This window comes from Chlorocebus sabaeus, chromosome 9 (assembly GCF_047675955.1).
Source record: "Chlorocebus sabaeus isolate Y175 chromosome 9, mChlSab1.0.hap1, whole genome shotgun sequence".
Taxonomy (NCBI): domain Eukaryota; kingdom Metazoa; phylum Chordata; class Mammalia; order Primates; family Cercopithecidae; genus Chlorocebus; species Chlorocebus sabaeus.
In genome coordinates this window covers 51,067,490-51,128,437 of record NC_132912.1, presented here as the reverse complement: position 1 = coordinate 51,128,437, position 60,948 = coordinate 51,067,490, and the positions used below count along the sequence as shown (strand labels likewise).

General features: G+C 43.8%; 1 protein-coding gene across 7 annotated transcripts; it reads right to left on the bottom strand.

Annotated features, from left to right (window-relative positions):
- Window positions 1-408: 408 nt before the first annotated feature.
- On the bottom strand, window positions 409-40,731 carry TMEM273 (transmembrane protein 273). Of its 7 annotated transcripts, XM_073018984.1 has the most exons (7): window positions 40,070-40,731; window positions 19,887-19,940; window positions 18,825-18,965; window positions 17,734-17,764; window positions 17,173-17,329; window positions 13,561-13,584; window positions 409-7,964 (listed from the first exon to the last, which is right to left on the bottom strand). In XM_073018984.1, the coding sequence occupies exons 1-7, from the start codon at window positions 40,170-40,172 to the stop codon at window positions 7,896-7,898; spliced, it is 579 nt and encodes a 192-aa protein (XP_072875085.1). In that variant the 5' UTR covers window positions 40,173-40,731; the 3' UTR covers window positions 409-7,895. The 7 variants fall into 7 exon arrangements, 5 of the variants coding, with proteins under 5 accessions (XP_072875085.1, XP_007960786.1, XP_007960787.1 ...); XM_007962595.3 differs by lacking the exon at window positions 17,173-17,329 and having other exon boundaries at window positions 409-7,613; window positions 18,825-18,971; window positions 40,070-40,721; XM_007962596.3 differs by lacking the exon at window positions 17,173-17,329 and having other exon boundaries at window positions 409-7,613; window positions 40,070-40,555.
- Between the last annotated feature and the right edge of the window lie 20,217 nt (window positions 40,732-60,948).

The window sequence follows — 60,948 nt, the reverse complement described above, 5'->3', positions numbered from 1 at the left end:
TACCCCAACCACCTTCTTTACCTAACTCTCACACAAGCCAGTATTTGCCCTGCCCTAAATTACCCAGGGCCAGTCTCTCAGACAACTGGAGACCAGAGCCCACCAACCTTATCCACACTAGCCAGTACTAAGTTGCTTCCTCTTTGTTGCCTTGCTTTTCCCATGGAAAGCTCAATAAAGGCTCTGGGCCATGCTTTTCTCTAGCTCTTTCTGCCTCTTGACCAACCTGGTGCTTCCTCCCTGTGGTCTCATGGGACATGGTATGTCCCGTTCTCTTAGGAAATATAAGTACTGTAATAAATTATTCCTTCAATGACATGAACTGTCTGTGTGGTCTTTCAGTCACCTTTAAAATTAAAGCACAAATCATTAGTCTGGCAAGTGACATCACTGGTAAGTTACCTTGATTCTAGAGAATCCTGGTTTCAGGCTGTGTTGGCTGGGTCTATTTCAGTTCTGTCTCTGGTCCTAGAGCACAACCACTAGTCTTGGTTTCCATGGGAAGCAAGCTGTGCTTACCAAGTATATTAGGGTTCTCCAGAGAAACAGAACCAACAAGATGTGTGTGTGTGTGTGTGTGTGTGTAAAGAGGTTTATTTTAAGGAATTCGCTCACACAATTATGAAGTTGGCAAGTACAACATGCAGTTTGGGCCAGCAGGCTAGAGACCCAGGAAGAGCTGAGGTTGCAGTTCCAACCTGAAGGCCACAGGCTGCAGAAGTCCTTCTGCTCGGGCTTTGCTTTGTCCGTACCTTCAAATAATTAGATGAGTCCCAGCCAAGTTATGGAAGACAATCTGCTTGTTCTATGTTTTCTTAGATTCTGGTGGACTCAAAGTCCACCAACTTAAATGTGAATCTCATTCACAAACACCCTCACAGACACATCCAAAATAATGTTTGACCAAATATCTGGGCACTGTGGCCCAGACTAAGTTGATACATACAATTAAGCGTCACACTAAGTCCTTCTATTAATACTTTGGCAGGATTTAAACTTCAAACTTTGTCTCTCAATGGCAGGACAGCTGCTGAAATCTCTGCTCAGCTCTTTTTAAGCCTTCCAGCTGTTGTTTTCCACTGAGCCCCCTTGGCATTTCACTCTGCGCATGCCTAGTTTAGGAGTCAGCCATCAATTTAAGGGGAATTTTGAAGCAGGGTTGGGGTCTTTTCCAAAATCAAAAGTTACTTCCTTTCTGGGGTTTCTCCCCTAAATTCTAGCCACTGTGATGGCTTCAAGCCCCAACCTCTGTCTTCCTAGCACAGTAAGATTGTCACATCCTGCTTCAACTCTCTTGTCCTGTATGCAGTATAAACGGGAATGGGTCCTCAGGAGTTGATCTAAATAAATGTGGAGCTCACGTACTTCTTTTCTTTTAAGGGCCAATTACCAGATCCTTCCTTCGAAGCCAAGGTCTAGTGTCTTTTGGCAGCTCTGGTAAATTGTGTTCTCTCGTCTGATCTGTCCTTTTTTTGCTCTGTCTGCTCCCTCCTCCTAGAACACCTATTAAATGAGCACTAGAAGTCCTGGATCTTCCCTCCGCATCTCACAACTTCCATTTCACAGAATTGCCTATTGTCTTTCTGCAACTCGCTTTGTGAAAGAGAAAACTGATTTCACAAAATCCAGACAACCAAATGACTGAACATGTGAGCACCTTGTTTGTCCCCATAGACTTCCTGACCCTCCTTCTACTCAGCCCCAGCACTGCACACAGCAATGTCCTTACCCATTCCGGCTTGCCACATGATTTCATGCCTCCAGGCATTGGCATGCCAGGTGCCAGACACTCTGCCAGGTGCCAGATGCCCTGTCTGCTTTTCTGACCAACAAACTCCTTTGTGTCTGGACAGAGATGTTGCTCTGCTGGCCACTGTGATTTTCTCTTTTTCCTGGGATCAAACAGCACCCTGTTCACACTTCAAAAGCAGCACTCACTTACCCTGTTTGCCTGTGCTTTCCTCTGTTAAGGCCACATCTATGTCTTCTGTGTTTTTTCCCACAGTGTCTCATACCGTACTTTAGAAGAGGGAACATTTATAGAGCACCTACACATTTTGGACACTACTCCAAGTGTTTTATGTGCAATAACTGTTTGGGAAGTCATAGCAACACTCTAGGGCCATCATCGTCATTACAAATAAGAAAACAAAGATGAAGTTGAGTCACATGTCAGGGGTCACACACAGTTAGTAAGCAATAGGCCAGGAGGAATTAGACCTTAGCCAGCTGGATTACAGTCCACACTCTTAACTGTGAGAAGGAACGATTCCATCCACGAAGGGGCACACTGACCATCATGGTGGGTTGGTAGAGTGCATGCAGCTGTGTCTACAAAAGCTAGGCTACAAGTGCAGATATAATTTACATGAGTAAAGTATCCGTAGGGTATAACAGGTGCTTGCCGCCATCCTCTGAGAAGGTTTTCTCCTGTTCCATTGTGTCTTATTTTTGTTTTGAGACCGACCGTTTCTTTACGTTCGTCAGTGCCACTTCCATCCAGACAGAAGGACCCCAGGTCAAGGTCTGACAGGAGGAGCAGGAGCCATCAATGAGAGCAGACCTCAGAAGGCTGACGGAGGGGAGAGGAGCACCATCCGCAGCCCCATCCTCTGGATGCTGTGGGAAGAAGTCCACAAAATACTGCCCCTTGGAGTGAGTCGGTAGCAGAGCGCTTGCTGCTGGCTGCAAATACCCCATCAGAACATGTTTGGGGTGATTCTTGGACCTGGTTTCAATTTCTTTTCTGCCAGTCAGCAGTTGTGCTTGACTCACAATTTGTTGCCATCTCCTGAATTAAACTCAGGAAACAGGATAAAGATCAGAACCACATTGTAAAAGCTTCCTTATGGTTCCTTTTTTGCTAAGATAAATAATGAGCAGCTCTGATCCACCTCTCTGGAGAGCTCAGAGCACACTACCAGGAGCTCCTATCCGCAGAGTGAGCACAGGCAACTGGTGATCTCTTGATAAGGAAAGACAGCAGTGTCCAATCTACCCTGCCTTGCACGGAGCCCCAAGTGCTCGCCCAGACTATGTTGCTACCTAAAGCACATGGTAATTGCGTGATGCTAACCAAAGCAGCCCCTCACTCATTAGAAACATCTGCTTTGCATTATTTACACAGGAAAAGTTTTCCTCTTTACTGAGCCTACCCAGTTCAAACTTAAGTGGGATTTGCCAGCTATCTGGCTAATTTTATGAGCAATAATAAAGATTGGTGAACACTTGGTGTTTGTATAATTACAATCAATTTTATGTTAAACTTAGCTTAAAAGAAATTTATCTTCATGAGAAAAATAGACAGACTTTAGTGAGGACCAATCTACAAAATGCCTGACCAGAGTTCTTCAAAACTGTCAAGGTCGTCAAAATCAAGGAAAATTTCAGAGATTTTCACAACCAAGAGGAGCCTAAGGCGACGCTGTGACTAAATGTCATGCGGTGGTCTGGATGGGGTCTTAGACCAGAAAAAGGATACTAGATAAAAACAGGAAATGCAAATAATGTATAGATTTTAGTCAATAATAATGTATCAATATTGGCTCATTAAATTGTAACAAATGTGCCATAAATGAAAGATGTTAATAACAGGGGAGGCCAGGTGTGGAGCATTCAAGAACTCTCTCAACTATGCTCTCAACTTTTGGGTGAGTTTAAAACTGTTCTAAAATAAAAACTTTGTTTAAAAATATATAACGAGGCTGGGCACAGTGGCTCATGCCTGTAATCCCAGCACTTTGGGAGGTTGGGACAGGAGGGTTGCTTGAGCACAGGAGTTCGAGACCAGCCTAGGCCACATGATAAAACCCTGTTTCTACAACACATACAAAAATTAGTGGCACACGCCTGTAGTCTCAGTGAGTCAGATGGATGAAGTGGGAGGATCACCTGAGCCTGGGGAGGTCAAGGGTGCAGTGAATTGTGATTGTGAAAAAGAACTCCAGCCAGGTGACAGACTGAGACCCTGTCTCAAAAAAACAAACAAACAAACAAAAACTATACATATACATATGTAAATTAAGAATGAAACAAAAACTTCCATAATCTCACCTTCTTTGAATTTTGGAATTGTGTAAAAGTTGCCTGAAACCGATGAGAAGTAATAGCTCATGTTTACCAAGTGCTGATTACATGTCAGTGTGCTAAGAACTTTACACACGTTACTCATTTAATTCTCACAAAGATCCTATGGAGCAGGTACAACAATTAGCCTATTTTACAGACGTAGAAACTGAGGCATAGCACCATTAAATAATTTATCCAGCTCAGAAAGCAGCATTTTGTTACACAGCTCATGTAGTCTACCACTGCTCTGTACTGCACAGAGCGGAGCCACAAATGAAGAGACAGTCATGAGTCCGTTAAAATTCCAGGACCGTGAACACTGGGACATAGGATATACTGCTAAGGGGGGCTGGGATACTCAAGGCCTGAGTGACTTCTCCGCATCTGTATACACAGCCTGGGAGATGTGCCACTTATTTGTCATCTGATGATAATGTACTCATGAAAAATCATATTCTTTGAAGGATGATTAATTAATTTGACAAATCTGAGATTAAGACAAATGACTTAGAAGGGAAAGAATCAGTCATAGCCTGGACCTGGCCCTGTATGGACTTCCTATCACAGACCACTACCCTTCTGCCTGCATCTTCGGGTCTGCCCATTTCAGCCTTTCTCTGTCTAAGCAGCCAACCTGCACACTCCATCTCAGGGGAAAGGAGCCTCCAAGCTGGCTCTCCCCATCTTCTCTCATAAATCTCAGAGCACGTTCTAGAATAATCGTTGACACATGCTTTTAACCCCGATTTGCAGGTTTGTACACCTGTAGAAAGGTGAGATTCACTCTCTCCAAATGCAGCCCATCCTTGCCTCCCCAGTAGCCTAGGAGACCCAAGACCCAGTTGCAGAGCTCTCTAAGGCCATTGCTCCTCAGGCTCTCCACATCCTAGCAAATGACTCCTGAACCTAGGGTTGTGCTGAACTCCCTCTGCCTCCCTTACAGACTGATCCACCAGCAAGTCTTGGCATCTCTTCCCCTAAGGTCTATCCCAACTCCCACCCCCACCCCCAATTCTCTGCCTCTTTGCTGCCAGCACTCTACCTGGGCTATGCTCACTTCCTGCTTGGACTGCAGCATGGATGCTGCAGGGACTCTAGAGGATGCAGAGGGATGCTGGCATGCCGTGACTCATTTGAAAGTCACAATAGCAGTGGTATTTTTATTTCCAACTGCCTAGCTCATCTGCCTCTCAGCTGTTTCCCAACTTTGATGATGAAAAGGTTGCATCTTCAGGCTCTGTTCAGCTCAGCTTCCCTCTGTCTAAGCAACCCTGCCTGCTTAGAAAGGAGTTTTATTAATTCCTCCAAACCTGCATTTATTTCCTAAAATTGCATGATATGTGTACTTTTAACACACAGAGGAGGACACCCATACATACACATATTTAATTGTTTATGTATTAATTTGTAGAGATTCAATGTAAACACACTTAATTTACAGATATATAGACTGATACATATATAGATGATTTTTAATTTGTTGACCTTGCCAGTTAACCCTCTCCCATCTCACCTTCCCCTCCTTCCCATACTGAATCCTGGAGGCCCCAAACCACTGCCACTTCATTAGATCCTGGTTGGCTGCAGCCATCTGTGACCTGCTTCCCTGTGCAGGATGACTCTTCCTCCTGACATCTGAGAACCATTTGTCCCCTTCCATTTGGGTCTGATGTTCTCCATGCTGTGGTGGGCTGTGGTGGGGGAAGCTGTATGTGTCCTGGGGTCCCAGAACTTACAAGGCTGGGAGGATGGGGCTTAGCCCAGACTCTGGCCTCTGTTAGCATACTGTCAAACCACAGGGTGAGGCAACCATGCTGGAATGGCCCTGACTCAAGAAGCTACACTGCAAGCCCAATGGCTTGTTAGGACTCCTTTCAGTCACTTCCAAGAGCTACTGCCCATTGGACCCTGTGTCCCCAGGAGTTGCTCTTATGGAGAGGAACTGTCGAGGGGGGCTTCAGAGAGCTTCCAATAGGACTAGAAGGCCATCTAGAAGGAAGATATTGAGCTTGGGTTTGGAGTGTAAGCCAGGGAGACCTCAATGTCAGGGCCTCCTGCCCATTGGCCTCCCAGATGATGTCGGCCTTTATGACCCAAGGAGAGGACGCTGGCCTTCAGCATAATTCTCTCTGTTCTTCACTTGGGAAACTTTGTGTGGGGCTAAAACCAAACCAGAGTGCAGTGGTGGTGGTAGGAAAATATGTCATGAGGTGGGGTCAGGGAGAGAACACCAAGGTTTTGCTGTATGTACAGAAGGTAAAACGATGGCTGAGAGTCCAGGAGCATTCACCTTAGTTCACAAGTGTTTCTGCCATTCGCAAACCAGATGTCTTAATTAAAATGCTGCTAAAGGAAGTAAATCAATTAGCAGATCCCATACAAGATGGTTTATTTTATCTTACACACAGAAAATTGCTTATGAGTATCACGTTACCACTCTTGGTTATCAGTTAACAAAGGCTGCTAATGAACAGTATCGTTATCAGGTTGCATAAGAGACGCCCTGGGAGTCAGGCAAATTATGACAACACAGCACTTTGTTCTGAAATACAGCTCATCTTTCATCACACATGAAGAAGGCAGCCCAGTCCAAAAGATTTCCTGGAAAGTGGAAAAGCAAAGAAAACTCCATGATGTGATCCCAGAAACACAGGGTTAATATTACAAGGGAGAAAATTGCTCATGGGGCCTTAGCCTGATGGCAATTATAGAATGACGTGGCTTTCCTGAGCCTCCACCAGTCATGTCTTTTATGCAACAGCCATGCACATTGTATTAATAACCACAAAATAATTATATAAGGAGAAAAAATAATAACTGACATTCATGGCCCTCTATAAGGCACAGTATCTGCTTTCTTATTTGGTCCTTTGTTGGTTCTGTCCTTTGAAGGTCTGAGAGCAGCAGGCCCATTCCATGAACGCCAAAGCCCTTCCTCCCACACCAGCCCAGGCTGCCATTTACCCTCCAGAAGACCAGTGTTCATCATCGATAGGGCTGGAGACCATCCCGGAGACCCCATGTTTCAGGACTCCCGAATCTTCACAGAGTCCATCTTTAAGAAGGGATCTTCCGGCAGCTAAGAGGTGAAGCTAATCGTTCTACAAAGTATTGCCTAACTGATGAGAAGATGGCAGTGCATAGGAAGCTGTGTGTTGGGTCCGATTCCCCTTTTCATGAGCCATTTTCTGTAGTAGGTTTCACGGACATGGACACCATGCCCTCATGGAAGCATGAACAGCTCCAACACAGGGTGAAGTTTTTGGTGTCCACCTTTTCCTACTGCAGGCTAAAGTGCTCAAGGCTTCCTCTGTGCAGTCCGCTTTTTCCAGAAGAGGCGTGATAGTTTCCTTCAGGACAGAGGCACTGTATAGTCTATTCCTTCTATTATTTACTTCCAATATTCAGTCCATGTGAAAGTTCATTACCAGCCTTGGGTTTTCGAATGCAGAACATCCTGAGACGTTAACCGTGGGCCGCTGTCCACAGAGCTAGAATCCCTCTTCACATCACTGCTCACCTACAGCTCAATCACCTGTGCATCTCTGGAAAGGAAGAGAACCAGCTGGAAGACTTATTGAGAGGGCAACTATGCTCTAATTATTGCATGTGTTCATGCAACTCACACAATTAAACAGGTATAAAAGCTCATCAGCAAAGCCTGCAAGGTGGAACACTTCCTTGTGCAACATAGAAAGGAACCTGAAGGCCAGTGGCTTCTGGGTAAAGGGGAGAGCTCAACCTGGAAGTTGTTTTCTGCCTGCCAAACCCAAGGCAAACAAAACTTCATCTACTTTGACGACAAAAAGAGAAATTATTCCTCGAGGTTAATAGGCATATTTTGGGAAACTTGTCACTTTCTGTAGTTGGTGAATTTGCATAGATCTGGGCAGATGCTACCAGGAACAAGGTAGATAGACCTATGAGAATGGAACTGGAAAATAATGCCTTCACATCTGAACTGCAAGCTGTTACAGAGGGTGAGACTTCTCCATACTTGGTGTACCAGCTTTGATGGAAGGGAAGGACAGCATAGGTGTCTAAAAAGGGGAACATGGAAGTGAAGATGCAAACCAGACTCTGATACAACAGAACTTGGGCTGAAAGTAGGACGCAGACCCTTCTAAGGAACTCACTTATACCTCCATGCCTTAAGACCAAATTCACACCCTCACTGTAGTTTCACATAGACATCTGGAATATAATAGAATGGTATATATGCTTACATTGAATGATGCAAAATTGTTTATGACTTTCCACTGTGCATATTCAGTCACAATCTTCTGACAGCTAAGATCTCCCCGTGAGAGATGGGGCAGCAACAGCAGGAAGGCAGGATAGATGTGGGACAAGCCACATCAAAGGCCATAAAACAGACAGACAAAACAGACAAAAACTTGACTACCCCCTATTTGAGGACCAAGGACACAGGTCATGGTCAGGGATATAGAGCTTGATGGTAGTAGAACCAACATTAAAGACAAGAAAGACACTGGAAACCAGCAAGATATGGTAAGAGGAAGTGGCGAGAAAAGTAAAGGAAGGGATTCCACGCAAGGGCCTCAAAGGCCGTCAGGGTTTTCTTTCTCCTTTAAAAGACGGAAGGTCCAGAGGAACATGGGATTTAGAGGACCAGAGGCTGAGCAGAGGGTTCATCCTTCCTACTGTCTTCAACAAGCCCTGCATTTAAAGGCCCCATCAGGTGTTGATAAGGAAGGGATCTAAAGAAGCTGGGGTTAGCCAGGTTTGCACTTGAGATACCAATGCTCAGAGTGGATGGGCAGCCCAAGAGAGCAGCCTCCTCCCGCCCCTGGCTGCCCTGAACAGAAGAAGGGACACTGCTGAGCTACCTCATGGATGAAGTTGCTCTCTGACAGGTAGTGATACCTCTGCAGATGGGTGTGTCACCAGCCACCAGAGAGCCAGGCACAATCTGGAGAAAACAAGGTAAGGCTGGCAGAGTCTGGGGTAGCATCTGCTGGCTGGACTAGTAGGTGAATTAGGCTGCATGGTACTCCAGGCTGGCATCATGAGAAAGAGCAAGAGTGTTGCATACCCTACAATTTAGTGGCTACAGACCCAAATCTTTGACCACATCCTCCAAGAATCACATAGACCAACAAGGAGAGAAGAACAAAAAATACAACAAAAGTGAAACTAATAATGAGGGTGCCTATACATTCTGGTTAGCCCCAGAGTTCATCTGTTTAGGATACATTTATGCCTGCTAATACTGAGAAAAATCTTTAGCAAAATCCAGCACACATTTCTGATTTTTAAAACTCAGTAAAATAGGAACTGATGACTGCTCCTCAACATGATAAGATATGTGTGCTTCAGCCCTAGAGCCAGCATCTTACTTGATGGACACCACTAGTGGATTTCCCATCAAAGTCTGTCAGAGGCATGTTGTATGCACAATTTTCCCACTATTATTTAACATTGGTGTTCTTAGTCAATGCAATCGGAGAGGAGAAAACAATTAGAGGCATAGCAATTGGGAAAGAAGAACTATATTTTGGCAGATGACATAATATGGCAAAAACTCAAGTGACAGAGGAGAAAACAGAGAAAAATAATAAAATAATTCAACAATCATTCTCACCCTCTTTAACAGCTTGTAGTTCAGATGTGAAGGCATTATTTTCCAGTTCCATTCTCATAGGTCTATCTACCTTGTTCCTTTTAGCATCTGCCCAGATCTGTACAGATCTGTGCAAATTCACCAACTACAGAAAGTGACAAGTTTCCCAAAATATGCCTACTAACCTCAAGGAATGACTTCTCTTTTTATCATCAAAGTGGATGAAGTTTTGTTTGCCTTGGATTTGGCAGGCAACAAGGCAACCCCTATAATGTTAACATAATGCCCCAAAATCAAAATGCAATCAAAGACCTGGTAGGCAACATCATGACAAAAACTCTATTTTGAAAGCAGCAAAGGCAAAATACTTATGAATAAATATAACAAAATATATGACAATCTTATAAGAGTAAAATCTGAAAACTCTCCTGAAACACACAAAACGGTAACACACAAAATCAGATAACTTTTTATGAAAAAAATTACCTCTTTTCCGTGGAGAACCACTTAACATCGTAAAGAAGTAAATCGTTGTTAACTCAATATGTAAATGTAATGCAATCCCAATCTAAATACCAAGATGTTTGCTTCTTTTTTTCTGTGTGTTATTTTTACTTTATTTGCTTTGGTCTATACAAAAACCCGGTAGCCAAAAACACAAAGCAATCGTCATAAAACTCTCCACTGGGACCTCCCCCAGCCCCCACACCATGAAAGATTTCTGTTTCTGTGGAAAGATTCTGAAGTTGATTCCGAAGTTCATACGGAAAAATAAATATGCAAGAATAGCTGGAATAAACTGGCAAGAATGTCCCCTGCAAAGGAAGCATAATGTGTGCGGGTGGAGGGAACCAGCCCCGTCAGAAGGTAGAGCACATCCGGAAGCCTCTCTAGGCTCAGCCTCTCTAGGAAGCCCTCAGCACATGAATAACCACAAATGCCAATGGAGAATAAAGTCTAGAAATACCCTAGTACATACAGAAATTTAGAACATTATAAAAGTGGCAAATGAAACACGGGTGAAATAGGGTGGTTTTAAAAAATAGTATTGGAATAAATCAAGTGCCATTTGGGAAAAAAACAAAATTGGATCTGTAACTCACACCACCCACCAGAATAAATGCCAAATGGATCAGACATCTGAGTAAGTAATAAAACCATCCAAGTGCTGGAAAAAGTATATATGCCCAGCTGTATACATCTATATGTAAACATTTTCTAATTTTATTTTTAAAAATGTGTGTCTATATAAAAGTGTTTTTAATTAAATATATTTTTGTAACAGTATCACAGAAAGAATAAACCAGGAATTATTGAAAATGGCAACTTCAAAGCAGTAGGTAGGAACACGGTGGAGTGAAGTTACAAAAGAAACACTTCTCCGAGTTTATCTGTTTATATAGTTTATCTCTGAATCGTGTACATGACACACATGTATCTCTGTTTACAAAACTATGTAAATTAAAATTTTAAAAGATTAAAACAGGAAATAGTAAAATAGAATACACACTAAAACAAATGTTTCTGACTCTCTATCCAATTGATAACATAACCACACAGAGAATATAATTAATTTCATTTGAACACAATACTCTGGCTGTACATACCTAGAGGGCTAAAGCCACTGCAAAGAAATGTGCAAGTTTACAGAGCAGGTCTACCGCTGTATAGTGCTCTAATTTCTGGAGGTATTTTGTGTGTATTATAGAATAGAGAAAATGAGTAAAAATATTATGTGGTTGAAAAGCAGGGTTTTTACTTTGGAGAAGGCAATCTAGACATATAGAATAGGGAAAGCTTAGAAAAAATTTTATGATACTGAGTTTGTAATTTAAATGCACATTTCCTGACTCTGTCCATTGAAAGGGCGTAGAATCAATGACACCTCAGTAGCCCTGAGCACACATTGTGCCCATATCTTAGTTTCTAAAAATCATTCCATAGTAAAAATTAAAATAAAATAAAATAAAAGAGAGAGAGACAGACACACACACACACAGAGAGAGAGAGAGAGAGAGAGAGAGAGAGAGAGAGAGAGAGAGAGAGATTGAGAAACAGGGACCCTTGAGAAAATTAGACCCTTGTGCTACCCTTGGGAACAAGACAAGGTGAGCCTCAGATGTTGTGTTGTCAGAAGTCTAGCATGTGCTCAAAGACTAATGAGGTTCTGTCTGAAGGACACAGGGGCCCCCAAGAAGTGACTTGCACGAGCCAAATTTGCAACAATTTGGGCATCAGAAAGAATCATGATGGTAATGGATTAAAATGCATTGAAGTCCACAGTAATAATCCTCAACAAAAGAAGAAGGAGAAAGGGGAGATAGAATAAAAAGGCTTTCATCTAGATGAATGTCAGCTATTAAATACAGAAGAAATGCTGGAATCAGAAAGTCAATATTTTGTAATCACCAATGGCAATAATTGCTTCAAGCAGGATCATGAATAGACTAAAATCATTAGGTGAGGAATTGTTGGGGGTCGGGATATTCACATAGTGTCAAAGTGCCTCCCTTTGTATTATTCATTCATTTCAGAGGGGAAAATTCTAATTTCCACAAATATAGAAATCTAGTGGTCACTCCCTTAACCAAGCAAACAAAGCATCACCAACAGTGATGCAATACAACGAAATGTACACAACATCACCTTGTGGTATTTCCGACCAAAAACTTCAATCTGAATCCACTCAGGAGAAAACAATCAGACAAATCCAGAAAATGGGACATTGTGTAAGACAACGGGGTTTAGGGACTTCTCAATCAACAATGTCATAAAGATAAAAAGCAGAGGGGCTGCTCAACACTGAAAGAGACTTTAAAAAAGATAAAATAAATACAAATATTTTTTCTGGATTGGAAAATAGCACAAAAAAATAGAGCAATAAAAGATACTTCTGAAATAACCAGAGAAATTTAAATATGGACTATATAATAGATGATATTAAATTAGCATTAATTTTCTTAGGAGTGGTCATTGTATTGTGATTATACACAATAGGAGACACAATGGTGCTGTATTCAGGGGTGAAATATCATGGTATCTATACTAATTTGCAAGTAGATCAGTCAAAAATGCTTATGTTCACAGAGATAAAGCAAAGGGGGCACCATGTCAATGAGTGACCCTAGGTGAACGGTGTATATATTTTGATTGTCCCATTCTTTCAACTTTTCTTTGGATTTGAAATTTTTTCATAAAGCAGGAGAGTGAGAGAAAGATCAAGAGATCGCCCCAGGACTGTGTGACCATCCTGGGCTGGTCAGACAGGGAGCAAATTCTCAGTGGGTTTGGCACATGCACGGGGCATGAAGTGAGGAAAAAGCTGGGGAAGGTGGATTGTGAAATAATGATTCTCAAAACCCTGGTGAAGATGCCTTCATTCCTAGGAGTCTTCATTCATAGGCTCATTCAATCAGGGGTCCAAGATCCTGTCCCCTTCTGCAGACTGGCCCTCCACATACGGGCTTCGTCCACTCTGAGACCCCAAAGCAGCACTGAGATGCAAATACCCAGCCAAACTGATAGCATGATGACATGAAGAGATGTTTGGGAATTTTTTTCACCAAATGGACTAAACTGACTAATTATTAGATTGGACACTATCATAGGATAGGTCTTGGAGAATGAAAAACAGCTTACCTATCCTGTTAAAACTCTGTTTTCTCAGCTCTAACTGGGCAAATGCCCCACAGCTTCATTTTAAATCTTGCCAAGTACCAGCATGTCCCAAGGTGATGCTGATTCCTGGTCTCACAGCTGTTCTGGCATGAGGGCTCCTGGCCATGGCCATCATTGCCCGTCCCGCATGGCCAGGGTGAGGGAGAGGGCTTGCCGAAAACCCATGCAGCCCCACAGGGCAGAGACTGCCTGTCCTCATTTTAAGACAAGTGATCACTCTTACAACTCACCTTTCGGAGAAATTGTGGTTTCGCCTGCAAAAGAAAATAAAAGTATGTTTATTGCCTAAGCCTTGGACGACAGAAAGACAGTGCAAAGCTTGCTGCAGGAGAGTGGCTTGCTTGTCATTAGCTTGCTCTTTTGGGTCTGACTTCCTCATGACTCAGCCTGACTCCACCTAGTGTTAGTTTTGGAAACTCGAATCCTGCTTCTTTCTGAAAGTCCCTCTATTTGCAGAGGAGCTCTGTTATGATACCTGCCAAGAACAGCTCCCTGCACGTGGTGAGGGCAATGTATTATCAGGGGCATGAACTCCCATCCAGCCATTGCTTCCCAGCCCTGCTGTCTCCTGGCCTTTATTTCTTGCCTCCCTCACCCACCTGCTTCCTCTAGCATCCCTTCATGTTTTTGCATGAACTTTGCTTTCAAAAAGTTCATTGTTGAATAACTATTGGAGCCATCTTTCCTGGATTATGAAAAATGCCTTCTATAGCCCTGATGGCTCAAAATAACCCAGAACTTCCAAAAAACACATATAACAGAGATGCTCTTCTTAGATGATCATGCAAAAGAACATAAAAAGCACAGTAACTGCTCATTCAGCAGTGTTTTCAAATGGGTCTGTGTTGTATTGCTCACAGCAGCATCTTCCCACACAGACGTACGTGTGTCAGAGTCCATCATGAATGACTACACGCACATAGACACACATATACACAGGCACTACATGCACACACACACATATGCGTGCACACACATGCAACAGGATTAAGGATCAGGTTTTGTGGAATTTCATTTTATGTCAAGTCCACGGCTAAGATGTCCCTGAAGTATGGTCTGCTTCAAGGTCTGGCGATTTGCAAAGCAAAGTGCCTTAACTCAAAGTCCCCGTCAATGTGTGCCAGGAGTTCGGATGGTCAAGGTAGCATCCCTGTGCTGGGTGGAGCTCCAGCACTTTAGAGCCCTCCTTGTAGTGAGAAGGTCACTGGGCTAGAATCTCCACACGTTTCAATATTCCTAACCACAGGGCCTGAGCTGGCCACAGCAGCCTGTGTCCTCCGCCTGGGTACCTAAGCACCCAACAGAGGGCCCCTGAGGCTATGTGGTGCCAGAGTCTTCGCCATGGCCAACACAGCCCATCCATTCAAAAGAGACTCCTCCTGCACTCCTCACCACAGAGGCTACCTGGACCCACAAAGGCAACAAAGGTTCTAGGGAGTCAATCCTTCTTGCCCTTCCAGACTCAATCCAGCCTCCTCATGTCCTCCAAGAGCCCTGTGCGAAAACTCTTATTATGGCCAGTCCACCCTGATTCCACGGTGGGAGAGGCTGACTCAGCGCCCAACCCACAGTCATCCGAGTGCTGCCCTTGGGTCAGTGGGGACTGGGACACCCTCCTGGCCAGGTGCTACAGCTGCACGCTCAGGAGAACCTGTGATTGTGCCAACCCCCTTAGGGCTAGAAGAACACAGAGCTGCCCCAGTGTGAAAGCCTCTTAGGGTGAAGGGAAGGGAGGGGTGTGAAGAGGTGGCCAGCACGGAACTCCACTCTCCCGCATCAGTGGATTTGGGGGCACTGGGAGCTGTTCGGCATGTTTCTTCTATAAAAAGGAATGTGACAAGTTCAGCTAATGTGGGTCTGGGTGTGTGTGAATGTGTGTGTGTGTGTGTGTGTGAGAGAGAGAGAGAGAGAGAGACAGAGAGAGAGAGAGAGAGAGAGAGAGAGAGAGAGAGAGAGAAATGGGACACATGGCATCTCTGGTCCCTCAACCTGAAATATCTCCAATTCCACCACACATTTCCAAAACCCCCTCAAGCTGGTTACATGCCCTGCGTGCACAGAATGTGACATGGCCAGCAAGAGGAGTGCTGTGTGGCCACCAGGGCCTGGAGACTTCACAGGCCCACTCAACCTAAGTTGACCACACATCCGCTTCCCTAGGACAGTCCAGGCTCACACCCATCATCCTGGTGTAACTTTTACAGAGTCTCTTCTCACTCTCACAAAGTCCTGTCTTGGATGACAAGTTATATCCCCTGTTTTCTCCAGCCCAGGACCCAGTGGACTGACACAAACTTGGGGTGGGAGGGATGACCTGGGAGGGGACAGAGAGAAGGAGAGTAAGAGTCAGAAACAGAAGGAGAGATGGAATGCTGGGAGACAGAGTTGATGAAACGTGCTTTAACGCTTCGCAATCAGAAACCACTGCTGAAAACTAGAATATCTGAGGGAGGAGAAATCCTCACACACACACACACAAAATGAACTTCTCAAGACAATCCATGTCCAGCTCATCCCAAGGGCATGACTCCATGAGGGCTGATGAGTGATGACCTGCAGCCACAGTGCACCATGTGTTCATCCCTCATGCAGTCATTAATCCATCTGCTCCTTCAATAGACACTGCTTGGAAGTTACCCAGTCCCAGGTCCCATGGAAGAACTGGAGGGTGAGACTGGGCTCTGGGTACTTTCTAAAAGCCATTATCCCTGTGTCAGCCCAGGCCTCTGTCCTAAATGCCAGCCACTTACTAGACATCTCCTCTACGTGGAAGTGTCCAGAAACCTTCGGTTCACCATGTTAAAAAAAAATATCATCTCAACCAGCTCACTGCCCAAAGCTGCTCCCCACCAACTTCCCAAAGGGCACCAGCTCAGAGAAAACTCTGAGCTGTTCTAGATTCTTTTCTCTCCTCCAGTGGCTGTCTCAGCCCTTCATCCCAGGTCCCTGGGCCAGCTCCTCCTTAACTTTGTTCCCATCTTTTATTTTCTCCATTGCCTCCACCCGGACTTACTCCAGCAGGGCCTTGCACCAGGCCTGTGTCTTTGTCCGGGCTCCAGCACATCTTCCTGGCTGCAGCTGGGCCCTCCTCCATGCTACCAGATAACAAAAAAATATTCTATCCCTCCCCTGCTTAGAATCCATCAGTAGGTGACCAGAAGTTTCAGGATAGATTTCAGACTCCATTGCTTAGCACCAGTTCCTCTGACTGTACATGCGTAGAAACTACTTATCTCTCCAGCCCTTCCTTCCACATCATCACATGAAACACTTACTTCTGACACATGGCATGTTTGTCAGCTGCAGGTTTTACCCATGATGCTTACATACGCTAGGGTTCCCTCTGCCTTCTTGAGCTTCTCTTAGTCCTTCCGCATGTAGCCTGAGGCTCCCCTGCACCTCCTAGTGGCTATGCAGCCCTCTGCACCCCCAAGACACAAGGCAACACGCACATAGCCTGCCATAGCCCTCCCGGGACTCCCACCCTCACTGTGCAGCCACCACCTGAGACCTGCCTGTCTCCCCTGTAGACTGAAGGAGATTGTTCTACTTCTCTCTCCTTGACCCCCAGCACCTAGTCCATGGCCTCATGTTCATTTATTTATTCATTCATTCAACACATATGCAAGTATCCACTTTGTCCCTGGCACTGTGCTAAGTGCTGGGCTACAGAAGTGAAAAGGAAGACCCTACCTGTCCGGAGCTTACATTTTAGAAAGAAACCCATACAAAATAGACAAATCAATATATCATATAGCATCAACTAGTGCAGAGAATTATAAAGAAAACTGAAGCCAAGCAAAGAGAAGAGAATGGTGGCTGGAGTCGAGAGGGGACTGTACTTTAAATAGGCCCTCTATGATGTAGTGGTGACACTGAAGCAGGGATTTGAATGAAAAGAGGGGTGAGGCTTGCAGCTTTCCAGCAAAGAGCATTCCAATGACAGAAAACAGCAAATACAAAGGTCCTGAGGCAGGACCGTCCCTGAGGACATGGGCTCTGCGCAGAAGAGCAGGGTACCTTGATGCCAGCAGAGAAGCCTGGAAACCTGGGACAAACCACATGTGACCTTCCAAGTGACAGGGGCTGGAGGCCTCATTCTGAGTGTCAGAGGTATGCACTGAAGGGGTCTGAGTGGAGGTGGAACAGGATCTAATCCAGGCTGTGCAGAGGCGAGCCCTAGTTCCTTTGACGACTGTATCCTGTGGCCCTCACTCCTGTGACACCTGCCCACTCGTCCAGAGGAGGAGAGAGTGTAAGGAGGGGGCCATGAGGTGCATTCTAGTCACCTAGAAAGCATGCCAGAACGCAGAGAAGGCTGGGGATGACAGGCAAGGGAGTGGCATGGCCAAGACAGGAGAGAACACGGTACCCCTCCCTGACTATGTGGGCAGTGACCTTACCTTGGGGCTCTCTTCTTTAGCGGGATGGTGTCTAAACAGAGAAAGCCGGGCATTAGGAAGGGGGTCCTGTGACAAGAGGTGCAGAGCGTTCCCTGGAACTTTCACCTCCCTCTCCTGGGTCCTCTCATTCATGATGCCCTCGAGAGATCCGGGGCCTGGCTGCCATGTGATGAAGAGGCTGTTTCCTCCCCTTATTTGTGGGGATACACAAGGATAAGCAAACTCAGGGATAAGCAAACTCCCATGGCCTATTAAGCCTCTCGGGTGATGCACACGCCAGCATCTTGGGAAGCCTCCTCCTCTCCTGGCCCAGACCAGCCCCTTCTCCTTATCTTCACAGATCATAATCACATCTTCCAGAAAGACAGTGAGGCTCTGTTCTCCCCAGAAGCACCCCGTGGAAAACTGCACCATCATTGTACTGAGCTATCTAATACAACAGAGGATGAGTTTGGGGGTGATACCCTGAGAGAAGGGATGCAAATCAACACTGCATTTTGGGTGCCAAGGAGGCGGAGGACTGTGCCATGGTGCACATCAGCCAGCTCAGTTTCTATCTGAGGGGCTACTCAGTACTGTTTTGAGAAGGACTTTCCCAATTTATGAAAAAAAATGCATCTTGACCCACACAGTCAACAGAACCTCCCACCATCCACCCACACTTACGACCAACCTCACTGCCTCCTGGCACTGGGTTTATTTGATCTCATCATTTGGATGAGAGAACAGAAATTTCTGTGTGAAGCCAATTTTAGTTCCTCTCCCATCTTTCTCCAGGAAATGTGATTCTCAGGACTGCCAAGAGCAATGGAAAGGAAAGGTACAGAGGGAAAGAGTCACAGAAAGACAAAGAGATGGAAAGAGAAACAGAAAAAGGAACACAAATAGACAGAGAGAGAGAGACAGAAGAAAGAGAAACAGAGGCAAAGACATAGTAAGAGAGACAGAAACATGGAGAGGTCATTGCCTTCCTTTACAGCCTGTTGGGCTCTGCGCTTGTGGGTTCGTTCTTGCTGTAGCCAGCATCACAGAGTGGCCCTCGGTGCCTGGCTTCATCGGGCAGAGCCAGGCCTGAGCACCGCATCCCTCACCATTGAGGCCTCCAGGTGCGCTTTTCAGGTCGGAAGAGTCGTCATCAAATAAGTGCCTCCTGATCATGCAGATCTTCAGGGCCAGGAAGCTGGCAGATACAGCAATGCCCACAGCAGTCCCGATGAGGGCGTACTTGAAATCTGAAACTCAGGAAGGAATTGAACACCGGGTTTCAGTCACCTGCAGCTCCCTCTACATTCCAGATGAGGTCCAAAGCATGCATGTGGCCCTTAACACGCCATCTCCCACTGGCTGAGGCCAGCCTCACCTTCCACTCTCCCCGGAGTCACTTTGCTCCCAGCCTCTGCTTGCACCCCATCCCCTCCTTCAGAAGCACCATCCCTGGTTCCTTCAGCTGTGGAAATTGTTCCCACCTTTCAACGCTCCCTGAAGCTCACCTGGCTACCTGCCCCAAATGGTGAGTTGCTCATTTCTCTGGCCGCCTGAGCCTCCTAGCCCTTCCTCACCAATCCCTTCGTTAATTCATCCACTAATCTATTGGGTGTGTGTTAATTGCCTGCTCTATGGTGAGCAATGCAGGAGAATGGATAAGGCCTATCTGGCCTTTGAGGAGCCTGCAGTCAGCTGGGGAGGGCAGGGAAGGAGCTCATGACGGGAGAGGCTGGGTTGGCTTGGAATCATGGGCATCCAGAGCCTTCTCAGAGGGTGAGGCATGCAGACTGAGCCTGGCCAGCATATGAGGCCCTTAAGGGGCAGAGAGGCTGGAAGCTCGCAGGTGGAGGGAGGCACCGATGAGGGCTGTGAGCCTGGCAGAGCGTGCTGTCAGGGCCCATGGTTGCAGGATAGGGCTCTGTGGGTGCTGGAGTCACGCATCTCTGGCCCTGAGGTATCATGCCTCCTGTGTGAATGAGCTTTAATGCAAGGCGTTGCCCCCAAAATAAAGCTGTCAGCCACTCGGGAGGGCCTGGAGGTGAGGTGCCCCTTTTCCTATGCTGACAGCAGGGAACCAATTCCAGCACTGCAGCCCTCTGCTTGTGTGTTGTGGGAGTCTCCTTCCTGCCCCTGACCCTGTGCACAGAATAACATGGGCAGCCACCTACCGATTTCAGCCCCAGGGGGCTTGCCTGTTGCCAGCACTTGAGCTCCTCCTACATCTGCAAAGAAAGAAACCCCAGAGCCTGGTTAGAACAGAGCTGGCTGTGGCCCTAGCCACCCAGTCTCAGAGGCCTGGGAAAGCCTGCCTCAGGTACCCTAGGAGCACAGAGGTGGGCTCCCAATTGCCATGGAGCATCTTGGAACCTTGCTGAGACATCAGAGCTCCTTCAAAACTCAGACCAGGAACGCGTCTCCACCCGATGCAGTTCAGTCCGCTGTTCAGCAGTTTCCAAGACCTGCACTCTGACCCAAGCTTGCTCCACAGGCTTCCCTGTGGCTCCCAAGGCCCTCCTTAATCCAGCAGGGCTTTGGTGCTTCTAGTTCCCCACACAGCCGGGGCATCTCCTGCCTTGGAGCCACACACTCTGCCTGGCCCCATCTTCTTTCCCTCCTTCTTTACCTGATGTTGGCTCCATGCCACTTCCTCCCTGACTCCCCAGACCTGAGTGAGCTGACCCCAGTGTGCTCCACAGCTGTGGTGCTTGCCCGCCATAACTGACCATGTCGATATGTAGCAACATTTACATGGCACTAGTGTGCGCCAGGCACCATCCTAAAAGCTTCTCACATATTAACACATCAATGCGTCTTCTGGCTGGTCTCACCCTGGACTGCATGGTACAGTGTCCAGCATTTGATGCAGTGCTTGGCCCACGGGAGGCATTAATAGACGTTGGTGGAAGGAAGGAAGGAAGGAAGGAAAAAAAAGGAAGAAAAGAAGGAAAGAGAGCATGCTGTAAGGGTCCCTCACTCTTCTAGCCAAGCCTTGAAACCTTAAGACAGGAGACACTGCTCACAAACAGGGCTGTAGAAGAGCGATCCAGATGTGAGGTCCTTGGAGAGAAATGTGCACATTTATTGGCCACTTACTTTGAGACAGATATTTAATACTCACAGCAACAACTCTGTGAGATAAATACTGTTATTATTGCCATTCACAAAATGAGGAATGGGAGGCATCGTGGTCTTGCTAATGTACCCAAGTGCCAAGAGAAGTGGGAAATGGCAGGTCTGCACTGAGAGCCCAGGGAGGCCTGCAGACGCGAACATGAATCCAAGGAACAGACACAACACCACCAAAACCATCAAGCCGCGGGGCTGCATGGACTTGGGCTGGGGACGGGCAAATGGTGAGATCCAAGCCTGAGTCTCACTTTCAAACTTCCAGGAAAAAGCAGGAGAGAGTGCTACCACTCCTGTTCCTCACAAAGGGAAGCCGGTGACTTCACTGGAAAAGACCAGATGGTATGATGGAGGAAGCATCATAGCAAAGACATCCTCCACCCAACCCTGTCTGCTGACCACATTCAGTGATGCCCAGAGTGGCATGGTAGGTTGGAGTTCCGCAAGGGACAGCTTTGCTCTGTGTGTGTTTGGTGGAGAGAGGGATTGTCCTACTAGAGTTCAGAATTTTTTCTGGCAGCCTAACTTTGTAGACTGATAAAGTTTCCCCAAGTTTTTTCTAAAGTAAAATTTCCCAGCTTTGTTCTAATCACAGATATTTTTGGAAATTCAATGACCTCTTCTCTCTTTCCCACAGATCACAAGCCCCATGTGAGCACATCTGCTCACACACACAGACACCATCGCACACAATATGACCCTGATTTTGTCTGTTCTCTGAAGCCCCAATCAGCTTCATTCCATTGTCTTATCATTTATTTAAATCAGTCCTGCTGCTCCAGCTAGGTTGAACATCATTCCGGACATGGGGCAAAGGTTTATATTCAATGGAAGGCAGCGGGTGGGATCACATTTCCAGATTAATGCTCCCAATCCAGAGCTGTGTGTGCTACGTCCTCACCCTTTCGTGGGACGGGATCCTTTCTGACACCTCTGATCTCTCTCTGCTGGGCAGAAGGCAGGAGGACAGCAGAGGACAGGGCCTCAGTGGGTGGGGCCAGGCCCCTGAGCCCCAGCCTCACCCCACACCCTCCCCCTGCCATGCTAGCATGTTGCTTGATTCCCCCTCCGGTCCTCCCTTGTTAGGCATTGCTCTCATCTGCAGCATTGGCATGGAAAATTTATGCTAGCCTGAGATGAAATCCGAGCAGAGAGGAAGGAAGGACACAGGTTAGAAAGGGCGAGAAATACAGAGAGGTACACACAGAGATGCTCAAGAGACACACTCAGGCTGTGCTTGAGTCACTCAGACCATCAACGGGAGGGAAGAGAAAGGAATAGGAGAAAACCCTAACATCAAAAGGCCCCAATCCTGGCCTTGGTCTCCGCAGCAGCATCACAGTTTCCATTCTCGCCAGGCTATCCCGCATCCTTCCTCATCGGCTTCACTCCCCAAATGTGTTACCCTGAAACCTCGGCTCCTTCTGCCCCTTTCTGTGGCTGGGACCCCTGGCTGAGCCTCAGCTCAGCCCCCAACAGAGGCCAGTCCCTTAGACACCATCCTCTATGTCCCATCCTGTGTCCCCTCCAAGCTGTGAGGCTTCCCCTAATCCCTGACCCCAAAGAGGCTCTCCTCCCTGGGGACTGAGTGATTCATTTTGGGACTGAGTGAATTCCCACCACCACCCCAACTCCACCACTACCTTGAGTCACTTGCAGGGAGACCGACGTGGGCGGAGAACCCAGCTGTGCACTCAAAACAGCCAAAGGCCCAGCCCTTCCTGCGAGCCAGCCCCTCAGCCACTCGGCGGCAGCCTTTCCCCTCCTCAGGGAGGGAAATCCCTCCATGCAGCCCTCCTGTGCTTGGAGCTGTGACTCCACACACTCATGAGCCCTTGGGTTAGGGTGCATGCTCAGGACAGCAGCCTAGCCGGCCCTGCCCCTGCTTCCTGCTAGGGTCATGAGCTGGGGAGGGCCCCCTGGGCCGTAGACCCACTGCAAGCCTCCAGCACTGGCTGATGTCCCCGGGCTCTGCAAAGTAGCTGGAGGATGGCTGGCTCTAGCAGGCCTGCTTGGATATCACAGCCAGAGGTCTCTGGAGTGCCTTGGCTACATTTAGATCTGTGGGAGACCCCAGAAGGAAGCCCACAAGGACCAGCAGGAGCTGCACTACACTTTCTCTGCAGGAATTCTCCGGGATCTCATGCAAGGAGGGGGAAGCTTGGCACGCACAGGAGAGTCACACGGGGCTGAGGTGGGGCTGTGTGGGGCAGGCCCCCTTCCAACCTGTAGATTTGCTGAGGCCATAATAGGCAAAGTTCTGGCCAAATCTGGCTTGACCCCCTCTGACTGCTACTACCAACTGCACGAGTCTGGCTGGCTGCCTCCCTTGAACTGTCCACACTGTGTAGGGTCAGAGAGCCAGAACACAGCCCTTGCTGCTGCCTAAAGCAGAGAGCAGAAGGCAGAGGGCTACCTCCAGAGGGCTTGCTGAGATGTAGGGGCTTTCCACAGCCTCCACCTGTGTAGCTTCCATGTGTGGTCAGATCAGCCACTGACCATAGGAGCTTTTCCTAATTTGCACAAGGCCACTCTAAGGACTCTAGATTCTAGAGTTTCTGCTTTCTCCCTGGTGCCCCATGTGGACCTGGTACTCTGGGCCTCCCTGACAAAATAGTGGGCTCCAGCCCCCTCACAGCTGCTATTCCCATCTCAGGCCTGCATCACACAGATTGCTCTGTAAGTGGCTCTCCCAACAGCAAGGAGCCCTCTGCAAGAGTGGATGGCCCTCTGTCTTATGGACCCCCAGAAACAGTTCCTGGGGAGGAAGATGGCAGGGCTGCTCTACACAAGCTGAGATGAGCTATTTTGGAGAGTGCTGAAGGCACGGCCTAGCTTTGCCCCATCTCACTTGGAATCTGACCTGCTGAGAGCCCATCCCCAGCATCCAGGCCTCTCTGAGCTGTCCACCTGTTGGGTCCACCCTCGATGGGGGACTGGCACTCTTTGCCACCCTTATTTGGGCAGAATCGGGCTGTGGGATTCCCAGTTGTGGGCCAGTAGGCGTGCGTGCACTCAGATGTCGTTCTATAAGTATTTGAACTAAAAATAGGGAGAGGCTGCCCTAAGTATTTGTCAATGATGCCTGCCCATAGTCATCTTGGGACTTAAATGTTGCTGAATGGCTCCTAACTTTAGAGCTCATGAATTCCAACATTCTCAGCTAGAGGAAGTGGCTTCAAATGTCTAGGATAGGCTTCCTTAGTCTCTTAACAGGGCTCACACATATAAATAAAGAGCCTGCAGGGTGTTCCCTGGGGCCCCAGGGCCTGGGAGAAATCAAAGAGCAACCAAAGACCTAAGTCCCCCATGAAGGAGCTCACAGAGTGACCAGGGAGACAAGATTTACACTGAAGAAAAGATCAGAGTGTCACAGGCAAAGCTCAGCACCTTCCCCAAGCCTCAGTCTCACAAGCTGGAGGAAGTGGGAACAGAGTGCAGGGTGGACACTGGTACATGGCCTGCCTTCCTCCCCTGACTAGCACCTCGGTTTTCCTCTGAGCAACCAGAGGCCCCACAACCAGAACTCCAGCCAACCCTATTCACTGGGGAAAGGGCTTGCTCCACCTTTGAGCCTCTCTGTGGGGATCTGAAACTTCACTATGACCCCATGATGGGTAGGAGGGAAGGATATTTGGAACCAGGAGATCTGAGTCCCCATTCTGCCACCCATTGCTCAGTCAGTGGCCTTGGACCAGACACAACACAGCGCCCAGCTCAGTGGCCCCATTGCACACAAAGCATGGCTGGACAAGTCCTCAGAAGGAGTGTGTGCACAGAGTGAGGTGCAAGCAACAGCTGTCCTTCCACAAACAAGCACGCCACCACCTGAGATGGGCGTCTGCCACTTTCCTAGGGGCCGTGGTCAAAGTGGGGAGCCAAGCACACTGGGAGGCACTCCACGTGACTCCCATAGGACGGGCTCCAGGGGAATGTGTGAACCCTGCCTGACCAATTAGCATATTTCTTCTTCCTGTCAACTGTGATTGGTCGACAGGTGGGGCAGATGATCCAATTCAGATCAGTGACACCCAACTCAGGGCCTCAGGGGAAACTGAGAAGCAAGAATGTCTTCTGGAGCTGAGAGCTATGGGGCCGAGGGAGGCCTGAGTTTGCCCACTGCAGGGAACCTGCAGACTGAAGTCCCTGCTGAAGAAGGTTGAGCCCAGACCAAGTCCTAAAGATACTTTGAAGCCTCTGAATCCAGCTGTGCCTGAAGCACTTCTCCCTGGACTTTTGAGTCACCTCAGTAAGGAAATTGCTTCTTTTTCTTACTCTTATGTGAGCTCAGTAATTGTCATCTGCAATCAGAGGAATCCTAATGACTCTGGTGATGGGTCCTGAGAGGGCATCACTGGAGACGGGGAGATGGGAGCAGAGAAGGCTGGCTGTGAAGGCGGAGCTATGCCACATAGTCCCACACAAGCTGGCCTGGGACCTGCGAGTCATGCAACATGCATGGCTCCAGGCCTCTGCACAGGCTGCTGCTCTCTTTGCTGCAATGCCTTTCCCTCATCCCTGCGGAAAGTGCTTATTTATCCTTCAAAGCCACTCCTCTGAAAGTCCCCCTTGCTCTCATTGGTCCAGGATCACCCCTTCCATGCATCACACTTCTCCCCTGCACTGTTGACCCCAGTCTGCGGCTTGCTCTATGGCATGAAGGCCACAAAAATCCCAGGGGAAGCTGTTTCTCCCAAGAGCAAGATGATGTGTGAGAACTAGACCCTTCTCCTGGGGGATGCCGGGAGAGGTGGATGGGAGAAGTCTGAACTGAGTATTAAACCAAAAGTGGCTTGAAGAGATAAGATCTAGTGTAAGTACTGAGTGGTACGGAGCTTAGGATCCAAGTACAGTTCAGCCACAGAGAGACAACGGGGGCGATAGCATTTCCTCTGTTGCTCTGAGACCATGTACACTGTGGTGGTTCCATCTTTCAGCCCGCTGAGAGCCTTGGAGGCCCGGCTGGCACACCATGGCACCCAAGAGGCTCAGAAAAGAAACCGGATGTGTAGAGTCAAGGGAGACAGCCCAGCTATGCTTCACACAGCAGGTTGATCCTGGGCTTCCCTTTTTTCACCTGAAAATGGGGATGCAGGACCCTGACATATAGAAGACTCGCCAGAGACAACTCCTGCCTTTCTGTTCATTTATCCTGTGCCACTCTGCAATGTCAGTGGACCCTGGGGTCAGACTGAAACACAAGGTATACTTTTTTAAATTTAGCTCTCTTGGGTGGTGTGGGTGCTGGCGGGCCCTGCCCCTGCCTCAGGGCTCACAAATGGGTCCACTTCTCAGGCACTCCCTGGGGCTGTTTGAAAGTGGAAATGAAGCACACCTACCCCAAGTGCAATAGCACCTGTTCAGCCCTCTCTCAAGCACAATGCAGGGGCATAGGTGTGTGGGCCTTGGCTACACAGTCCTCCTACTTCCAGCATCGCTTGGCTCCTGCCAGAGTCTAGAGCCTTCTAGATCAAGACTTGCAGAAATCTCAGAGTTTCCATCTCAAACCCCGGAACCACCTGAGATTTCTCTTCCTCAATCACCCTCCAGTCTTATCAGAGCATGACTCTAAACAGGATGTCGGCCGACCCCTCCCATGCCTGTTTGTGGTCCTTGCTTTCTGTGAAAGGAACTAGGCTTGAGCAGAACCCAAACCTACCTGGCAGAGCTGTACAAAAAGGACACACAGGAAAAAGGAGTGCAAAGCAGTGGTGGAGTGGGGTGGGGGGGCAAGGGGGACTCTGGGAGCTTTCAGACAACTCCTTGATTTCCATGGACCGCTCCCCCATCCACAGAAAGACAAGAAGCCTGGAGTCAGAGCAGACCACTTGCTTGGCAACTCCCCTGATGGACCAGCTCAGGACCCCTGAGCCCCTGATGCTACGGTTTCTGGAAGACAGGCAGTGATTGAGGAATTCCACACGTGGAAGTCCCTGCTAATGCATGAAAGTACAATGATTAGCCAGCCAGGTGGGCCAAGGCAGGCACCTAACCCAGCCTAGGGGTGTCACAGAAGCTCCCCTGGAGATATCATTATTTAAATTAAAAACAAAAGGACCAGTTAGAACTAATAAAGTCTCAGTGAGGTGGCAGCAGGGACTGGAATGGAACGTACCCAGACAGGGATTGTGACCAAGCAGAGGACAAGGTACAAGCAAAGGTCAGGTGATTCAAGAAGGTACGGAGGGCTTGAGAGCTAAAGAAAGAAGCTGAGCAGGGACAGAACAGCTGGGGATACTGGCGTAAGATGTGGCTGGCACTGTGGACAGATAAGGTTTTCAGACAAGCAGAGGGGAGAGTCCCGTGGCCACTCTGCTCCCAGAGGTGGGAGTGCTTGGCCACTCATATCTTGCCTGCTACAATGCTCCTGTGCCTTTTCTCCTCGACACACGCCACCCTGGGCAGAAACTAGAAGCAGGAGGCCACGGAGGGCCACACAGAAGCCACCCCAGGCTGAGATGCACCAGGGAGCTTGCCTCTAACTTCCAGAAATAGCATCATAATTAAGAGGGAAACAATAACAGTCGGTGACCAGGAGGTATCAAAACTGGTGCCCGCTTTGTTTTTCTTGAGCAATCTTTGCTAATTAATTCTTAAAGATTCACACAGTGGGATTAAAACACTCAGCTTACAGAAGACAAACTGATCAATAACTTTTCAGGCTAATGGAGGGGTGGAGGCGGGGAGTTGGCCTGGGCCTTAACCAGGGCTAGGAGCTCCTCCAAGAGGGTAGGGCCCCCCGGGTGTCCCGGGTCCATTCTGACCAGGGGTGATGACACATGTGAGCACTGAGCCACACCTGGGAAGGGGCTGCTGAAGCCTTGAGGAAGACAGGGGTTTCTGGAACAAGGAGGAACTTGAGACTGTCAATGATTGGGTGGACAGTGGTATCCAGGGAGGGCCAGATCAGAGGCCTCACAGCCGGACACCTAAGTGACCCTATTCACTGGGGAAAGGGCTTGCCCCACCTTTGAGCCTCTCTGTGGGGATCTGAAACCTCATCATGACCCCCATGGTGGGTAGGAGGGAAGGGTATTTGAAACCAAGATATCTGAGTCCCCATTCTGCCACGCATTGCTCAGCCAGTGGCCTTGGACCAGACACAACACAGCTCCCAGCTCAGTGGCCCCATTGCACACAGAGCATGGCTGGACAAGTCCCTGGAAGGAGTGTGTGCACAGAGTGAGGTGCAGGCAGCAGCATGCCCTTCCACACGCAAGCACGCCACCACCTAAGACCGGCGTCTGCCACTTTCCTAGGGGCTGTGAGTGAAACAGGGAGCCAAGGACACCGAGAGGCACTCTGGGAAGGTGCTCAGGTCAGAAAGGAGGTGGTGCTCCCCAGCAAGGGCACAGGTCTCTGCTGTTATGAGAAGTGGCCAAGCCAAGGCCTCCCAAAGCCTGTACGATCCCAGCGAAGAGGGGCCTGGCCACTTGATGTTGGTGCTTCAGACCAGGACAGGCCTGTTTGCAGGATCAATTCTCAGGGCATGCCTTGCATAGAGAGCAGGGGAGGCTGGAAGCCGTGCAGAATAACTAATTAATGATGGTAAAGTATTGTGGAAGAGGAAAGCGTTGCATAACCGCTAAGTGGTGGGGTTATTATTATTCATGCAATATTCATACTGTGCTCTTCAGCCTCTGGGAAACATTGCTCTGGAGTCCTGAGGGACCTGACCGAGGGGAGTGCGTGTCCAGGGAGCAGAGCTGTGGGATGACAGCTGTCCTGGACCACAGGGAAGGGGCCATGATGCTGCAGAGGAAACAGCAGCACACAGCCTAAACCGGAGCCCCTTAGTAAACCCATCGGCCTCCACTTACCATGACAGGCCATTTGTGAGCCCTGTGGGGCACTAGCATCCATGTTAGGAATCTCCACTCTAGTTAGTTTTTAAGGCAATTCCTGACATTTGCAGAGCCTAGAGCATGCCACATGTCTAAAGATTTAAGTTATAAATCAAGCCCCATGCATGGTCCAGCCAAAGTCCCCTTGACCCCAGGGTCCTGCAGTCCACTCTTCAAGGGTCCCTTCCAGAGGGGGAGGTGCAGCCCTGCTGCCTGCCCCCAGGGGAAGCAGGGTCAGATGGGTAGAGCAGAAGGAAGCCAGGCCTGGCCTGGGCCACCTGGAACCACAGACCCTCCAGGACCAAGGATGGGGTCTGAGTCATCAGACTCACCAGCGAGTTCCCTTACCCAAGCCGTGGCTTTTCTCCTAGAGCTCTGGGCAATGCTCAGTCCCCAAAGGAAACCACCAGGTGGAGGGAGGAAGTGCTGTTATCTGGGAATCTGGTCTTTTGGAAATTGAAATAAAAGCAGTTCCTCCCTCCCTCTCTAGTTCCCAGGGCAGCCACAGGCTGTGGTTTCCCCAACTCGGGTTCTCACTTTCAGCTGCACTGAGCCGTTGCACACACACATCCTTCTTTCTTTGCCTGAGTGCTGGCCTGGTTCCTAAACTCTCAAAACATTTCCTGACAAGATAAAAAAGAAAAAAATGTCTTTGCATTTGCATATATGTGTGTATGTGGGGTCCTAGAGCCAGTGTCAGGACAAAGGCCTCTCTTGGAGACAGTGGCCTCTTTTCATGGGAAAGCCCCAGGAACTGACATGACCTCTTCAGACTCGCATGCCTGAGCCTGAGTTACTGGGTCCGAGGAAGAGTCTCACAGCAGCATGGAGGGTGAACAGTCATTACAAATTGACCAACGTGTCTTAATGTGTCACACGTGACTCAACAATCAGGGCTCATCTGCAGTTTGGGTGGGTCTCTGTTCTTTAGGACTCTAGGGTTGGCTCAGGGAGCCCTGCCTGGGTCTGCTCAGCTACTCAGGGCTGTTGCCACACAGCCCTGGCCTGGCCTGTCCAACACTGTCTGCCGGTGGGGCTAAGCATGGGCTGGCCAGGCACTGGGATGGACACCAGTGTACTCAGCCACACACCTTGACCTCAGGCCACACACTGCTTGCCTCGGGGAAGTACTGTGGGAGATGGGTGCCCTGGGGCCTCAGAAGCCAACATGATCCTGCTTGCATGGCCTAGGACTAATCCAGCCAGCCTCCCCTCTCCTGGACTATCCATTTGCCTTCTCCTAGTAAGTCTTCCTGCCTCCAACCTATCTGGGGCACTGCAGCCAGGCACTCGTCCTGTAAGGCTGTTTAAAATCCTGCAGAATGAGGCCCAATGTCCTCCCAGGGCTCATCAAGCCCTCCTCTTTTGCTGGCCCATGTCACCTCTTGTTCTCCCCTCTTGCATAACCCCAGCATTCCGTGCTGCCCTTGCCCGGGGCCTCAGCAGAGGCTGTCCTCTCTTCTCAGGAAGCCACACCACCTGTCCCTTTCTTGCAGATAGGCTCCCGGAGGCTGACGTTTCACTTCGGGCAATAATTGACTCAAACAAGTGCTAATTACTGAGCAGGTTCTAGAGTGATGGCCCAGCAAGACCAGATCTCTCCCCTGACGGTGGTGATAGTACAGAGGGGAGTGGGAGTATCTCTATGGCCCTGGAGGGGAACAACATCATCCCATGCAAAACAGACGACATGCGAGGAGGCTGGACAGTGACCTGATGGATGTTCCCTGAGACCAGGGAGCAGGCACAACAGGGGATGGCTTGTGACAGGGCTGGGAGGCCAGTGACACAGTAAACATTTGAGTATGTGCTGGCAGCAATGGGAAGCTGCTGAAGGATTTCACTTAGGTAGAGATGTAAGCAATTAGCATTCAACAAGACTCTTCCTCCAGGAAGCCTTCCTGAATACTCCAGTTTGGATCAAGAGCTTCTCCTTTTTCTTCTGTGCATCCTTCATCTCAGTATTTAACACACTACATTGCAACTGTCCCCCCAAGACTGTCAACTCCTCAGGTTGGAGCCTGACTTACTTATCTTCATGTGCCAGTAGACTTTGGTGAAAATCAATATTTGCTTAATCAAAGAGAAAGCTCTGGGTGTCTGTGAGTCCCAGTCCTCCGAAACAGCCTGTGGGTCCAACTCCAGGTCCTTCACCTCTTGCCCTGAAGAGTGACTTCTTGATTACATGGTCAGAGAGTTTGCAAAGGTGGGAGCAGAACTTGGCTGCAGCTGGGGTTCAGGCAGGAGTTCCCTGGCTGACCATCTGCTTCCCTCAGACAAGCAGGGGAGAGTGAGCCCAGTCCATCTCACTAAGAACCATTATCCAGTTATTTCATGGAATGAAATTTAATAAAGCAAGCAGTTCAAGCAATTGTTGGTGGATAAACGAGGGTCTAGGTGTGACAACAATGCTTATAGTGACTTTAAAGAGGAAGTGGAGATGTTTAATTTGGGAGCTAGCGAAAAGGTCTGCTGAGCATGTGTTGGCCTGGGGGGCTCAGCTTTGCAGCCGCCCAGCTGTGGCCCTCATCAGGGATTGAGGATCAGAGACTCCCCAGCAGGCACTCTGCCTACATCCCCACTCCTTCCTTCACCCCATGGGGAAGACCCCTTCAGGGGCCTCTAGAATCAAGACTGTGTGTCTGAGAGAGGTTTGCCAGCCCAGGGCCCCTCCCCAAAGAGCATTACTCCAAATCACCCATCCCCCAGAACTCATTTCAGACTTACTTTTCTGGAAAGATGAAATAGGTTTACTTTTCCCTATTCCTCTAAGTATAGCCAAAACCCCTAAATATTATATTAAAAAACAAATATAAAAAGACCCCCAAAAATGGAGAGAAGAAGGCCGACTGGCTAGGGACCTTTGAAGCCCAGGACAGTGAATTTCTGAGTTTTCTTTTTGCCTCAGATGTCTCAGATGGGAACGGGAGAAGCTGGCAACCCTGTAATGACACTGGGCACAGACACAGAAGCCCCAAGAAAAGCCAGCTCCCATGAGCCAAAGACTGGGAAAGGCTCAGCCTAGGAAGACAAGACTTTTAGGTGATAACCACTCCACAACGGTCAAACAGCACAGAAAAAAACTGTGCCCTCATCCCAAGCCCCACCTTCATCAACAGAGGCCAAGTGGAGACCAGTGACTTCCACGCTCACTGGTCAGTTATAAGGAGCCCCCACTTCCCAACGAGGGTGGTGTCAGAGGGTCACATGGGGAAGAGAGGCTTTCGTGCCCAATGAATGAAAAAGTCCCCGCCCCCAGGGGTGTCAGTGGAGACCCTGTGGGATCCTGCACTTCCACCCCCTCCTGGCGGTGACAAGGCACCTCTAGGCACCTTGCGCCGGTTAGGAAAGAGTCAGGACGTCCTCCACTGCCCAGCCACCACGAGGCTACCCCTGCCCCACAGTGTCAGCAAGGGACACATGGAGAACAGTGATGAGCCTGGGCACTCCCAGCTAGGTGCTATCTGCGAGGGCCAAAGGGGAGGTCCGCACAAGCCCAAGGCTGACGTCCCACTTAGGGCAATAATTGACTCAAACAAGTGTTAATTACTGAGCAGGTTCTAGAGTGATGGCCTAGAACCTAGCCTGCACCCCACCCCACAGTAACACAGAGCCCTTCTCCCACCAGGTATCAATGGCGGCCAGAGACGATGTCAAGCTCCAACCCTCTAGCAATTATGAGGAAATGCCTCTTTTCTCCTGACGGAATGATATCTGAGGAGGCCTGTTAAAATTGAAGATTTCAATAAGTTTCAGAGTTTCACAACATCAAATCCAAAATGTTCAGGTTTCAGTGGAAAATTATTTGTCAAAGCAAGAATGAGGACAATCTCTATTTGAATGAGAAAAAAAAAAATCAACAGATGCTATCACCTAGATGACACAGATTTAGAGTCATCTGACAGAGATGTCAAAGTAGCCATAAAAATGCTTCCATGATGAATTGTGAAAACTTCCTCAACGTCACAAAGAATATCTGCAAAAGCACCTACAGCTAAAATCAAACTTCATGGTGAGAAACAAAATACTTTTCTACTAAGATCAGGAACAAAGTAAGGATGTCTGCCGTAGCCACACCTGTTCAACCTAGTACTAACGTTCTTGTCGGCCTAGTAAGACAAGGAGAGGAAATAAAGGCATACCTTTCAGGAAGGAAAAAATAAGACCAACCCTATTTGCAGAGAACATGACAGTCAACATAGAAAATCTCAAGGGATCTGAAAAATAACTCTCTTTAGAATATGTGAGTTCAGCAAGGTGGTTGGATATAGTAAGATTAACATATGCAAATCAATGATGTCTCCGTATGCTCAAAATTATACACGGAAAGAAATATTTTAAATACAACACAGCTTACGATCACTCAAAAATTATGCAGGTGTGAGTCTAATAACACAACATTGAAGAAAAAAAATCCAAAATGATCTTAATAAATGGAGGCACGTACTGAGTTCATGGAAAAATACAACATGATAAAGATGTCCAATCTCCCCAGATTGATCTATAGGTTTAATGTAATTCTCATCAAAAGCCCAGGAAGACTGTTTTTGTAGATGTACAAAAGATTATTTTAAAATTCACGTGGAAAGATAATGGAAAGAGAATTGCGAAAAATCTTTTTTGAAAAGGAAGAATAAAGTAGAAGGAATCACTCTACTTAATGTATTTACAGAAATCAAGACTGTGTGGGATTGGCAGAAGGACAGACACATCAATGGAAAAGAAAAGAGAACCCCAAATTAGCCCCACCCAAGTATGACCAACTGGTTTTTGACAAAGGAGCAAAGTATGTTCAATAGAGGAAGGATCATTTTTTCAACCAATAGTGCTGGACCAATTAGATATCCATAGGTTAAAAAATTACCTTGATTAAATTCATGCTTTATACAAAAAAGAGCTCAAAATGGATCATAGATTTCAATATAAAACATAAAACTATGTAAATTTTAGGGGGAAATCTTGAGAATTTAGGGTTTGGTGCAAACTTCTCAGACATGCTATCAAAAGCACAATCCATGAGAAAAGAAGATTAGTAAGTTAGGCCATTAAAATTAAACATTTTTGTTCTGTAAAAGACCCTGTTAAGAGAGTGAAAAGACAAACTATAGACTAAGAAAATATTTGCAGGCCACATATTTGACAAATGACTCATATCTAGAGTATATAAAGAACTCTTAAAATTCAACAGTAAAAGAAAAAAGTAAGCAATTCATTTAGAAAATGGGCAGAAGTCATTAGGGGAATTCTTGCCCTATCAGGAAATGTCTCCTGCCTACCTGAGGTTTCAGCCTTTTCCTTGACCTTCTGCTGACTTGCAACAGACCCTGGTGTATTCGTTTTTTGTTACATTTGTAGAGATTTGTTTTGCGCAAAATAAAATGAATATACCAAAGATTCTTCCTCACTACAATTCACACACCACATGATTCTGAACCATTGTCTTGGCAGGAACTTGGAACAGGGGAAAAGCTGTCAGGAAAGATTTTTACAAAGATCTCAGGGATTCAGATCCAAGGAATAAAGTGATGACTTTGACTTGTAAGATAAAAACGAATTTAATTCTCCTTACCCGGGCCTCTTCCATCTTTTCATTATAAATTAAGGGAGGAAAAAAAAGACTCTGCTCCCTTCAATAACTCTGGCTCCTTCAGTGAAGAATGTTTTAGGCCCTGGAATGTAATTAAAGTGATATTGTATTTCTCTTATTATCAAGATTATAATAATACATAGATTTCAGCAGATGCTTGCCAACAGAATTAAAACGGAGATAGATGGCTGACATTTTAGATGGAATTAGAGTTCACAGGAATATTTTATATGACAGCTTTTGTAAAAGGAAGATGCAGACCTCTAATAAAATGCCTAGAAATTTCACCAGATATTTTCAATAGCTAGTCTTAGATCAATATTTTAGCAAAATTTAAAAATATTGATTGGTTGATATTGAAGTAGCAATTTATTTAGAATTGTGACAACCATAATCCAAAACCTAGTTTTAAGTTTCTTTAATCATGATAGCAAAAATACATCAGCCTTCCTCAGGCATCCCGTGCCTCCAAGTGTGGACACCTGAGAAGGACAGTGTTAGCCAAGCAGTCTTCTGGAAGGGAAGGGATAATCTCAATCGAATCATCAGGGGCTATCAGGCAAACCCCACGATGAGGAATGCTCTGTGAGGAAAAAAGTGGGGTTCGAAGGCTGCGTGCTTCAAAAATATCTTTATCATGAAAGACAAACAAAGGCTGCGGGCTGTATCAGATTAAGGAAGGCTAATGTGACACAGTCGGTCACCCCTGCCATACCCCTCCTAGATTTGGTCCTGGCCTGGAGGCAAAACCAAGACTGGAAGGGACATTACTGGATCCATTGAAAATATTAGAATATGATAAATATATTATATAAAAGTATTTTGTCAACAGTAAATTTCCTAAAGTTGATGATTGTACTGTGGTATATAAGAGAGTATCTCTATTCTTAAGAAATAAACACTGATGTATTTAAGGGTTAAAGGAAACCCCATGGTATACACAATTTACCTCAATTGTTTCAGGAAACAAATCGTGTGTGTGCGTGTGTGTGTGTGTGGAGAGAGAGAAAGAGAAAGAGGCAATATATTATCAAGCAAATAAGATAAATTATTTAAAATAGGCAATCATATGGGTGTTCTTTGTACTATTTTTATTCTTATACTTTTCTTGAGAGTTTGAATTATTTTGAAACAAAAAATTTTTTTTAAAGCTGAAAAGTCACTTCAGTTTTTTCAATGTCCTTTTTATTCTTGACTAAGAGTCAGTTTGGCATTAGAGCTAAAAATTCAGCTTTGGAGCATTAAAATGCCTCAGTTTGAATCCCAGCTGGGCCACTCACCTGCTACTTTAACCTATCAGTGCCTCAGTTTCCTTGTCTGGAAAAATGGACATGACTACAATAAAAGTATCTGCCTTGGGGCTGAGAAATGAACAGGGTCCACATGGGAGTGCTGAGAGCAGCCCTGGCCCATGGTCGGCTCTCAGGAAGTGAAATTTTATCACAATTTCAAGGAAGGAGTGTTACATGTAAGAGGAAGTGAATTAAAGGCCAAAATGATTCTAGCAACAACACTGACAAGCAGTAGATATTTCACCTGCAAGCTATCAAGATTAGTCAGTTATAGCAAATAAAACAGTGTGGCATGATTCAAAGAGAGACAGATGCAAAAAGTGGCACAGAAGATGAAGCCCATTAATGGTTCAGACATATTAAACGGGTACAGAATAGACATAGAATATGTTTGCAATATAGAATCATTGCAAAGAAAAGAAAAGAAAGATTATTACACAGGTGATATTGCAACAACTGATGTCCCATATGGAAAACATTAAAATTAGATCCTTTCTTTAGGCCATAAATAAAAATAAATTCCAAATAAATTAAAGACCTAATCATAAAAAATGCAACCATTTTAAAGTAAAAATAATTTTTTAAATGTTTCTTAACACAGAAAAACCAAACACACAAAAAGGAGAAGACCAATACATTTGATTATATCATGTTGAAAGACTTCTCACGGCAAAGGATGCCACAAAGATAAAAGATAAGCAACATACTGAGAGAAGATATTTGCAACACATGAAGCATACAAATAATTAATATCCAGAATACTACATAAAAGACCAATAATCAAATACAACTTGGAAGAAGGGTATATAAAATGAGATATCTACAGAAAAGGAGAATGGGCTGTCTGATAATGTAGAGAAAGTAGTTATTCTCAGTAGTAATTAGGAACACACAAACTAAAATAAAAACTTTGAGATAAAATTTTATACCTCTCTGATATGTCAAGAATTGAGAAGTTGGGCAGTATCAAGTATTACTGAGTATGTAAGGAAACAGATATGCCCACAACCCCGTGTTGGAGAGCAATTTGGCCATATCTGATAAAAGGAGAATTGACACAACATTTCCTTTGCCAGGGGTGTCTGCTATAAAAATAACTGTAGGTGGGTTCCACGAGGCAGGGCGAGAGGGCTCATCGAAGCATCAGCCATCAGGCTGCAAGTTAGAGACAACCTAAATTCTGACAGTATGGGAATGGATAAATAAACAGATAAATGACAGTGTTTCTGTGGAAACTTGTAAAGTATTTGGGATGAATGCATTTGACCCATATTATCAGAATAGGTAGATAATGCAACTTATTAACTATGCTATGGCAGATTCTTGCAAAGGTTTTAATACCTGAAAAGCAACCCAGGAAGGAAGCATAGCCAAGCCTGGGGTGCCTCTCCCTTCTGGGGAGGGAGAAAAACAGGAGGAGGAAGAGAGCCAAACTCCATCTCTTATGTTCTATTTCTCTGATGGATACATTGATTTAGCTACTTACCTTTAAATATATATCTAGAAAAAAACTTAACATTTGGTAATTCAGAGTGTTGGCTCCATAAATGTCTGTTACATTAATCTATGTGTTTGAAAAATATTTAAAGAATACTCAAACACTGTTTCTTTAAAAACTTTCTACCTACTCTGTGTGTGGGAAAGAGTGGCCTGGCTTCTCATCCCAGGGTCCCCCGGTCATACTTGGGATCCTGGATGTCATAGAGGGACTAGAGAGAGAGTTCCCCATGCCCCCCAAGGCCCCTGAGGCACAGTCCTCATACACCCCGGATGACTGGCCTGGTCACCCACCTTCAAAGACCCCTATCTGCCGGCAGATTGCACTAAACAGTGCTCTAGGCCCTTCTCCAGTGAATAAAGGGGAAGCCCAACATTTTATTCATTTGCTTTCAACAGGCTGTCATGTTTGCTTTTTGTTCACAAACATTTACTTACTGGAATTAACAACATGTACAATCATTATGAAAAATACCAATACAGAGAAACTAAGATGCTACATAACTCTTTTTCCTAAGAATAGTAAAGGATAGCTGGGTGCGGTGGCTCACGCCTGTAATCCCAGCACTTTTGGAGGCCGAGGTGTGCGGATCCCCTGAGGTCAAGAGTTCGAGACCAGCCTGGCCAACGTGGAGAAACCCCATCTCTACTAAAAATACAAAATTAGCCAGGTGTGGAGGCACACGCCTGTAATCCCAGCTACTAGGGAGGCTGAGGCAGGAGAATCACTTGAAATTCCATCTGAAGAAGAGGAAGAAGGAGGAGGAGGAGGAGGAGGAAGAGGAGGAGGAGGGATACTAGGAACCATTTGCTTTATTTCTTTCCAGTCAGTTTTTGGATAGATAACTAAACACATGCAAATTATTACTACGGAACTCTAACCTGTAACTATCACTTCATCACTTCCGTTTCATCCATGTCAGTTCATAGAAAGGCATGTCTTTCAACTAAATATATTGGGTATTGTTGGAAATACTGAAGCATAATTAACTTAGTCAAATTCCTACTGATAGTCACTTGTTTCTGGTTTTCTCTACGGTTTCAGCAGTGTTGAATAATATCCTGTGAAATATTTCGGGAGGCTTTTACCCTATTATTTCATTAGGTTATATTCCTGGAGGTGGAATTTCTGGGTGAAGGGCTATGAACATCTTACATTTTGCTTACATTGACACCCAGATTTTGCCAAATTGCCCTCTGGAGAGAGTGAATAAATGAGTTCCCTCATGTCCAATAGTGAGTGCTCACCACGCTTCATATCCCATGCTAAGTGTTTTAAATGTGGTAATAGATTTCATTTTCCCAATAGTCTGATGACGTGTCCCCATCCTACAGATGAGAAAACTGAACACAGAGAGGATGAATTCTTTGTCCAAGTTTTCCAGGCTGGTAAATAACAGAACAGGGATGAACATTCAGGGAGTCTAGCACTGGATACCCGCTCTTAACCACTGTGTACCTCCACCAATAGTATATGAAAACACAAACGTGCTGTGATGCCTTGGCCCAGTGATTAAAACCTTACCTATAAAATGCAGGTAACTGTGGCACCTATTGCACAGAGTTGCTGTGGGGACCAAATGAGCTCATGCAACATCTTTAGCAGAGCACCCAGCACATTGACACACTAAAAAATGCAAGGTGTTGTTAGTTCTATTATTATTTGTGAGACTGGACATTTTTAAGTTTCATTGTCTGTAATTCTTCAATGAATTGCCTGTTTATGTAATTTGCACATTTTTCACTGGATTTCTTAAATTTAACTTCCTTTTCTTCTACCAGGGCAGACTAGTTTGTTTATCTAGATAGGTCAAAAGCAGAAATAAGAGTTACAACTTCTCTTACCTTCCACCACATCTCCAGGCAGGCACACTGCGTCTAACCACCGTGCACACTCTTAATTGCTTCTTGCTGGTTCCTGCCATCCCCTCACAGTCACTGCCAAGGGCCCGTTTCCATGTGTAAAATGATGGATGTTGTGATTGTCTGTCTGTCTGACATGCTGACTTCCAGAGGCCAAAGTCTTTGCTATCCCCTGCTTAGTGAGGACTTTAGATGGAAACCTGCCCACAGCACTAACTTTGCCCACATTCAGGATACAACCCATTGGTCTGGAGATACAAGATTTAATCTGGAGACAGACTGCTTCCCATCGGGTCTTGGCCCAGTGCAAGTTCTGGGAAGGAACATCTTTGTATATATGAGGGACATGTGCTGCCTTTTTAGGAAACAACAGTTAATATTAGAGGGGATTGTGTAAAGCCACATGTCTCTCTCCATCTCTGTCTGTCTCCATCTATGCATATTTCCAGCCATCTCTCTACATCTCTCTCTCTCTCTCTCTCTCTCTCTCTCTCTCTGAGTTTCTTCCTCTCTGTCTACTTCTCTGACTTTATATTTCTCTCTCTTCATTTGGCCCTAATTTTCTTTTATCTTTGCCTCTCTCCTTTCTCCTTTCAATGAATGCATTAAATATAATTTTTTAAAACAAAGATACCTCTGAGTAGCAAAGAGTCTGCTTCACTGCATGAGAATTCTGGTTCAACGTTAACTGTATAGCAGCATCTACAGGCCTACATGTTCTCATTCTATGTCAGTATTTTGATTTGACTTAATTAAATTTAACTTAATTATCTCACAATCCCAAAAAGTAAATATGATTATCTCCTATCTCATTGGTTCAGAAAGTTAGAGAGTTTCGGAAGCTTATTCCAGTTTATTGGCAACGGAGCCACAGTTTACACCCAGATGTATCTAGATCCCAAGCCTGAAGCTCCATCTGCCATGACCCTTCCTATTCTCCTTTAGCCCAGAAGCATTTGTAAGTTGCAGCTAGAATGAGACAAACAAGATCATTGCCTACTACCAGATCAAAGTGAGAAACGTCATCTGTGTAAAGGGACAGAGTTATGCTTTAGGATTCAAGCCCCAGTGGGCTAAGGCTCTCCCAGTTTTCTGCCTACTGAGGCTCCCCCAGTCCAGAGATCCCCACAATCCCCACTTACCCAGGAGGAAGAGGATCCTCAGCATGCTGACCCCCAAGTTCATGTTGGCGCTCTGCTCTCCTCCTGGCTCCTGGCTCCTGGCAACGCAGGCACAATGAGCCATGTGACCCAAGGCTCCGGGGACAGGACAAGGCCCACGTGACTGATGGGGAAGGAAACCGCTGCCACAGCCAGCAGGCTGTTCAGTTCCTCTCAGCCTCTCTGAATACAGGGCTGAAGGAAGCCCCTGTCGTCCTGGCCTCCACCAGAAGCTGGCTGTGATTAGGCCCACTGCACATGCTGGGTATTGTACCCAGCGTTCTCTCCTGTAAACCTCCCCACAGAGTGTGGGAACAAAGCACGGTAAGGTGCGGTTTCTTGCCCAATGACCCACGCTAGTAAGTCTCAGAGAGGAATGTGGGCAAAGCCGATCTGCCCTGCAGTCCAGCCCTTGCAGTAGCCTCTGCCTTGGAGCAGGAACAGGAAATGCCCCTCCAGCCAATAGTCCAGCTTGGTCACTGTTTTTGTGCCATGGGCGCTTCTGAGTCTAGGAATGCCTATCACTCTCTTCTCAGAATAAGATTTTTAAATCCCCAAACTAAAATAGATAAGGATCATAACAGAAATTAGTAGTATTAACACATAGTTATCAAAATATTTTGTTAAACTTGCAACATAGAAATATACATGCTTCTTTACCACACAGTAAATAGCAAGATCTGGCAGCAGATGAAACAGCTACCACCATCTCGACATGGTGATAAATGGAATCGATATTGAGAGATACCTGTAACAGCTGGAATGTGGATGGAAAGACCTGTGATTCCTACCAGGAATAAAGTTACTGGGTGGTAATATTGCTGTGGTTCGTTCGCCATACTACTATTAGAAGAAGATGCTAAATGTTCCTTAGAGGTTAGAGAACAGAGATGTAATTTTTTTCCCATCCAAGTTTACAGGCCCCACGTCCAGGTCCCTAGCCTGGAGGAACCTTGGTAGTCACACAGGCTCAGCCAGCAGACTGAGGGCCACATGCTCCTATACTCCTTTATACCTACACGTTGTCACAATGCTTAGCTGTTCAGCCACCAACTCAAATGCGCAGGAAATGTCACTTTTAAAAATATAAATCAACTTAATGACAAATCTTGAGTCCCCCACCCAACTGAGCTGGCAGAAATTGAGCTCTTTTCATTCTTGGGCTCCCTCAGTCAAATCCCTGACAGTAGCAGCCAACACCATGAGCACTTGCCACTGTGCCCAATGCCATCCTAGCATGTGACCTGTCCGAGTCCACGCAGCAGTAAATGTGAGAGCTGGACTTGAAACCCAGGCCTTTGGCTGGCAGCCTACGCCCCTCAGGCTGCATGTGCCCTCCGTGCACAAGCACACCCCCTGCTGAGGTCCAGCCAGAGGCAGTCTGATTGCCCTGGTGCCACAGATGCCCCCTGAGTCCTTCTGCATGGCTGCTGTGGTTCCTTCTGAGTTTCACATAAATAATGGACATGAGTGGAGAAGGCTGGTCATGAGAGAAGCAATTGGCTTCATTTGGGTGCCTTCAAGTTCCATCTGTCCACACTTTATTTTATGAAATTAAGATCAGTCTCCACCTGCACCAAGAAACATACTCTCTTATTTCTCCTGGAATATGTGGAGTTTTCTTAATTTTGCCTCAGTTCATGAGAACATGTGTAAGAAAAATATGTCACTTTCCTCTAAGTGTATTGAAAGAAAATGCCAGTGCAGACCCAACGATCTGTAGACAGTGGCTGGAGATGGCAGAGCTACATTCAGGCCAGGCCCAGGGCTTCTAGCCACACCAGGCAGGTCCATTTTTATGTGAAATCACTAAGATTCAAATGTCGTCAGAAATTGATTTCAAAATACTTTCGCATGGGGTAAGTCAATCTAAACACCAGCGTGAACTTCTGCTCCCAAACACCTCTCCAAATGTCCTTGGGAGCTCAACCCATCCTACGTACTCTCAGGAGGGGAAGCATCTGCAGCTACTTCTGCTTTCACTCTGCCGTAGCCTCCGAGTCTGGAAAATGCAGTCTGCTCCCTGCTCGGACAGGCAGAGGCTCAAAACGCCCCATAAGCTAGAATCTCACGAGATGCCCTGGCACCCAGCCGCGGCACCTTGGCAAGATGTGTGTCTTCTCGGTATGACACGATGTACCCAGAGGAGCGGGTGCCCCACCCCGTACCCCTGTAATGAACGCCCGGTTCTGACCGTGAGGCTGCTCCTGTCACTGGTGTAGGATGGTCGCACTGACTTGGGAGCTTGTGAGGGCAGGGCCCAGAGCACCTGGCCTAGCACCTGACACAGCGCAGGCTCCCAGCAGTGTTTGTTGAATGAAGAATTCAATTCACCCATCTACTTAGGAGGCTGAGGCAGGAAAATCGCCTGAACCCAGGAGGCAGAGGTTATAGTGAGCCAAGATTGAGCCACTGCGCTCCAGCCTGGGAGACAAGAGTGAAACTCTGTCTCAAAAAAAAAAAAAAAAAAAAAGAAGTCACTTTAATTCACTTTCTTATCTCATGCTCAGCTGGCCCAGTCTCCAGCCCACCTGGCAGGAATGTTTTCCAGGTCATCTAGGTGAGGAAGGTCACTGTACTGCCAATCAGAAAAAATGAGCCCCACTCCAGCAGCTCTGATGTCCTGTTCCTCACTCGGGTGCGGGGCCTCCTCCAAGGTCACCAAGCCTGGGACTCTTCTGTCCTTAACACTGCACCCTCAGGACCAGCCAGGGAGTTCGCGGGATTCACTCCTTACGTGAATGCCTTTAGTGCAAGTCACAAGAAACTGCCAAACTCCATCATTATGCAAAATTTTTAAAAACTTGAAGATAGGGAGGATTCAACACACGAATTTGTTTATTGGCCATACATAGAACCGTGCACCCAACAATTAGAAAATAGCCATTCTTTTCAGCATGCATGCAACATTTATAACCCCCAAATGGTCACACACTGGACCATAATATAAGTCTCAAAAATTTCAAAGAAAAGGTGACATATAGACCATATTTTCTTACCACAATGTAATTGAATTAAATGACAGAAACAAAAATACATAATAGAAATTTCCATCGGCTTGGAAATTTTAAAACATTTCTAAGTAACTCATAGATGAAGAAAAAATTCCAATGAAAATTACAAATAGCTGGAAGTGAATGAAAATGAAAATTACAAATAGCTGGAAGTGAATGATAATGAAAATGTTGCACATCTGATTTTCTAGAATGCAAGCCAGGTAATAATTAAAAGGAAATGCATAGATGCAAATACTTAGAAAAGAAGAACTGAAAAAGGAACGAGATAAGCATCCAGTCTGAGGAGTTTGAGGGGGAAAAAAAAAAAAAAAAAAAAAAAAAAAGCCCAGAAAAAAAGGCAGAAGAAAGGAAGCAATAAATATGAGAGCAAAAATGAATGAACCACAAGCAAGCAAAGATACAATGGGGAAGATCAACACATCTTAAAAGTTTTTTCTGAAAAAACTAATAATGTGAAAAATTCCTCACAGAATGGATTAAAATAAAAGAGAAGACAAAAATACATAATATTAAGAATAAAGAAGTCCCAAAAGGTAGCAATAATGGCATTATTAGCAATCTTATGGCAATGAATTTGAAAACTTTGATGAAATGAACACAATCTCAGGAAAATGTAGCTTACTGAAATGCAATAGACAAAAACAGCAAGACAGAAGAGTCTAGATGCCTTTCAGAAAATTGAATCAGATAGTTAAAAATCTTGCCACAAAGAAAATATCATTCCAAACTATTTTACAGAATTTTACAAAAATTTTAGAAACTTTAAGGACTAGGAAATTACAATTTTAACAAATTAGTTCAGATAATAGAAATAAAAAGAGAATTCTCTGACAGTTCTGTGAGCCTAGCATAATCTTTTTACCAAAACCAGGCAAGAAGAAAGCAAGAAAATAAAAGTATATCCCAATCTCAGTAAATAACATAGAGGCCAAAATCCTTTTAAAAATTACCAAATCAAATGTAGTGATGTATATGACCAAGTCATTCACCACTTTAATGGATTTAAACAGAAAATAAGTTAAATTAACTTAATACATACAGAAAAACATTTGATAAAATCCATCGTCCATTCATGATAAAAGCTCCTAATAAACTAGAAATAGAAAAAAGCGTTTTTAATCTAATGAAAAATTATCTGCTAAAATATAACAACAAGTGTCATCATTATGGTGAACCACACAGAGGCAATCTCTTTAAAATTAGGAACAAGATGCCCTTTATCACTATTTCTATTCAAAACTGTCTAAGGTCTAGCTAGTACAATTTTTTTAAAAAAAGAAATACAAATAATGAGGATTGGGAAGGAAGAAGAATGTATATTCTTAGTTGATATGTTTGTCTACACAGAAAGCCTTTAAGACTCCAAGACTAATTGTTAAAAATAATAATATGGCTTAATACAAGGTCAACATTTTTAAAAATCAATTTAATTTGTATATACCAGTAACAAAAAGAAAACATGTTATTAAAAATATAAAAATATTTAAAAAATATAAAATTACACAACCACTATTCCATAATATATACATATTTTTAAATAACATGTACCTGATAAATACACACAATTTTGTTAATTAAATAAATACATAAATGCTAATAATAATAATTAGACCACATGACCAAAATAATATATACACATATTTAAGGAATATAATAAATATGTAATACATTTGTCTTATATATATGAATAATGAATCTAACAAAAGTTGCTCAAGACACATGGAGAAAACACTAGTGCATAGCATTAAAGAGGATCTAAGTAAGCAAAAAGTGTGTCACCATGGATAGAAAAACTCAAAAATCCTTAAGTTGGGGATTTTCATTTTCTCAAATGAATCTATGGTGTCAATACCATGTTCCACTCAACTTCATTAGTAGTCAGAGAAATGAAATGAAGACCACAGTGAGACGCCATTTAACACTTTCAGACTGGCAATAATAAAAATCTTGGGTAATATTAAACGTAAGTGAGGATGTGAACATATATGGTGTAACATCAGCAATTTTTTATTGTTTGGTAAAGTTGAAGATTAGTGTATCCTGTGATTCAACAGTACTCCTCCTGAATATATGCCCAGGGACTCTCTCACACTTGTACATTCAGAGACATAGAAAAGAACATTCATAGAGCATAATTGGTCACAGCAAAAAAGACCTTAGAGGAACCATGAAATCTATCAACAGGAAAATGGATGAATAATTTATGATACATTTTTATAATGGAATAGCATATAGCTATAAAATGAATAAATGACAGCCACCTAGGACAATTTGGATAAGTCTTAAAAACAGCATTACATGAAAAATCAAATTGTGAAAGAGGATAAACAGAATTACATTAATTTTATGAAGCCCGGTACCAAGCAAAACTATACAATAAAGAACCTAGAGATACATATATATTCTTCATTAAACAGTATTTTTAAAAATCTAGAAAATGATAAACACAACATTCCAGAGAGATTAATCTCTCAGAGCAAGGCAGAGGGAGGGGAGAGGAAGGAACACACAGTAAGATGCAGAGGTAATGGTCTGGCTCTTTAACCGTGAGGTAGGTGCATGGGTATTTGTTTTGTTAGTAGGAAGGTCAGACTCTGAGTTTTTCCTAAAGTCCTGGTTTATACCCACTATGTTAATACAATAATAATAGTATCCCCTTTCACTCTCAAAGGTCTGGCAAAGGTCCTTATTCAAAACCTACATATATTATGGAAAATTTGATGTTTATTGAAGATTGCATAATTAAGAAGTAACTAAAACAAATATTAATTCCAACAAGGTTGTGTTGATAGACATTGTAACGGTTTCACTCATTCTAGCAATTAGCAGTTCTAGCTTTAAAAATTTACCCCAATTTTGTCCCATTAATTCTACTTTAAGGGACATAGTTCAAGGAAATAACTGAACAAAAGTATAGGAATGGATATGTAAGGATGCTCACTACCGAATTATTTGAAATTGAAAGTCAAAACAAGTGAAAGACAGGAAACAACCAAAATTAGCACACATCTGACACAATGGTAACCAAGCAAAAGTGTGTTCACCAGGAAATGAGAGTTCCTTTCTCATTACCACCTCGTCTGACTTCCAGTAAGCAAATGGGTGTGGATACCTGCTTCCAGGCAAAGAAGAAAGCTGAAGATTGGAAGCAGACAAGGTCAATGGCTGCAGCCCATCTGTGCAAGAACTTTTGCAATTAAAGAACAGTGTTACCTTGTGCATAAGTTCGTTCTCATGCTGCTGATAAAGACATACCTGAGACTGGGTAATTTATAAAGGAAAGAGATTTAATTGACTCACAGTTCAGGATGGCTGGGGAGGCCTCAGGAAACTTACCATTACAGCATCAGGGAATGCAAACACGTCCTTCTTCACATGGCAGTAGCAAGGAGAAGTGCAGAACAAAGGTGGGGAAAAGCTCCTTATGAAAGCATCAGATCTAGTGAGAACTCACTATCACAAGAAGACCATGGAGGTAACCACCTCTATGATTCTATTACCTCCCACCGGGTCCCTCCCATGGCACGTGAGGATTATGGGAACTACAATTCAAGATGAGATTTGGGTGGGGACACAGCCAAACCATATCACCTTGGCCCATAGTTAGCAGAAGATATGACTTAAAAATAAGAATATGTGTGCATTTAGGGGGAGTCTAGAGGGAATCATACACATAAATATGACCCAATTTTACCATAAATACATATGTATGTGTTGCTTTTTTTTTGTTTGGAGACGGAGTCTCTCTCAGTCGCCCAGGCTGGAGTGCAGTAGCGCGTTCTCGGCTCACTGCAAGCTCCGCCTCCCAGATTGACGCCATTCTCATGCCTCAGCCTCCCGAGTAGCTGGGACTACAGGTGCCCGGCACCGTGCCTGTCTAATTTTTTTGTGTTTTTAGTAGAGACGGGGTTTCACCGTGCTAGCCAGGATGGTCTCCATCTCCTGACCTCGTGATCCGCCCGTCTGGGCCTCCCCAAATGCTGGGATTACAGGCCTTAGCCACCGCCCCCTGCCTGTGCTGTTTTAATACTCTTTCCTGATTATAAAAATTCTCTCTTAGCTTTTACATACACATGGCTTCATTTCTTTCCCTATCTCTGTATGGCTATGCACACTTCTGTTGCTAACTCAAGAATAATACTGTCGTTCTAAATTTTCCCAAATATGTCCAGGTCATGGTAAAAAAGCATAAAGTCCATTAAAGTACGACTGTAAATTTCATTGTTAACGTAATCAATTCTGAAACAATGACATCACCAAAACCCATGGGCAACTTTCACCCTGTTTTTTTTCCAATGCCTCATAGGAGCCAAGGAGCCGGTGAGCCACTGAATGGACTTTGGGGAAGCCATGGGCCAAAGCCATGTTCGAAAATACAAAGGGTTAAAGCCCAGGAGACCGGGCCCGGGCCTCCCAGCCAAGGAAACCGAGGCATGGCTTTCTGTGAGCCCAGCTCAAAGGGATGCTGGAGGACAGAGCAGCTCTTTCAAGCTGGGCATCCAATTTCATCCATATTTGGCTACCTGAAGGCTGTGTGAAATTAGGAAACTATGGCCCATACAGTATTTTCCTCGCTGTTGAAAAGAGGACCTTCATTCTCAGCCCCTATCTCTTAGAACGTTGCAAAAGTTTGCATTTATCGAGTTTGAAGAACAGCAAAAATACCAAGCCACCCAGAGGCCTTGTTTCTTTATCTCAACCGTGAGTAAAAGAGGTCCTGATATCTGGCCATCTTATATCATGCAGGAAGCATCTTTGAGAACACTACTAAATATTGGGGATCCCACACCCCCACCTCATTTTCTCAGGAGTAATAAACATGTTTCTTGGCTTCTCTGCCTAGGAAATGAGCCTCAAGTCAATGACAAATTCTCAGTTTGGTTGGGATTCAGCTCTGGAATCACAAGAATTAAGTATAGACAACAATTTACTTTGTATTAAAAAGTGTCATCTTATAGGTAAAAATTCTGAAAATGCACCTACATGAAAAATGTTTTCTTACTTACACAATCTCAAAGACCTATCTACTTGGTTAATAGTCATATCAGGATATATTGTTTACTAAGTAGTAAGACTTGGGATGGAAAAGAATAAACAAACGTTGGAGAGAGAAATGGTCTTGGGGTTAAGTGAAGCTTTTAAAAAGGAAATTCAGAGTGAGTTGTAAGGTAGTGATTAAGAGCACAGACTCAGGGGCCAGATGACTTTGACCCTAGAACTAATCTTTGTCTTTGTTTCTTCATTTGTAAAACAGAAATGAAAATGTGCTCATAGGGTTGTTATGAGGATAAAGTGAATTAATAGTTCTGAACATCGACTAACACATAGTAAATTTAAGTGTGTGTTGTCAATGCTATTGTTGTTGTTTTTTGCAATGTTGATTTACAAAAGCTAGCTCAATTTTGAGTGACCTATAAGATGAACACGACAAATCTATACTGGGAGATATAATGGATGACTTAAATAAATGGACACTTATCACAGGTTCCTGAATGGACAGGCATAGGGTCCCTGGTAGACCAGCACAGGGCTTCTCTTGGAGAAGTGAGAAAATGGATGAAGCCCTAGGATCTAAACTGAAAACCATGAGAAACTCTTGAGAAGACAGAGGCAGCTGGGCATCAGTGTGCGCGGTAGGAATTGGCAGCCAGGAGCAAAAGAGGCCAGGCACCCTGCACCAGGTTCAGGCTGGTGGGAAGCCCTCTACTTGACCTACTCTCACCCCACTTGCCTGGAGGAAGCAAAAGAATAGCAGGGCGGCCCAATGCCAGGTGGAGGTGACGTGTTCACAGCAGGAAGACACCAGAGTAGAGGAGACCAATACCAACAGGTGAAAGCCGACTGGCCAGTCCCGGAGCCTTTTCTGACACTGCCTCCATCTTGCCACACTCTCAGGGCACGCATGTCCACAGCGTTACTGCAAAGAAATAATAACTGAGAGCAGGGCCACGTGGAGTTTCTGAGCAGCCCCATGAAAAGAGATAAACTTTAAGCCTTAGCGGGTGGGCTTAGGTGTCCAAATAAGGAGTGTCTGAACCTAGATCCTAAAACCGGAGCAATGACACTCAACATGCTCTCAACTCCCTTAGCAAGGCACCAGTGGAGCCGGGAGGGTGCTGGTCCTTCAGTGCGGATCACCAACCAGCACAGCCGATGGTCTGTGTAATAATATGAGTTCACACGGAAGGTAACGGGGCATCTGAAGTGAAAAGTGAAAAACTAAACAGATCATGATGAATTACAGTTAATGGAACAGGGAGTAAAACAAGTAATTTAACATAAGCACACAAAAATACGCAAGGAGAAGGGAGACTGTTGGAAACATTGAGCAGGAATGAGCAGTCATAAAAATAATTAGAGTCACTGAGTATGAAAGTATGTAAATAAGGAACGCAATGGAGGAGATAGAAGAAAGAACATAGCAGAAAATTCATTACTGAGTTCTCAAAGTTCAGGTTTTCCTGAAATCTCTCAGAAAACACCAGAAAGAAGAATAAGAGAATGGAAAGAATAAAATAAACATCAAGAAGAGGGTGGATCACGAGGTCAGGGGTCTGAGACCAGCCTGGCCAACATGGTGAAACCCCATCTCTACTAAAGATACAAAAAATTATCCGGACTTGGTGGCACATGCCTGTAATCCCAGCTACTTGGGAGACCGAGGCAGCAGAATCGCTTGAACCTGGTAGTCGGAGGTTGCAGTGAGCCAAGATTGAGCCATTACACTCCAGCCTAAGCAACAGGATGAGACCCCGTCTCAAAAAAAAAAAAAAAAAAAAGAAGAAGAAGCTTGGAGTAAAAGTGTCAACATTGAAATACATGGAGAATTAGAAAAAGATAAAAAAAATTAAGAGCATGAAGGATATTTGAAAAAATAATAAATTTAATTTATCAGAGAAATGGCTCAAAGAATGTTAAAAAGGATACATAAGGAAGGAAAACATCTATGCGTGTTTTACAAAAATTTAATAACATCACAGAAAAGAAAAAAAGAACATTCTAAGACTTTTAAGAGAGAAAATGAACATCACTGACAAGGGAAAATGAATGTGTCCATCAAATGGAGAGTTAAAGTGAAAGAACTTAAAACCAAAAATTTTATATCTGGCCACACTCTCATTTAAATGCAAAGATAAAATATAGTCTCAGTTATGCAAAATGTCAGAATCTCTTTGAAAGGACTCAGAAGAAATACTTCACCAGAAAAGAAAAATTTAAGAAGCCAAAGAAAGATACTAGAAATTAGTGTTAAAACAAAAACAAAAACAAAAATTTCAAGTCTATTGCCCAAATGTGGAATTACCAAACAAATAGGCAAAATGTGTATGTTTTTTATAAAATCCCTCTTTTCTCCATTTTCATTTTCCCCACTGTTTTCACTTTTAAAATAATCATGGACATACACATACACATATTTCAAGAATTAAAATTCTATATGATATTAACATGGAGGTGAAGATAGGATGTCAGATGGACGTTAACTTATGCTAATGAAATTATCTTATTCCAATAAAGACACAGATATTGCAAAACTCAATAAATTAATGGGGAGAAAAACATCTGGATGGATTATAATAGGCTAGGGATAAACATCAGAATCATAAATAAAAATGGACTGCTTAAGTTTTAAACGAACAAAAGAAAACTCAGCCTGTCCAAGGAAACCTAAGAAAAGAGGAAAAGAACAAATGACAAAAAGCATAGTAAAGGGAAAAATAAAAGAATACTACAAAAGTAAATTATGAAATGGTTATAAAATAAGTAAAATAAATAAGAATGGAAAGAATATTTTTGTGACTTTGGAGTAGATAAAGAATTCCTAAGTAAGATCTAAAATACCTAACAGAGAAAACTGATAAATTGCACCTCATTAAAATTAAGAAATTTTGTGCGTCAAAAAACATCATTGGGCGACAGAGCGAGACTCCGTCTCAAAAAAAAAAAAAAAAAAAAAGAGTAAAAATAAAACCCAGAGTGGGAGAAGGCATTTATAATGCATGTATTTGACCCAGGCCTCATCTCCAGAATATATATGTAGGGAGAATATAGCAAATATTCCCTGGAATCAATAAAACAAGACAAGCAACTCAATAGAAAAATAGGCAGAGCACTTGAGGAGGCACTTCACACACACACATGCACACACACACACACACACGCACACACACACAAAGACATCCAAATGGCCAAAAAATATATGAAAAAGTGCTCAATTTCATTTGTTAGCAGGGAAATGCAAATTAAAATTACAATATGAAGCTGCTGTATACCTACCAGAATAGCTAAAAGGACAAAAACAGAAAATTCCAACGGTTGGTGAAAATGTCAAGCAAACACATTGCTCATATACTGCTGGTAGGAGGGTAAATTGGTACAATCACTAAAATATTTGGCAATATGCATGAAGGTTAAATACACACACACACAAACACACACACACACTGACCGAGCAATTCCACTTCTATGTATATACCCAAGAGAAATGTGTGCATGTGTATGTTCACCAGAAGAAATGTATTAGAATGTTCATAGCCCAAACAGAAATAGCAAAAATCTGGAAATCATCACAATGCCTAATAATTAAGTAGGTAGACAAATTATATATTTACACAATTGAATTCTGTATGGTAACAGACAGGCACAACCAACATCTTTACACAACAACATAGATGGGTCTCACTAATATAATACTGTTCAAGCAAAAGAAGTCAGATAGGTTACGTAAAGTACAAAAGGAGGTCGAATTAATTTCTGCACTGAAAAGCCAGGATAGGCTTTCTGCTGGGGTGGGAGTGATTGAGAGGAGCACAGGAGATCTGGGGTACTGGTAATGAACTGCGAGCTCTACACAGTGTACTCTTTTGTGAAAATTCTTCTGGTATGTACCTGTGTGTATACATTCCCTGCATGTATATTGAATATGCATTCCCTGCATATGTACTGAACTTCAATAAAAATTGAAATATATTAATGGGGACACCTCATAATTATAAAACTATTAAAAATTTATAAAACAACTTACATGAAAATTTATAAAATGCCCCAATCTATTGTCCATGTGTTGTTAAACAAAGACATATTTTTTAGAGATATTCATAAAAGGGCCGGGCGCGGTGGCTCACGCCTGTAATCCCAGCACTTTGGGAGGCCGAGGCGGGCGGATCACAAGGTCAGGAGATCGAGACCATGGTGAAACCCCGTCTCTACTAAAAAATAGAAAAAAATTAGCCGGGCGCAGTGGCGGGCGCCTGTAGTCCCAGCTACTTGGGAGGCTGAGGCAGGAGAATGGCGTGAGCCCGGAAGGCGGAGCTTGCAGTGAGCCGAGATTGCGCCACTGCACTCCAGCCTGGGCGACAGAGCGAGACTCCGTCTCAAAAAAAAAAAAAAAAAAAAAAAAAAAAAGGGATATTCATAAAAGATGATGATAAGGAACAACAAATGTAACAGACACATATAAAAACAAGGTGGCAGTTTTAATATGGGATAAAACACAATTTAAGGTGCATGTTACATGAGGAAAGATGAATTGAATATTACACATATTGAATATTATACATATGAATATTATACATACATAAGTAAAGAAAATATAAGGGCCGGGCACGGTGGCTCAAGCCTATAATCCCAGCACTTTGGGAGGCCGAGACGGGCGGATCACGAGGTCAGGAGATCGAGACCATCCTGGCTAACACGGTGAAACCCCGTCTCTACTAAAATACAAAAAAAATTAGCCGGACGAGGTGGCAGGCGCCTGTAGTCCCAGCTACTCGGGAGGCTGAGGCAGGAGAATGGCGTGAACTCGGGAGGCGGGGCTTGCAGTGAGCTGAGATCCGGCCACTGCACTCCAGCCTGGGCAACAGAGCCAGACTCCGTCTCAAAAAAAAAAAAAAAAAAGAAAGAAAATATAAGGATCAGGCACATGTAGGCACCTAAAAAGTAATCTCAAATACATAAGGCAATAACGGAAAGAACCATAGGGAGAAATAAACAGGTTTAGCTGGAGAATGTCATACATCTATTTCTGAAATTGAGAGATCAAGTAGACAAAATAAGCAGAAGTTGGACAATTTGAATAACACTATAAATAAGGTCATACTAATGCATTTATACTCAACAAAGAGAGAATACAAGTCTTCTGACTCATCATTTCCTCTTACATCTCATTGACAAGAACTTTGTAATATAATTGTACCTAACTGCAAAGAAGTTGGGAAATGTTATCTTTCACTCACATGTCCTATGTAAAGCTGAGAGATTTGTTACTAAGGTTAATAGAGGAGAAAGGAGACCCACAACAGAAATGATTAACAAAACACTGGTTATTTACAAAGACTAACACAATGGACATCTAGCAAGACTTACAATGGGGAAAGAAGAAATAATGTATAAATAAATAAATAAGATACCAATAGTTTAAAATATAATTTTATAAAGATTTACAACAATAAAATTAAGAACCTTAAAGAAATGGACGGCTGGGCGCGTTGGCTCAAGCCTGTAATCCCAACACTTTAAGAGGCCGAGACGGGCGGATCACGAGGTCAGGAGATCGAGACCAGCCTGGCTAACACGGCGAAACCCCGTCTCTACCAAAAAAATACAAAAAACTAGCCGGACGAGGTGGCGGGCGCCTGTAGTCCCAGCTACTCAGGAGGCTGAGGCAGGAGAATGGCGTAGACCGGGGAGGCGGAGCTTGCAGTGAGCTGAGATCCGGCCACTGCACTCCAGCCTGGGCGACAGAGCAAGACTCTGTCTCAAAAAAAAAAAGAAAGAAAACAATGGACAAAAATTGGTAAAAATATAAAATGTCAAAATTAAAATGAGAAAAAATAGATAATTTAAAGATACAAATGCCATTAAAAATTGAAAAGGTAATCAAAGACATACTTCCTTTAAAAAGTCCATGTTTAGATGAGCCTTATAATTATTCTCTACCAAATTTTACAGGAACAAATCATTCTTACAGAAATTTCTACAGTAAAGAACATAAAACCTATTCAACTTATTTTTAATAAAAGCTTTTATCAGCTGGGTGTCAAAACCAGATAAGAGAAGAACAAAGATATTCACATACAAATATATACATTTTTATATAAAATATTAACCAGTACAATTCTACTGCTTATTTAAGACAACTAATAAACTATACCAAAAAAAAGTTTGTTTCAGAAATTCAAGAATGGTTTGAAATCAGAAAGTCAATCAGTGTAGTTCGCTATATCTGTAGAACAAAGGCAAAAAGTTATATAATTTTCTGAATAGATGCAGAAAGTACATTTAATAAAGTTCAAAACCTGTTTATCATTTTTAAAAACAAAAAGAGTTCTTGATGTTGCAAAAGAAGAAATGAAATTGCCATTACTTCTAGATGAAACAATTATCTGAATAGAAATCTCCACAGCATTAATACACAATTATAAAAACTAATAAAGAATGTAAGCCAGATATTTGAACACAAAGCAACCATATAAAGCAATAGCTTTCTTTTAAGACACCAAAAATAAATTCAAAAATATTTTCAAATATTAAGACATCAGGCTCAATAGTAACAAATTTTATACTATCTGGAAATTTAATGAAGAATGCACAAGTCATTTGTAGAGACATAAATCTCCAATGAATGACATTAAAGAAGACTTGAATAAATGCAAAGAGCATCATATTTATATTAGGGACAATTTAACATTCTAAAGATGATAGTTGTCTGAAATGCATAGTTTAGATATAATGACAATAAGAATTCCAGGGGAATGTTTAGGAGCTTCATATGCTGATTTTAAACTTTATATAGATCAACACAAGTTGAAGAATAGCTAAGGTTTTTTTAAAAAAGAGACTGAGTGTGAGGTAGGAATGAGGGTTGTTGGTGGAGGGTACCTTGCCCTACTAGATGCTAACCCCTACTAGGTGATGGTGAAAATAATGAGATTATTACGATGAAATTATTATTATTATTAGATGATGATGATGATGATGATTCTTTTGTATAAAAATACATTAGTTTTTTTATTGTATAAAAATACATTAGTTTTTTTATTGTATAAAAATACATTAGTTTTTTTATTGTATAAAAATACATTAGTTTTTTTATTGTATAAAAATACATTAGTATTTTTTTCATTGTATAAAAATACATTAGTATTTTTTTCATTGCTCTTCATTCCTTCCCACATCTTGAAACTTCCATCTGCGAGCATTTTCCTTCTGCCTGAAGAATACCTTTGTATATTTTTCAATGTGAGTCTGAAGCGGACAAATTCTGTATTTTTCAAAAAAAGCCTTTATCACTTTCATTTGCACGGGATATTTTTTGCTAGATATCAGCAGAATTAAACAGAGGCAATAATTTTTCTTTATCATTTTGAAAATATTGTTTTATTGCCTTTTTTGTTTATGGGGACACCTCATAATTATAAAACTATTAAAATGTATAAAACAACTTATATGAAAATTTATAAAATGCCCCAATCTGTTGTCTATGTGTTGTTAAACAAAAACATAATTTTTAAAGACAGCTATCTGCAGTAGCAGATCCAGGTATTGTGTAGTCTAAAGATTACAAAATGTGGGAAAGCTAATTGAAGAAAAAGAACATAAACTTTGGTTCAAAAGTGAATATTTATTTAGAATGAGAGAATAAATCACAAAAAATTACAAATTTATAAAAAGCTAAAAATAATACAAATATCAAAAATCTTAAAAAGACAAAATAATATTTTATTAATTAATTGCCTAAAAAGACTAGAATACATTTTCCTCCATTTTTTTTTTTTTTTTTTTGCTACATATTTTTTGTGTATCTTCATATAACTATCTTTTATAAAGAGTTTGGAAAGTTCTTCTAACATGATTGGAATTTATTTTTTGTTACGGATTGTTTATAGCAGTTTCTTTAGTGCCACTCTTACTGGTAACGTAGAAAAAAAATGTTTATGATTGTTGCCAAAATTGGGGAAACCCTTATCAATTTTCTCTCACATATTAGATATAAGATGTGGAAGAATTTTCCATTGACTAGATTCTGCTTCTGTATGTTCCAAACCTTGTGTTTGCTCATTCCTTTTTTTGTTTTTCTCTACTATCCACATTCTTCCACTGCCAGCCATTACAAGGCACATGCAGACTTTGATGCAACCTTTGACCTTATACCTCTGTGTGGTACTGAGAACTATTTCTAAACCATAAGGATATATGTGAAAGTAACCAAGAACCACACAACTATATCCCATTAAACCAAAACTAAATAAATCCCCAACTCACCTTCACATCTGCCTGATTCCCAAAACTCCTAGAACTTCTGTAACACCACCCATCACAGTGATTAGTACATGCAGGGAACTTGGAATGGAAAAGGAGTGGTCTTAACAGTTAGAGTTAAAATTTCTTACTAGCAAATTTTATAAGAGCTTTTGACCACGTACGCAAATGCCCAAGAAGGTCCCATGTAAGTGAAGAACACTGAAGTTTAAGCCTCATTACTATCACCAAAATGTATCTCTGGCAGCCTATCTTATTTTTGCCCCTTCATAGATTATTTTTCTTCTTTTTCTGTCCACCTTTAATCTTTTTATTTGTCTTTCATTTTCAGCAATTTTACTCTGATGTGCTCAAGTATAATTTTCTTTTGATTTATCCTGCTTGGAGTTTTCAAGACTTCTTAAACATGAAACTTTAATTTTTTTGTTAGTTAAAGAAAATTCTCAGCCATTATCTTTAAAATATCATTTCTGTTTAATACTGTCTATCCTCTCCTTCTGGTACTCTATAATTTTCATGTGATTGAAATTTATCACAAGAATGATTTTCTTAATTCTTTTTTATACTTTCCAATTCTCTACCAATGTTCACAGTTTTATCTTTTATTTCTTTGAGCAAAGTAAGCATAGTTCTTGCAAAGTATATATTCTGGTTCCTGAATCAACAATGGGTCTGTTTTTATTGTATGTTGTTTCTCTCTCTCTCTTTTTTTTTTTTTTTTGCATATGTTTGTGTGTGTGTGTGTGTGTGTGTGTTCTGAAACACAACACAGAAAATTCTGTGTCTTCTTTTATGTCTGGTAATTATTTTTTAATGACTCTGACATTGTAAATTAAAAATTATAAAATTACTTTAACCCTGGGACAATGTTATCTTCCTTCAAATGGATTCATGTTGCTTTTGACAGTCTTCTAGATTTCCCTAGCAAAACTGCAACCCCTAAATCCAATTTCAGAGATGGTGATGAATTAAAGTTGGGTTTCAGACCATTCAAGGACCAGTTTGTTTCTAGTTGACCATTCTTCTAGGAATTAGTCCTTCTGCATCCTGACCCAAACCTGGGAGAATTACCAGGGTTCCTCTTCCTTGGCAGGTTCTGAGTTCTAGCCCTCAAAGCTATTTGCAGCTTTACTCACTTCTCAGCTTCTCAGCCACCTCTTGTGGAATTGAAAGATGCCTCTAGAAGAAAAACTTTTTAAAAGTCCAAGTTCATTTTTCAGTTTTACCTCCTGACCTTATTCTCATAACTCTTCACTCCCTTGTTATCTCTCTGCTACCTTCAAACACATGTTTTAAAATATATTTTTATTTATTTTTTCTAGGCATTCCTAATGGGAAGAATTAAGGTCTGAATTATCTTGTCTATATTTTTGAAAGTCCAAGTCCCCCAAAGCCAAACTTGTTTCAGTGTGCTATGATATTTGTAAGTATGATGACACCTTCAAAGCTCTCTATTCAAGGAGATGAAAAACCTCAAACAGATGGATTTCATGGAATTACTAACCAGCTGCTGACTACTCAAAATATTCTAATTATCTATATTAGTGTGGATTGATCAAGTCATTGAACTCTTTTAGTACAGAAATCCAGGCCACGATCCCTAAGCAATCTTCTGGTGGCAAGACCTTCTCTAACCCATATTTCTATCTAAGCTAAGATTCTCAAAACCAAGCAAAGCTTGGGATGCACATCCACACCTAAATTCATCATCCAAGGCTTTGCGCCTCTCTGCCCATGTGCAAGAGATTCCAGATCCTGAGCATCTGCCCAGTGTCAGTCTGTCCCCACCCATCCTAGACATGCTTACTTAAGGGAATCTCAGCCCACATGCTTCCTCCCTCTCCTTGAGCTCCCTCCCCACCTGTTAGTTGCAGCTCAGGATATATACGTTTAATTAATTCGGCTTTACCTCCAACCGGTAAATAGTGGGAGAAGTGTCAGATTTACATGGTGGATAAATAACGAGGGATTTCCCAAGAGATTCTGTCCTGGTGAAAGAGGGCAACTGTAATTTTCAGCTGTGAGTAATTGTACATAATATAATCCTAAATGATTTTTCTTCTGTAATTTCATTAGAGTTTAGAAATTTAATTAGATTTTGAATCACTCTGAAATAAAGTAGCAAAACACCGAGAGACTGAGAGCAGTGGTTATTTTGTCCTTTGAGGCCACATTCTTGGTCTCAAATTGGCATGTCTTCATTAGGAGGAAGTTTGCAGAACTTCTTGATATATTATTGTCTTTCAGAATGGACTCTGAATAGGTCTTCGGAGAGCATTAGAAGAGTACACAATTATTATGCACGCTCTTCTTGAGGTTTAAGATCATCTGCCTTGCATATACTTAATAAAAATATGTCTCTAAAGTTGTTTAAGAAACTGTGGAGATAGGAAAGATGTTCCTTGAACGCCCCAATGCTGTTCCTGGATTATTAGCAACTACCTGTACATTATGATGCAGTGAGGGGCTGTTTGCTTAACTTTAATGATTATGTAAGGTTTATGGTTATTTTTATTGCTACAACATATGAACTGTCATGGTGGCTGTAATTAGAGGCAAGCTAAAGTGTTACTGTTACTGTCCTCTGGGACCAGGAGGGAATGACTTCCTTTGTATCAACTTTGCCTCTGTGCAAAAGTTGTCAAAAAAAAAAAAAAAAAAAAACTGTATGAACTGTTCTTACCTCAAAACAGGTTATGACAGAGTAAAATGAAAATAACATTAGAACTTCAGACCAACAGCTTGCACCTAACGAAGCTGCAAAAAAACCAATCTTCTGTCCCCTGAATTGTTTGCATTTGTTTAATTCTCTGAAGGGCCATTGCCCAGATCTTTTCCCAAAGACCACCCAAGTGGCACAGGGATGGCAGAAATGCTCTATGTCTCCAGCACCGTGCTGCTGCCTCTACCCAGGCATCTTCTCTGCATCCCAGCAGGAGGCTGAGAAACTCAGGACTGATTGGGATGTGTGGAGAAAAGAGCTCAGAGGCTCAGGCAGCCTGGACCAGAGATTCTGGGCTACAGAGAAAAAAGACAGAAGCAGCAGGAGATGAAATAGGTCAGACAATCCGACTACATGGTCTGTCTGAAGAGGGCTGGTGTGGATAGGAAGCTGAAGACACAGTTATCAGCTCAGGAGATCTGAGCATCTTGTGGCCTGAATATGAGGATCCCTGCTGGGCAGCGGGCGAGAGGAGAGGGATTCTGGAAAAAGGAGAAGCGTGGGAGGTGCTCCTGGGAACACTGGGATTAGGGAATGGGAGCCTGGCCAAAGGGGAAGCCTAGCCACAGGCATCTCCACAAGGGCTGTCCAGAAAGACATGGCACATGGCACACAACTTCCCGGACTCCACATGGCATGCTGTGTTGTCATCCATCTTCTCCTCTGGACCGAGAGTTCTCCAAGGAGCAGGGATGTGTCCGATTCATTTTTGTTTCTGCTGCACGCACAGCAGTGCCTGGTATACAGCAGGGACTCAATAACTGTTGAATGAATGAATGAATGAATGAATGAGAAAATAGCAAAGAGAAGCCAAAGCCTACACTGCCAGGTGAATCTGAGGGAGGCCCATGGACGGTCATGCTGAGAGGGCCAGTTGGTAATTTTTAACAAGAGTTTTAAAAATAGCTGTGCTCTTTGATATGGGAACTGTATTTCTGTAGGTGTTTTATAAAAACATAACCTCAAATGTAGAAAATAACCCTATGTACAAACGTCTTTACAATAGTGAAAAGTCAGAAATGACTCAGATGTTCGAAGAGGAGTATTCCAACTCACTTGACAGGATATAGAGCAACTAATAAAGTAATTTTTACAAAGTAATAACATGCAGAAGCCCATTTGGGGGGAAGACAGTGTACAAAATTTGTTTACACAGCATGCTCACAAAAATACATGGGAAAGAAAAAGGCTGTAATGAAATATAATAAAATGACAATAACAGCTGTATCTGGGCTGTATGCCTAGGAGAGCATCGACGCCTCCTCCTCTCAATTTTCTGTAGTTTTCAAACTTTTATTAATGTCACAGCAGTGGTCCCACTTCTAAAAGAGCCCTCAGCCCCAGTCCAGCTCAGTCACCACTCAACGCCTGTCCCTGGCAGGACCTGCCATCTGGTGGGTCAGATGGTCCCAGCTGGGGTGTTTCCAGGAGAATCGTCCCTGGGTTCAGTCCTGCAGTGACTTCTGCCCACAGAAACCTAAATCCAACCTCGGTGGAAATGTTCAGCAGCTCTAAGTCATGGAACTGCACTAAGCTCTGTGTATTTCTCCCTTGCTTTTGAGATTTTATTTCATTTTATTTTATGCAAGTTCCATTTGTGCCAAACTTCTGCCTTAGGTCCCAATCGGGACAATTATCTTCCACGTATCTGCATCCTGTCATTTCCACAGGAATTTAGTCCTATCACATCCTGCTCTGAGCTTTGCCTGCTTCTGAGCAGTTGGGAAGAGCTTTCTCAAGGGTCAAACGTTATAGTCTAGCATGGCCCTTGTGGTACAGGGGTGGCTTTATCCTTTGCTCTCCCCAGAGTTTTGTCTGGCAGATCACCTGTACTCTAAGCTGTGTGTCCTCTTCTCGGTCATCTT

Coding starts and splice junctions, on each gene's coding strand:
- TMEM273 (XM_073018984.1), bottom strand. CDS start 40,172: ATGGCTCATTGTGCCTGCGTTGCCAGGAGCCAGGAGCCAGGAGGAGAG. Junction 19,941..40,069: donor GAGGATCCTCTTCCTCCTGG/GTAAGTGGGGAT, acceptor CTTTCTTTGCAG/ATGTAGGAGGAGCTCAAGTG. Junction 17,330..17,733: donor CTAAAGAAGAGAGCCCCAAG/GTAAGGTCACTG, acceptor TCTTCTGCGCAG/AGCCCATGTCCTCAGGGACG.